Consider the following 62,023-nt stretch of genomic DNA (forward strand, 5'->3'; position numbering starts at 1 on the left):
TTTCAAATGGCGCTCTTAAACCGAATTTCTGTGTCACCGTCGCAGTTGCATCCGAACAGTTGGGCTTCAATCCGCTGTTTCGAGATGATTTGTGAATATCTCGACCTGCCGGTGTCCGTGGATGTCTTCCTCTTTTTCTTCACCCTCACAAACCCTACCAAACAAGGGAAACATAGGAAAGGGTTCATGTCCTTCCGGGCTGCTCAGGGCCGGAAGATTTTCGGCTTGTTCGAAGACTCTTATCATGGGTTTAAGGACAAGTATTTCAAGGTCCGTCCGGCCAAAGGTCGCCACCCCTTTTGGTTGTCCCTGGAGGGGGTACGGCTTATCCCGACCTATTGGAGCTTCGGGGCCGGATCCAATAGTTTTATTAAGGTGGTTTATAAAAACATGTCGGCAGAAGATCAGCAGATTGCCGAGGTGTTAAACGCGGTTTTCGGGAAGAACCCGGTAAACCCCCATCTCCTCATGGGTGATCGGGATTCCGGTCGTAATTATATTTGTGAGAAACTCTTTACTTTACCCTTTATCTATTACCTTTATTGATATTGTGTGGCGGCTAACCGACCTTCTTTGTTTTCATGTAGTGGATATGTCGGCTTCGGTGACGGGTCTTCCCGACTTGTTCCAGACTTTCCTCGGCGGAGGTGATGAGGAGAGTGACGAGCAACCGGCTCCCGAGGGACCTGATGCTCCGGAGAACAAAGACGTTCCCGAGCAGAGAGCCGCAACCGATGGAATCGGTACCTCGTCTCAGGGTGCCGCGGTCGAGAGTGGTAAGGCCGTCCATGCCTCCCCTGTTCACGAGGTGGCAGGAACTGATGGTTCTGTTCTTGGCCCGGATGTGGAGGTGGAAGAGGTCCCCAACCCAAGAAAAAGAAAGAAAGCTTCCACGGCGTCATCTAGCCCCGAGGGAGTCCTCACTGTCATGGAGAGGAACTTTGATGCAAGCAACTTCATAGATACCCAACTGGTCCCTGGTACGGAGGAGTTCTTCCACGAGTCCTCTCTTGCCGGGCAAGCGAGGTGGATGTACCGGACGCTTCTGCGGGGTGCCGTGATAGCCCGGAAGGCAGAGTTTGAGCTGTCCGGGATGGAGTCCCTCCGTAGGAAGCTGGAAGCTAGTGGGAAAGCCAATAATGAGTTAAAGAGTGAAGTTGAAACTCTCCGGGAGCAGCTGACTCAATCTTCGGAGAAGTTGGATGCCGCCGAGAAGAAGGCCACCACTGCTGATCAGAAAGCTACTGCCGCCGAACAAAAGTTGACAGCTGCCGAGAAGAAACAGAAGGAGTCGGACGCGACAATTGAACGTTTGGTGGAGCGCGAGATGGCTTTGGAGAAGCAGGTCGGTGCGGCGCAAAAGCGTGTGGCCGAGATCGAGAAAGAGAAGCAGGCCGCGGAGGCCGAGCTGGCGACGTGGAAGGTGAAGTATAAAGATGTCGTTAAGCAGGGCAAGGCTGCGATCTTGGGTACTGAGGAAGCCCTCAAAGCTCAAATTAAAGTTGTTGCTCCTGAGTTCGACACGTCGGCGATCGGCGTCCGCAAGGTTATTCTTGACGGCAAGGTTGTCGACGTCCCCAAGAAGTGAATTTTTCGTTTACCGCTTTTTGTGCAGCCGCTTTGTTATGACTTGTAAACTATTTTAGTCTTAGCCGTTTTTGGCTTGTGAACAATTTAGCCGTTTTATTTTGGCTTGTGATTAATGACCATTTTAGTCGTTTGCCCATGTTGTCGTGATAAGCTTTTTATTTGTCTGAACGCGTTATCATTTCTAACCGTATTGGTTTATACTTGTCGTTTACTCGCCTGCTCTGTTATTGTTTCTATTAGCCGTTTTTGGTTTGAAGTTGCTTAGACTGGTGGCCCGTAGCCTTTCGTGTAGTTTGTTATGACGTTGATTGGCGACTTCCCGAGGTGATCAGTCCCGGGACGCGCGTCGTTGTTAGTCACGATGGAACGGTTTATCTGAAAAACTTAGATAGAGCATGGTGGAGAGTTTGCACAAGTATATCTTATTCGGTAATCACATAAAGGATTTGAAAGTTACTATAAATGACAAATTGACTACTTAGCTAGATTAGCCGGCATGCCGTTCCGTCTTTTAGGAGTAGAATCTTCTCAGGTTGTCCGCGTTCCATGTCCTCGGGACCTCCTTGCCATCGAGCCTCTCTAACTTAAAGGCTCCTTTTCCCATCACCCTCTTTACTCTGTAAGGGCCTTCCCAGTTTACCGCTAGCTTGCCTTCTCCGGGGGTCGGTAGGCCGATATCATTCCGCCTCAGGACGAGGTCGTCAGGCTCGAAGTCCCTCTTGAGCACTTTGGTGTTGTAGCGCAGGGCTATCCTTTGTTTTAGCGCTGTTTCCGTCAAATGGGCCATTTCCCGGGCTTCATCAATCAGATCTTTTTCTACGGGTTCTTCCACTCCCTTCAGCAGCAACCGCGGACTCGGTTCCCCGATCTCTACGGGGATCACCGCATCTACCCCGTATGTTAATCGGAAAGGAGTTTCCTTGGTGGAGGATTGCTCGGTTGTTCGGTAGGACCAGAGGACCGATGCTAACTCGTCAGCCCAAGCACCCTTCTTGTTGTCCAACCTCTTTTTTAAACCCGAGAGGATAACTTTGTTGGCGGACTCCACTTGTCCGTTCGTCTGGGGGTGCTCTACCGAAGAGAACCTTTGCTTTATGCCCAGGCCGTTGAGGAACTCCGTGAACTTCTTGTCGGTAAACTGCGTGCCGTTGTCCGAGATGACGACTTCAGGTATCCCGAATCGCGTTATCACCTGCCTCCATATGAATTTTCTGCAATTGGCCGAGGATATGCTAGCTAGTGGTTCGGCTTCTATCCATTTGGTATAGTAATCGACTGCCACTATGAGATATTTGACCTGCCCCGGGCCGACTGGGAAGGGCCCTAAGAGGTCGACTCCCCACTGAGCGAATGGCCGGGAGGTCGTCAACAAACTTAACTCGGAGGCCGGCGCTCTGGCAAAGTTGGCGTTCTGTTGGCACTTTACGCACTTTTTCACAAATTCTTTGGAATCTGCCATCATCGATGGCCAGTAGTATCCGGCTCGGATTAGTTTCCTTGCTAGGGCTTTTCCTCCGATGTGGTGCCCACAGCAGCCCTCGTGGACTTCCCTGAGGACGTAGTCCGTTTGGTCGGGGTGTAGGCACTTCAGTAGGGGTTGGCTGAGCCCTTTTCTGAACAGCTGTCCTTGGATGACGGCGTACTTGGCCGCTTCTCTTCTTAACTTCCCCGCATCCTTTTCGTCAGCAGGGACTTGGCCGTGTTCTAGGTAGTTCGTGATGGGGTCTATCCACGAAGAACTTAGGGTTGTTGTGTGTAGTACAATTGCAGGTTCCCTTGTCATGCCTTGGATGAGAGACCGGTTTCCCTCCCCTGGCTTTGTGCTGGCTAACTTTGATAGGAGGTCTGCTCGTGTGTTCCTTTCTCTGGGTACATGCTGGATCGTGACCTCCTCGAACTTTTGGCTCAAGCTCTTGACTTTTTCCAAGTACTTCTGCAACAAGGGGTCCTTGGCTTGGTAGCTGCCGTTTACTTGGGAAGTGACGACTTGGGAATCGCTGCATACTTCCAGCCTTTTTGCACCGACCTCTGCTGCTAGGGTCAAGCCTCCTATGAGGGCTTCGTATTCTGCTTGGTTGTTCGAGATGGGAAACTCGAACCTAACCGACTGTTCGTATACGACCCCATTTGGACTTTCTAGGATGATCCCGGCTCCTCCGAAGGTCTGGTTGGAGGCTCCGTCTACATGGAGCTTTCACCGTGTTCCCATGTCTTCGCCTGGGTCTCCTGTTATTTCAACCAAGAAATCCGCCATGGCCTGCGCCTTGATGGCTTGCCGGGGCTCGTACCGTATGTCATATTGGGAGAGTTCGATGGACCAAGTCATCATTCTTCCCGCCAGATCGGGTTTTTGGAGAACTTGCCGGATCCCTTGGTCTGTTCTGACGACCACTTGGTGACTCTGGAAGTACTGTTTTAATCTCCTCGAGGAAGTCAGGAGTGCTAAGGCTAGCTTTTCCAATTTGCTATATCTTAACTCTGCTCCTTGTAGGGCCCTGCTTATGAAGTAGACTGGTTGCTGGGTCCTCCCGTCTTCCCGCACTAGTACTGCGGCCAGGGCTTCGCTTGTTATAGCGAGGTACAGGTATAGTGGTTCCCCGTCCCTTGGCTTCCCGAGAACGGGGGGTGCCGCTAGGATTTCCTTGAAGTGTTGGAAGGCTTCTTCGCACGCGGGTGTCCATTCAAACGCCATCCCTTTCTTCATGAGGTTGAAGAATGGCAGGGCCTTGGTCGCCGAAGCTCCGAGAAACCGGGAAAGTGATGTCAATCGCCCTGCCAACCTCTGGACATCCTTGACACAGCCCGGGCTCTTCATCTGAAGTATTGCTTGGCATTTCTCCGGGTTGGCTTCTACCCCTCTCTGAGTTATCATAAACCCCAGGAATTTGCCGGCTTCCATGGCGAAGGCGCACTTGAGGGGGTTCAGCCTCATACCATGTTGACGAAGGGACGCAAACACACTTGCCAGGTCGTTTAGGAGATCGTCAGGTCGTGTTGTTTTTGTCAGGATGTCGTCCACGTAGACTTCGACCGTTTTCCCTATGAGTTCGTGGAATATCCTGTTCATCAGTCTTTGATATGTCGCCCCTGCATTCTTCAAGCCAAACGGCATTACCTTGTAGCAAAAGGTTCCTCCTGGCGTTATGAACGCCGTTTTGTCTTCGTCTGGTCGGTGCATCGGTATCTGATTGTAACCGGAGTAGGCGTCCATGAAACTCAGATACCGGTACCCCGCCGCGGAGTCGACAAGTGCATCTATGTTGGGGAGGGGGAAGCAATCTTTGGGGCATGCTTTGTTAAGGTCAGAGTAGTCCACGCACATTCTCCATCTGCCATTGTGTTTTCTTACCAACACCACATTTGAGAGCCACGTCGAGTAGTTCACTTCTCGTATGAAGCCTGCTTCTAGGAGGCCGGCCGTTTGCTTGGCCACCTCCTCGGCTCTTTCCGCTGACATCTTTCTCCTTCGTTGAGCCACTGGTCGTGCTTCCGGCTTGACGGCCAGGTGATGTGAAGCGATTTGTGGGTCAATGCCCGGCATGTCGGCAGGTGTCCATGCGAACAGGTCCTTGTTGGCCCTTATCATTTCAATCAAAGGCTCCTTCAGCTCGTGAGGGAGGTTCTTGTTAACGAATGTGAACTTTTCCCCTTCGTCACCGATGCTAAATTTCTCCAGGTCCCCTTCTGGTTCCGGCCTCGGATTGTCCTCTACTCGAGCATCGAGGTCGGCTAGGAATACGCCGGATGCTTCCTTGGATTTCTTTCTAAGGGAGAGACTGGCGTTGTCGCACGCGACCGCCGTCTCGAGGTCTCCCCTTATGGTCCCTACAGATCCCTCATCGGTGACGAACTTTATAACTAGCAGCTTGGTGTTGATTATGGCCTCAAAATCATTGATTGTCTTTCTTCCCAAGATGATGTTGTAGGCTGTGGAGTCTCGGAGAATTACGAACTCGGCCATTGCCGATCTCCGGCCCTGGTTCTGCCCCATCGAGATTGGTAGGGAAATGACTCCGTCTGGTTTGATGAAGTGATCGCCTAACCCGATAACCCCGTGCTGGTGAGTCGTTAGGTCGGCATCCTTTAAACCGAGCGCGTCGAACACGTTGCGGAACATGATATTTGAATCAGCTCCTGTGTCGACAAGGATCCGTTTGACGAGGCCGGTTCCCACCCTGGCCGTTATGACCATGGGGGGGTTTTCCGGGGCGTCGCTGAACCATTGGTCTTCCGGACCGAAGGAAATGGACGGAGGTTTTTTGGTGCTTTGTGCTGGTGGTGATGAGATCGCCAGAACCTTGGCGTCTTTTTTGTGTGCCGAACGGGACTTTGGTGCAGTGTTTTTTGCCGTTACCACGTTTATCACAGTGAGGCCGTGATCTCTGTCTTCGGGTTCTTGTCGTCGTTTGGCCGAACGGGTTTTGCCTTCGTCGTCTTGATCGCGATAGCGTCTCCTCGGTTCCCTGATGAGATGGGAGAACGCTGCTAATTTTCCCTCCCTTATCGCCTGTTCCAGTGCGTCCTTCAGGTCAAAACAATCCTGCGTTTGGTGGCCATAACCCTTGTGGTAATCACAGTAAAGGTTCTTGTTTCCTCCTGTTCGGTCCTTAAGTGGTCGGGGCCTTGGGAGAATTCCCTTCTCCGCTATCTGCTGGTAGACCTCCACAATGGGGAGGGTGAGGGGAGTGTAGTTATTGAATTTCCCGACCCGGGGGAACGGTCGAGGTGCCCTGTTTGACGCTTCCTCCCTAGCTTTTTCCTTTGCTCTCTCTCCGTCGACGGTTTGCCGTGCTTGGCTATAACCGGACTGCCGTTTATTGGCGGCCACGACTCGGCTAACTTCCTCGTCATTTATGTACTCCTTGGCCACTGTTTGGATTTCATGCATCGTCCAAACCGGCTTCGTGGTAAGGTGTTTTCGGAAGTTCTCATTGAGGAGGCCGTTCGTTAGGCAAAGACTGGCCACCGAGTCGGTTAAGCCGTCAATTTCCAAGCATTCGTCATTGAACCGATCCAAGTACTTCCTTGTCGGTTCTCCTTGTCTCTGGGTTACCCCTAGAAGGTTGATGGGGTGCTTAGCCTTCGCGATCCGCGTTGTGAATTGGGCCAGGAACGCACGACTGATGTCTGAAAAACTGTAGATGGAACCTTGCGGGAGGCCGTTAAACCATCTGATCGCTGGTCCTGCTAGGGTCACCGGGAATGCGCGGCATCTCACTTCGTCGCCTACTCCCTCTAGGTTCATTCTAGCCTCAAAGGCCGTGAGATGTTCCAAAGGGTCTTGAGTTCCGTCATACCTCATGTCCGTTGGTTTGTCGAAGTGTTTCGGCAACCGGACCTCGAGGATAGATCGGTGGAACGGCGTAACACCCATTATCACAGGTTGTCGTGTTCTCTCGGATCCCCTTTCTCCTTCTTCACGACCTCTTGCCGTTCGGCGCGATTGCCTGCCGCGAGAGTAGATGACCGTGTCATTCCGTCTTCTTAGAATAGGTGACTCTTCTTGCGTGCCCTCAGCTTCCATCCGGGATGCAGATATACGCCGCGAGCGGCTCCGGTGAGAGCTCTCCTCCTCCTCCTCGGGAGAGGGGGTATAGCTCGGATCGGTGGACTGTCCATCTCGTTCCCGGTCGGCCAGCTGTCGTTCTAGGTTCTGGACTCTGTGGCGTAGCTCCTGCATTATTATGGCGCTATCGCCGCCCGTCCCCCCAAATGGTCGTGTTCTCGTGCGGTTTTGGGGGGATCTCCGACCTCCCCCTTGCGAGGCGACGGAGGCCACCCCTTCTGCTCGAGCTCGGTCGCCGGGACCTAACGCGACTTCCATTTAGGCGTCCCCACAGACGGCGCCAATGTTCGGTATTCGGGTTCCGGACAGGTCGGATGTACAAGTGAATGGGTGAGGATGCCTTAGCTCGGGTCACGCTGGTAGCGGCTAGGCGAGCTGACGAGAACTTGAGCTGATGAATGGACGAGGGGGGGTGCCACCTGCAAAGACACTCCGACGCTCAAGTCAGAAATCGTACAAGCAGGGGGAGTGATGTAAAAAGTGACGTACCTCGGGGGAAGAGCCAGTCTTCCCCTTATATACATGTCAGTCGTGGGCCCCTTATGGGACAGGCCCATATTCCCAAGGACGCTGTCCTGCAGCCGTGTGTGCGCCGTACAGGACGCGTGTCCGGGTCGGGTGGCGGGCGCCTGTCCGGGTCGGGTACCGATTGGGTCGGGTCGGCCCAAAGCTGTTTCTGGGCCGGGCCGTAACAGTAGTTTACATATATATTTTAAAATAAATTTATGTAAATTAAAATAATTAAATTTGATTTACACATTTTTAATATAAATCAAATCAATTAGATTTAATTTAGGTTTAATTGCTCTATTGTTTTTTATAGTTTTGTGAAATTTTCAATTAGATCTTTATAATTTTTTTTAATTTGGTCCCTGTACGAAATTTTTTTTCGATTAAGTTCTCTTGATAGTAATTGGTTTAATTGTATAGGAACTCAACTAAAAAAAATTGGTACAAGGACTCAAATAAAAGAAAAAAAACGTATAAGGATCCAATTTTAAAAAAATTGGTGCAAGGACTCAATTAAAAAGAAAAAAAAAGTATAGAGACCTAATTAAAAATTTCGTAAAACTATAGAAAACAAGAGAATAGTTAAACCTTCAATTTACACTGCTATATCAATAGTAAATCAAATTAACTTAATTTTTTCTTTAATTAATGTTTATTTAGTCTAATTCTTTTTTCACTAATAACTTTTATAAAAAATATGAGATATACATTAAAATTAACTATTAAAATTAATTATTATATATATATAATTTAACTTATTTTTAATATATATTTTATTTATTGATGTATATCTTGCACTAATAATTAATTTTAATATACATTTTATATAATCTAATTTTTATATACATCAATTTCTCTTTTTATAACTAAGTAATTTGATAATTGAATTAAAAAAAAAAAACAACTAGGAGATAAATTTTGTCTCTATTTTGAGAACCAGAACAACCCCTCTCCTCTCTCCCCCCTTAAAAAAATTCTAAATTAAACAAAAATATCTTCCTGTATGCATGTGAGGCTGTGGCCATGTTCTTAATTTCTTATACAGCATCCACTGCTTCACGCTTCACATGAAAATGTTGGAACTTGGAAGCGCTGCAAGGGATGTTGACCTCCCACTCTTATACAATTTATGAAAAGCTTTCATTATAAGTTAAACTCAAAATGATTTTTGAGATTAACGTCGTGAATCGTCTGAAATTTTAATTGCATTAATTATTTTTTGAAATTGACAAAAATACATTATGTTAGTCTTTGATCTATCTTTTATTAACAACGTGATGACATATGTCATTTTTTAATTTGACCACGTATAATAGTATATGATGATGTGGTGGCTAGTGACATGTGACATGTTAATGTGGATGGTTGTGTCACGTGTCACAATGTTATTTGACCACGTGTCCATTTGTGCCACGTGTTGCAATAGTATTTGTCTATGTGTCATCATTGTGTCATCCTTGTTGATGCACCATATTAATTTCTCATTTTGCATTAAGTGACTCATTTTAGTTCTTGAAATTGAATTTCGTACACCAAATTAGTCTCTTTATCAGTTTTTTCTCATTTTTTCTATCAATTCAAAATTATCAATATCTTTAAATGCATTCATTTTAATTCTATTTTTTTATTTTTTCACATGTTATTCAAATACAAATATTTTTATAAAATATTTTTCTTTTGTGAATATCCCTAACTGACGTCTTGGAGTTGACGTGAAGGCATTTCAAGCATTCTCACTATCTTCTCCGACCTCTTTGAATGCTTTTATAAAATATTTTTCCTCTTGCAAATACCCTTAACTGCCATCTTGAAGTTAGCGTGAAGGCATTTCAAGTACCCTCACTACCATCTCCAACCTCTTTCGTCTAGACCGAAGAGGTCAGAGATAGTAGTGAGGATGCTTGAAATACCTTCAGTCTAGCCCACTTACACACAACGGAAACGTATATTTCATAAAAACAAAAATATTTATTTTAATTATTGATTTCTTGTTAAAAACACATGTTTTTTTATGAAAAATATATCTAATCAATCATATAATTCTTTTTTTATAATAACATATTTATATATTACAAAATTTACCAATATTAAATTATTATAGAAAGATATTATATAATTAAAACTAAAATCTTAAATTTTTTTAGAAAATACTTGTGTTCCTTGTGAGGTAAGCTCCCGAGATTTGATCTGCGATGTGATACGTCAGAGGCTCGGAAATGTTTTCCTCAGAACTGGTAACCTCGGCGTAGAACCTGCAAAAAAGTCTCCGACGCTCAAGTTAGTATTGAGTTCAATAAACCTCGACGGGTAAAAGTAAAAGTAAAGTATTTGTATGATTGACGCTATTGTTTGGTTTTCTCAGTAGTCTGTGATTCTCACTTATTTTTCTGTCCTTGACGAGATTTGCTCGTCTGTTTAAATAGACATGGAGGTAGGGAATGTTCGTTGGGTGAACGTTTGAGTAATGCTCGATTTTTTTAGGATTTGTTACTGAGAATCAGCGTATGAGTTTGGTTAGTGCGAGATTCTTGGTGTCTATGGAGTGTTTGACTTATTCTCGGTTGTGAGTTTGTTAGCCGAAGATATTGGGAAGGTACAACTTGTATTTAAATGATATATGAAAAAATAGAATTGAAATTAGTGCATTCAAGATATTGAAAATTTTAAATTTAAAAAAATGAAAAAAAATGCGTGAAGGATTAGTTTAGTACATGACATTCAATTTTAAGGACTTAAAGTATCTACAATAATGACACAATGGACGACACGCAGACGAATGTTGTTGTGACACGTGGTCAAATAGCATTGTGACACGTGGCACAACCATCCTCATCAGCATGCCACGTGTCACTAGTCACCACATAATCATTCCATTACATATTACAAGAAATTGTGTAATTATCGATGCCAAAAATTGACGGTCAATTTTTCTGTCGATATTTTTCGACTGCTTGTCGTCGATAAAATGAAAAAAAGATGATTAGATATAAAATATTAAAATCGACAACAATATCGTCTATTATTTTAGTAACTTTCTAACCTTCTAATTTTATCGTCACATTATCGACAAAGAAGTGATTAAAATTTTTTTTCTTTAAAATCGATGAATTAGTTGTCTATTTTAATAATTAATATATCGACAATTTTTACCGTCGATAAATTTAGACGATAGAAATCTTCTTTCTAATCTGAATAAACGATATAAATTTATTACATAAAATAGATGATTAAAATGTTGATTTTTATTTTACCTAAAATCGACAAAAGAGGCGTGGATTTTTATCAACAAAAACACCACTCCCGCATTTGGTTTCCCGCGTCCCTTGTTTCACTCATTTCTCCAAAATTTAACCCTAAACTTTCATAGAATCAGAGTTTAGACTTCAGAGTGAGGCTTCTTCTTCTCCTCCAAGGTCTGAGAATAGAAACCAGAGACGGAATCACAGTCACGTAGAGAGGCAGAGTGAGACTTCTTCTTCTCCTCGTTTGGTAACTACTTACTTCTGCTTCTTCTTCTTGATTTTCATGTTTCTCTTGAGTTGAATCGTCGTTTTGATTTCTTTTCGCTTTTGTAATCGCGGTAGTTTTTCTGTGAGTTTTTGTGAAAATCTGTGTGTTTATGTGTTGCTGTTCAAATCGGAGCTGAATTGTTCGAAGATGATGATTGCGAGAATTTTGACTTCGATTTTTTTTAAGGTTTTGGTTAGTTTTGTTTTTGTAGTAGATTAAGACACTGATTAAGCTGAATTTTGTGTTTGTTGTGATTTTTGAAGCTCGGTGTTGAATACTGAGACTAATGAGCTGGTTGCTGTTAAGAAGATAGCGAACGCGTTCGATAATCACATGGATGCAAAGCGCACACTCCGTGAGATTAAACTCCTGAGGCATCTGGATCATGAAAACGTGAGTCGTCTGTCCTTTCTCGAGTTTAATATAGTTGTGATATCATATACAGTGACGCTTATCTCTCTGAATTTTGTAGCAAGTTGTTATATATACATTTTTTTCCAGAGTGATAGCTTATGATTTTTAGAGAAAAATTACAAAGACACTTAGCAGTGTGAATTTTGTAGCGATTTTTTTTTGGCGTGATATTATTTTTAGAGCATTTGGTTTGTCTCCTTGTTTGCACTGTTCCCACTAATGTTTCTTATAATTCTGTTATCTTTAGGTGTGAGGATTATGCAATTTGCTTTTTGCTTTCAACCAGAATGGCATCACACAATTACATGGCAAGTGCCAAATCTGTATCTCTTTATTGTATAAGTTCAGGAGTTTCTCAATCTGCCATTGCTGCACTCTTTTGCAAATTCAATTTCGGCCAGAAGCAATTCTCTACTTGCTGTTTCGGTTTCACTCAACCTTGTTTGATTGACAAGTTCAGGTAAGTCAGTGGTGGCATTTCAATTATCCTTATGCTAGTTGATCATATGGATAATCTGGGAATATATGTGACAACTTTGTTATGCCATTTTTTATTTCTGTACCTGAATGAGCTTCTTTTAATCTATTTGGTTAAAGGAAAAAGGTGCAATTCTTTTGGAGAATTCCGGTAGTTTGTACAAGGTGAAATCCGAGATGAAGTATGCCATGAAAAGTTACTACATGGAATACTATTTTGAGACCAACCCTGATGGTATTTGACATTTTCCCATTTCTTTTGGCTGTGAGTGGTTGGTAAATTTAGGTTGCGGCTCAGGAGATAGTTGTTGTTTAATGTATTTTGGTTTCTTGTTGTTACAGTAAAAGATGGGGACTGGAATTTTGATTTGCATGATCTACAATTATGTTTCGGTGTAAAAGAATTCTTGGTATGGTTTAATCCTTATGTTTTATTTTTCCCCCAAAGGATAAGGAATCACCTATTTCTAGGTTATCACTAGGTTATTGCTCCTCAAAGTGCAAGTGGTGTGCTTCTTGATGCACCTGAAGCTAGCAAGCTCTTGAGTGCTGTTGCAATTGCTTTGTCAAATTGTTCAAGGTAACTCTTCTTACTTGTTGTGTAGTGTTTAGTAAGCAATGAAAATCACAATAACTTATGTTCATTGGCATTTTATCTTGGTCTAATTGTAAATGATAACTAGTAACTGCTTGTTCACTGTGATATTTGTTTTTATGGCCTGCTTGTTATTTTCACTGGAGAAATTTTAAAAAGGGAGCATTTGTTTAAAAAAAATGCTTTTAGTGAGGGACTTTTTCAGCTTTTTTTTTTTCCCTTCAGAAGTTACTCTTTCTAGCTTATAGGAAAGCACTAATTGCCTCTTTCTTTTCATTTTGGAAAGCACTAATAGATTCGGATGTATGCTTTAATTTGTTTAATCTATGGATATATCTGTACAAAACGCTGCCAAACATGCAGATGGTGGCTGAGTCTATAATCCTATTCTACCCAAGCCTGCCTGCAAAAGGGGTTTTAACAAATTAAAAGTACCGGTAGTGCTGCTGTTTAATTTTCACTATTGCAGGTTTTGATTTGCGTCTGCTTTTCTCTTGTGTCATACACTTTGGCATATTGAAAAAGAAACACAAAAGCATAAAGCAAAACGAAAATCAGGTTCTCATTACATGAAGGCCCAAAGTGCTGATCGATTTATGATTTATGTGCATTCCAAGATGATGATAGGTAAGTTTGGAACTAACTCGGAATATTTTCTTTATATAATCTAATCTTTTAAATGAAATTGAGAAGGATATCCATTGACCAACTTTTTATTTGCCCTCAGCTCTCTTTAAATTTTATTTTTATCTCACAATAACTTTAAAGTTGCAATATATGTTTGAAATTGAAGATAGATTTTGATATGCCCTGCTACGACCAAGTGATAATTATTCTTTTGGTTTTGGGCAGTGGATGATGAATACATAATCATTGGATCTGCTAATATCAACGAGAGATCAATGAATGGTGGAAGAGACACTGAAATTGCTATGGGAGCTTATCAACCCTCCTATTTGGCAACCAATAAAAATGGTGCAAGGGGCCAGATCCATCGCTTTCGCTTGTCCTTGTGGTACGAGCATCTTGGCATATATAAAGAAACTTTCCTCAACCCTGAACTTGAAGGTTGTATTAGGAGGGTCCATCAGCTTGCTCAAAACAATTGAACAGATATACAGGACAACCATTATGCACTTGTGGCCACCTCTTGCGCTATCCCATTGACATTTCTCTTGATGGAAGTATCACACACGATCCTGAAATATTCCCCGACACCCATGCAAGAATTCGAGGTAGTCAACACTTAGATAGTTGGGTGGTTCGTAATATAAGGTGGGTGCGGGCACAAAAGCTGAGTTTAGTATTTTGTATTATTATTAGTGGATTGCAATTTTAACGAATATAAATCTAAGTTTAATTATTTATTTTGTCTTGAGTCTTTTATGTTAGGGGATTATTTATTATTTTGATAAGTTTGTAAACTCATTATCTAACATTTAGTATAAATTTTACTTTTATATTTAAAAGTTTATTTGTTTTGTTATTTATACTCTATATAAATTTTATTTCTATATTTATTTGCATTAATTGTTTACTATTTTTCAAATAAAAAAATAATTAAAACATGTCTATTAAAATCGATAGAATGGTTGTCGCTTTTTAATTTTAAAATAGACAAGAAAAACCTAATATAGACAAAAGATTTGTCGGTATCTAAATAATAAAATCGACGAAAACTGTGTCGATTTTATTGGATCCAATATTGACGGTAATCTTGTCGATTTTAGTAAGCATATTATAAACAACAACATTGTCGATTTTATTGAATTAAATATCAACAAAAGTAGCGTCGATTTTATATAATAATATCGACGGCAACGTTATCGATTTTAGTAAGAATGTAAAATTCTCAAACTCATATTACAGACAGTAAAGCCGTCGATTTTATTAAATTATTATCGACGGCTAGGCAAGCCGTCGATTTTATTAGAATTTTAAAAAATCGACAAGTTTTATAGCGACCACCTCCGCCGTTTATTTTGCCGTCGAAATTTAGTATTATCGACGGCTAAGCCGTCGATTTTAACGATGTTTCTTATAGTGAGACGTGACTAAACCATGGAGTGACACGTGTCACTAACATGATGGGTCAAGAACTAACATGGTGCACTTTTATCAATCTCAGGGACATAATTAATACAATTGGGATCTCAAGGACAATTTTAGTGCACGACGCCAATTTAAGATACCAATTTAGAGTTTAACTTGCTTTCAAATATATCGATATATCGATATTTCAATAAATTTTAAACGTTAATTTTAATTATATATATTATAGATATTTTTTATAGTTAAAATTAATAATTAAAAATTACTGAAATATCAATGTACTGATATATTTAAAAAGTTTTCTAAATTATTATAATTGTTATGAATATGAATATAGTTCGTATTTATTTTTTTATTAATTTAAAATTTTTAAAAATATATTTTTTAATATATTATTAAATTTGTTACGATCTAAAAATATAATTGAATCTTTATTAAGTCTAAAAAAATAACTTTTATACAAGACTAATAAAAAATATATATGTTACGGTGGGTAACCGGAGATTAATGGACTGGACTGTGTATGGCCGGCCCAATCGTCTGCGGATGGTAGCCTCCGAGCAGGTTTGCACGCTGGAACCTCCTTCCGACTTGTGTACGTGAGTGAATGGGGGGTGGTACCTGCAAAGACACTCCGATGCCTAAGTTAGCAAGGGTGTGAGCAGGTTTAGAATGTATTGGGCTTAGAGATACCTGAAGAGTGTCAGCATATTTATAGTGGTGAGCCAATAACCACCGCTGCAGTAGTGCCACCCTTTTAGGGTGATAACCGTCCCTTTATCTTAGGGAGGTTAAGATATGGCTCCCGGAAGTGGTTAGAGAGATTTTAGGGGCAGTTACTCATTTGGATTGATGTTGATCTGCCAACTATTCTCCGTCCCGACTTCTTTAGAGCAAATCGTAGTCAAGACCGACTTCTTAGTACGAAGGTCGGAGCTCAGCAAGGCTCAATCCTCTGGACTAGGCCTTTCGTTTGGACCTGGGCCTTTATTATTGGGCCAGGGTATGAACAGTGCCCCTACTTGAGCCCAAGATCTCTTTAAGGCTTGGGTTCAAGTATTTTACTCGGGTTCGTAGCCGACTTTCTTGGAGGAGGCGAGGGTTTTTAAACCGACGTGATTTTCGCGACCTTTTGTTTCTGACAGTTACGTCTATTCAAGCATCGTGTCCGTTAGGGATGCCCCTAGGGATTGATGGCTTTGGTAACGGTGCACTCTTATTAATGACTGCCCCGTTTTTACCATTAGGCCCCTAGAGTATTTATAAATACTTTTCCCTCTCTTTCATTATCTTCTTTCTGCGATTTTTCTAATTTTTTCCTCGTTCGTTCTTCATTCGTTCGTGCCACATTTCTGTGTCTCGAAGCTTTTACTTCCTGCAACCTTCGTCTTCAGAGAGAGGTTAGTTTCTCTTTCATATTTTTCGTATGCCTTTATTTTGTAGATAAGTAGGTTTGTAGATTTTTGCTTGGTTCCTTTTTCTCCCCTCTAGAGACCTTTGTTTTTGATTTTTTCTTTTCTTTTTCCCTTTGTAGGTTTCCTAATCTTCTTTAAGAAAAGAAAAATGGCCTCCGTAGATTGGGTTGATGTTACTGTCCTAGGGGAGGAGCCGTTGGTTGATGTTGAGTTTATTACCCATTTTCGTACTCACCACCGGCTCTGTACCTCGGATGAGGACGAGCCTAAGTATGAATTGCTTATCCCAAGTTCAGAGGACCGAGTTTGCCATGGGAGGGCCAACGAAACGGCCCCTCATTTCTTCTTTATGTATGAATGCATGATCACCCGTCTGGGCGTTTTTCTACTTTTTTCAGATTTTGAGATGTTTGTTTTGCAACACTGTCGGGTTGCCCCTACCCAGCTTCACCCCAACTCTTGGGGTTTTTTGAAAATTTATCAATTTATTAACCATGCTTTGGAGTTCTCGACTTCTCTGAAAATCTTTTTCCATCTTTTCCATATGACCAAGCCCTTCAGTGGGCTAAACAATAAACAACAATGGGTTTCCTTCCGAGCCATACAAGGTCGGAGAATCTTCACCCTTTTTGACGAATCCTTCCACGACTTTAAAAATTATTTTTTCAAAGTGCAAGCTGTAGAGGGTCACCACCCCTTTTTCCTGGATGATAATTCTTCTCCTCGCTTTCCTTTATACTGGCTGGAGGCCTCCCCTTGTGAGAAATATGGTCTGGATGACCTGGATGACGTAGAGGCCGCCATTGTGGGGTTCCTCCGAGAAGTGTGGGGGAGGGCCCCATATTTGGACACTAAAAAATTTCTCCAAGGGTCTCCGACCTTTATCCAAGCACAGCTAGGTAGCTTTCATTTGTTTGTTAGATTCCTGACTCGTTAACTGAACTTTCCGACTTGTTTAATTCCTTAGCTATTGTTTTATTTTTCAGAAATGGCGAAGACGAATGCTCAGGAATCTTACCAGAGAGTCCAGGAGGCCAAAGCAAAGTCTCGCGCCAGGACTGGTGGTACCAGGGTTATCTCTCCTCCTCCTCCTCCTCCTCGGAACGTTGGGACTCTTTCCAAGCCCATTGTGATTTCTTCTTCAGCTTCCTCTCAACCGCCCCCCGTCGTCCGACCCTCCCTTGAGCCAGAGAAGAAGAAGTGCAAGGCCTTAGAGTCTGGCTCTTCTGGTGAGGTTAAGGCGGATGCTCTTGCGTTCGTCCGAAAGAACATCTACCCCCATGCTCGTATAAGCATGGATGATATGTCCGTTCGGAGCCACCTTACCACTATGGTTGAGGAGAGTCTCAAGGCGGCGGGGGTTTGCGGCAAACTTTTGGATATTTTTGAGAAGGCTCCTCTCAGCTCTTTAGGGATGACCTCGAGGGTCGAGGAGCTGGAAGGAAGGCTTTGCTCATACCAAGAGCATGAGAGGGAGTTGAAGGAGGAAGTCGCCAAGCTGAAGGAGGAGAGAGATGCCCTCCGGGAAAAGGGGAAGGTTTTGCAAGCCCAATGCAACATGGAGATGGATTTGAGGAAAACAGCACAGGCCAGCTATCAAAGTTTATTCAATGATCTTGTGTCTGTGAAGAATGATCTGCTGAATTCTCGAAAGGCATACGATGAGTTGGAGGACTCTATTGCTGATGGCGCCGAGGAGTGTTGGAGGATCTTCCTGGAGCAAGTCAGAGTTATTGCTCCCGACTTGGATCTTTCTCCTTTACATCCTGACAAAGTTGTTATTGACGGGGCCATAGTTGATCCCCCTATCCCTGTGATCGTTTCTGAATCAGAGTTGAAGACTCGAGGGCAGAGGATTATTGAGTCTCCTCCTCATGGAAAGGATGTTCCGAGTTCTTCAGCAGTTCCTCCTATTTCCTCTTCATCTCCTATGGATGTCTCTCCTCGTGGTCCTGGTGGCGCTCCTCCTGCCTCCGGTGGTGGTGATCCGTCTACTCTTCTTCCTAAAAAATGATTTGTGGGCTATTTGGGGGCCCGGCCTGTGGGTCCCCCATTTTTAAACTCTTTTATTTGCTTTTGGTTGGTGGTATTTGTTGAACAATTTCTTTTGGCCTTTCAAGGCCGTAAACAAAATATTAAAAAAATACCCTTTTTAATAAGGGTTTTAAATTAACAAAATAAATACCCTTTTTTGGATAAGGGTTTAGGTTACCTTATTCGTGTATGCTTTTCTGATTTTGATTTTTTTGAAGCCCCCTTGATCTTTTTCTGAAAACCTTTCCTTTTGGCTTGTCTGTTTTTCTGAGCCTTTTGTTTAAGGACTTTAGGACAGCCTTTAAACTTTTTCCTAGGTTTTTCAATCTCTTTTTTGTTATTCCTTATACTCAACTTTGCTTTAGTGAGTTCTTATGACTTAGGTTATTTTTGCGATGTGTTTTTCTTCTACTCGTTTCGACTTATGATTCGGATTGTTCCCGAGTTTTTTACAATCAACTCATATAACTTCTTTACGCCGACTTGTACCTCGTCGTTTTATCCTGACGACCATCTAGATCGGTTCATGGGATTTTCACGTTTTGTCGAGCTTAAGTCGGCGCGTTTCGTAGAAAGACTTAGAAAATAAAAGGAGTTTATAAGAGATATTGTGAATGGAAAAGAAAAGATCTTTTATTGATTAAGGAGGTACTTTCTTGCTACTAAGGGTTTTTAATAGCCTATTTTCCCTTAGCCTCTACTATGATGCCTCGTTAAAAACCCCTCTTCAGAAAAACCCTTTTACTTTTGGGAAAAAATCATGAAGCTGGGAAAAGAGTACATCAGGGAGTAGAGTTCCCTTTTACAAGCATGCCACGACCTTGGGAACTCAGTGCGATTCAGGTCGGTCATTCTGTAATAACCTTTTCCTAAGACCTCATTGACTTTGTATGGTCCCTTCCAATTTGCAGCGAGCTTTCCTTCCCCTGATTTGTTGACTCCAATGTCGTTTCTAATCAAGACTAAGTCGTTCGGGGCAAATGTTCTTCGAATGACTTTTTTGTTGTACCTTGTGGTCATCCTTTGTTTCAGCGCTGCTTCTCTTATCTGGGCTTGTTCTCGTACTTCGGGAAGTAGGTCGAGCTCTTCTTTGTGCCCCTGTATGTTTCCGATCTCGTCATGAAGAATCACTCTTGGGCTTTGTTCGTTGATTTCTATTGGTATCATGGCCTCTACGCCATAAACTAGTCGGAAGGGTGTTTCTCCCGTGGCGGATTGGGGCGTTGTCCTGTAAGCCCATAGCACTTGTGGGAGCTCTTCAGCCCAGGCTCCTTTTGCTTCTTGTAGCCTTTTCTTTAGCCCTGCCAGTATGACTTTGTTGGCTGCTTCGGCTTGCCCATTGGCTTGCGGGTGCTCCACCGAGGTGAACTGATGCTTGATTTTCATACTGGCTACTAAGCTTCTAAAGGTAGAGTCGGTGAACTGTGTTCTATTATCTGTAGTAATGGAATGAGGTATCCCAAACCTTGTGATGATATTTTTGTAGAGGAACCTCCGACTTCTTTGTGCGGTGATGGTGGCCAATGGTTCTGCTTCTATCCACTTTGTGAAGTAATCTATTCCTACGATCAGGTATCTGACTTGTCCTGGCGCTTGGGGAAAAGGACCTAACAAATCCATTCCCCATTTTGCAAAGGGCCACGGAGAAGTGATACTGATAAGCTCTTCTGGTGGAGCCACGTGGAAATTTGCATGCATCTGACATGGTTGACACTTTTTCACAAATTCTGTGGCATCTTTCTGCAAGGTCGGCCAGTAGAATCCAGCTCGGATTACTTTCCTGGCTAGTGACCTTGCTCCGAGATGGTTTCCGCAGATTCCACTATGTACTTCCTCTAATACCTCGGCAGTTCTTGAGGTCGGTACACATTTTAATAATGGTGTTGATATCCCCCTTCTGTAGAGAATATTTCTCACCAAGGTGTAGTGTTGTGCTTCCCTTCGGATCTTTTTTGCCTCATTCTCCTCTTTAGGGGGGATGTCGAATTTCATGTATTCGACCAAGGGATTCATCCATCCGAGGTTTAAACCGACTACCTCAAGTACTTCTTGTTTGTCTTCTGTTTTTACTACTGAGGGTTCCTGGAGGGTTTCTTGGATCAGGCTTCTGTTGTTCCCTCCCGGTTTGGTACTTGCTAACTTGGATAGGGCGTCCGCTCTGCTATTTAGATCCCGAGTTATGTGTTTGACCTCGGTTTCTGCAAAGCGCCCAAGGTGCTCCAGAGTTTTCTCTAAGTACCTCTTCATATTTAGATCCTTTGCCTGATACTCTCCACTTATCTGGGAGGTCACCACTTGTGAGTCGCTGTATATCATCACCTTTGTAGCACCGACTTCTTCTGCCAACTTCAATCCAGCAATCAAGGCTTCATATTCTGCCTGATTATTTGAAGCTGGAAATTCAAATTTTAGGGAAACTTCTATCTGGGTTCCTCTTTCATCTACCAATATTATGCTTGCGCCGCTTCCTGTTTTATTGGAAGATCCATCTACATAGAGTTCCCATGTAGTTGGTTTTTCCTCCTGATCCCCTGCGTATTCTGCGACAAAGTCGGCGAGGCATTGAGCTTTGATCGCTGCTCGAGTTTCATATCTTAAGTCAAACTCGGAGAGCTCTATTGCCCATTGAACCATTCTCCCTGCAACATCCGTCTTTTGGAGGATTTGCTTCATGGGTTGGTTCGTACGGACTCTTATTGTGTGAGCCTGAAAGTAAGGTCGTAGCCTTCGTGAGGCTATTACTAAGGAGTATGCAAACTTCTCTAGTTTGTGGTACCTTAGCTTAGGGCCTTGTAGAACTTTACTGATGAAATAAACTGGATGTTGTCCGACCTCATCTTCTCTTATCAGGGCTGATGAAACGGCCTTTTCCGCTACGAATAAGTACAGGACGAGGTCTTTTCCAGATACTGGTCGGGTCAGAATAGGAGGTTGGCTTAAAAACTTTTTGAACTCCTGGAACGCCTCCTCGCATTCAGGAGTCCATTCAAACTGACATCCCTTTCTCAATAAGGAGAACAGTGGAAGGGATTTTAGTGCCGATCCTGCCAAAAATCTGGAGAGGGCTGCAAGTCGGCCATTCAGCTGTTGGACTTCCCTCAAACAAGTCGGGCTTTTCATCTCTAGGATGGCTCTACACTTATCGGGATTGGCTTCGATCCCTCTTTGTGTTAGCATAAATCCTAGAAATTTCCCTGCCTCCACCGCGAAGGCGCACTTTGCGGGATTTAGTCTCATCCCGTGCAGCCTTATGGTGTCAAAGACTTGTGAGAGGTCGGACAAGAGGTCGACTTCTTTCTTGGTCTTTACCAGCATGTCGTCGACGTATACTTCCATTAGATTCCCAAGGTGAGAAGAAAACACTTTATTCATCAACCTTTGATATGTGGCTCCTGCATTCTTCAATCCGAATGGCATGACCACGTAGCAGAAATTAGCTCTGGGTGTGATGAATGATGTCTTCTCCTGGTCTGGCTCATACATTGGGATTTGATTATATCCCGAGTAGGCGTCCATGAATGATAAGTATTGATACCCCGAGCTGGAGTCCACTAGGGTATCAATACTTGGCAGCGGATAAGGGTCCTTGGGACATGCTTTATTTAAGTCAGTATAGTCGACACACATTCTCCATTTGCCATTCTGTTTTTTGACTAGCACTACATTGGCTAGCCATGTTGGGTATTTGACTTCTCTGATGAAGCCAGCTTCTAAGAGCGCCTGTACTTGTTCTTCTACTACTAGGGCTCGTTCCGGGCTGAGCTTGCGTCTTCTTTGTTGTACAGGTCGGGACCCCGGGTAAACCGAGAGCTTGTGGGACATGAGCTCGGGGTCTATCCCAGGCATGTCGGAGGCCTTCCAGGCGAAGAGATCGGAGTTATCTCTTAGGAGTTTAGTCAACCCTTGTTTTAGGGTTTCCCCTAGGTTGGCTCCTATGTGAGTATTTTTTCCTTCCTCTTTGCTGATCTGTATCTCCTCCGTTTTTCCTCCCGGTTGTGGTCGCAGCTCTTCTCTGGCCCTTGCACCTCCGAGCTCTATCGTGTGAACTTCTCTGCCCTTTCCTCTCAGATTTAGGCTTTCATTGTAGCATTTTCTTGCCAATTTTTGATCTCCCCTTACCGTTGCTATCCCCGCTGAAGTCGGGAATTTCATGCAAAGGTGGGGTGTAGATACCACTGCTCCAAGTCGATTTAGAGTAGCTCTGCCGATCAAAGCGTTATATGCTGACCCTACATCGATGACTATGAAGTCTATACTCAGAGTCTTTGATTTTTCCCCCTTTCCAAAAGTGGTGTGGAGGGGCAAAAATCCCAGTGGTTTTATTGGCGTGTCCCCTAATCTGTATAGGGTGTCGGGGTAGGCTCTTAATTCTTTCTCATCCAACCCTAGTTTGTCAAAAGCGGGCTTAAAAAGGATGTCCGCTGAGCTTTCTTGGTCCACTAGGGTTCTGTGGAGATGGGCATTTGCCAGGATCATAGTTATTACTACTGGATCATCGTGTCCAGGGATTATTCCTTGCCCATCTTCTTTTGTGAATGAAATGGTAGGGAGGTCGGATGACTCTTCTCCGACCTGGTAGACTCTTTTGAGATGTCTTTTGCGAGAGGATTTGGTGAGTCCTCCTCCCGCGAACCCTCCTGAGATCATATGGATATGTCTCTCCGGAGTCTGCGGCGGTGGGTCTCTTCTATCCATATCATCTCGCTTTCTCTTCCCGTGACCGTCCGACCTTTCTATGAGATATCTATCAAGCCGACCTTCTCTAGCCAGCTTTTTTATCACATTTTTAAGGTCGTAACAGTCGTTTGTGGAGTGACCATATATTTTATGGTACTCACAGTAGTCGCTGCGGCTTCCCCCCATTTTATTTTTGATGGGTCTGGGGGGGTGGCAGCCTTTCAGTGTTGCAAATTTCTCTGTACACGTCTACTATTGAAACTTTTAGAGGAGTATAAGAGTGGTACTTCCTTGGTCTGTCGAGACCAAGTTCTTCCTTCTTCTTGGTCTCCCTCTCCCTCTCTTTTATTGAGGGAGGGTGCCCAGGTCGCCAACTTAGGTCTCTCAGCTTAGCATTTTCCTCCATGTTGATGTACTTTTCAGCTCTTTCCTGTACATCACTCAAGGAGATGGGCTGTCTTTTGGATATGGACTGCGAGAAGGGACCTTCTCTAAGCCCATTGACTAACCCCATTATTACTGCCTCGGTGGGCAGGTCTTGAATCTCCAAACATGCTTTGTTGAACCTTTCCATATAGGCTCGTAAAGATTCTCCGACCTCCTGTTTTATTCCCAGGAGACTCGGTGCATGTTTCACTTTGTCTTTCTGGATAGAGAACCTCATCAAAAACTTTCTTGAGAGGTCTTCAAAGCTGGTAACCGACCTCGGGGGAAGGCTATCGAACCACTTCATCGCTGCTTTCGATAGAGTGGTCGAGAAGGCTTTGCATCGCGTAGCGTCGGAAGCATCAGCTAGGTACATCCGACTCTTGAAGTTGCTCAGGTGATGCTTTGGATCCGTGGTTCCGTCATAGAGGTCCATATCAGGGCTTTTGAAGTTCCTCGGAACTTTTGCCCTCATTATATCCTCGCTGAAAGGATCCTCCCCACCTAAGGGTGGCTCTTCCTTTTCGTCACGGGAGTTGCGACCTTTGAGGGAGGATTCTAACTTTAAGAGTTTTCTTTCTAACTCTTTTCGTCGTTCCATCTCCTCTTTTAGGCTCTTTTCGGTTTCCTTTTGCCGCTCCCGTTCTTGTTCTAGCTGTTCCAGGCGACTGTGGACTAATCCCATGAGTTCAGTTACATGGGATGGTCCCTCTTTTTTGGATTCGCGCCCTTCTGAGGAGTTTACCTTCGGGTTTTTTACTCCGGAGGTACCTTCCCTGTGTTGATTATCAATTTCCTGGTGGAGGGTGAAGTCCGCATCGTTATTGCCTGTGTCCAGATTCTCTTGCTCAGAATCTGTCTCCACATGACCTTCTTCGTGGGATCTGTCCGCCATCAGTGGTTGATCTCTCGGGTCCCCAGCAACGGCGCCAATTTTACGGTGGGTAACCGGAGATTAATGGACTGGACTGTGTATGGCCGGCCCAATCGTCTGCGGATGGTAGCCTCCGAGCAGGTTTGCACGCTGGAACCTCCTTCCGACTTGTGTACGTGAGTGAATGGGGGGTGGTACCTGCAAAGACACTCCGATGCCTAAGTTAGCAAGGGTGTGAGCAGGTTTAGAATGTATTGGGCTTAGAGATACCTGAAGAGTGTCAGCATATTTATAGTGGTGAGCCAATAACCACCGCTGCAGTAGTGCCACCCTTTTAGGGTGATAACCGTCCCTTTATCTTAGGGAGGTTAAGATATGGCTCCCGGAAGTGGTTAGAGAGATTTTAGGGGCAGTTACTCATTTGGATTGATGTTGATCTGCCAACTATTCTCCGTCCTGACTTCTTTAGAGCAAATCGTAGTCAAGACCGACTTCTTAGTACGAAGGTCGGTGCTCAGCAAGGCTCAATCCTCTGGACTAGGCCTTTCGTTTGGACCTGGACCTTTATTATTAGGCCAGGGTATGAACAATATATATACAAAAAATTCACACAAATATATTAGTTAAAAGATGAAAATTAATTCTATTAATTACTTTATTATCATATATGTTTCCAAGTCGAAATATTTACCTACTATTGAAGAAGGATTCGTTATTCAAAGTCTTTCTCGTAAAAATAATTATCGCAATCAAGATGAAAATTAGTAAGGGGAAGCAACCTACAACTTTAGGGAGTAGTAAATGAGCCGACTCATTCCATCCTGCTTATTCTGGCAGTTCTAAAATCCTTGTTCGTCTTGCCTAATAATGGGTTGGCAAGCCAAACTCGCTCAAATGTGTATGTTTTTGTGATAACCCAAAAAAAAAAAGCTTACATGATTAAAATAAAATTTATGGCTGTGTTTGGTTAGTATTTTTTAAATATATAGACACATACACAAATACATAAAGATATATATACATAAAAGTACACAAATTTTATAACATATTTTGGTAAAATGTACAAGACAATATATATAAATCAAATGTTAATTTTACTCTTTGTGTCTTATGTATTGTATTTTATGCATTGGTAATTTTAAAAATAATTAAAAATAAAAGGTCAAATTTTGTGTCTTATGCTGTATGTCTCCGTATCTCAACTTTAAGGAAGAACACTAAATACATGTATTTTGTGTATAACTGTGTCCATCTAAATTTGCGACTTAACAAACAAACGACAAGCGTATATCACCATATCTAATAATTAGTGTCCATGTCTCAACAAACAAACATAACATACATGATTATAATAATGCGATGTCTCTGGTGGTCGTGGTCTCATAGCGGTGGCTATCCACTGACCAACGAATGAAAAGTTGACAGCTGGAGAGTGGTATGATGGCTTTAAATCTTGTATTAATAAGTTGTTAATTACAGTAAATCACAGGGCTAGTGATGTAAATAAGTGATATGCCAAGGGATATATAGATGTCATTTGGTCGAATGACTTGCAGCTAGAAAAGGGCGTGGGTGGTAGCCATCGAAAATGGATGATTAAGATGTGCAGCGGATATCGTTGGAAAAAATCAGCGCAAAGGGGAGGAAGGCTGTGTGAGTTTGGTGTCGAATCTTGTGGGCTTAATCACCCTAGTAGCAACATCTTCGTTCTTCAAGGACATCAAACACCTGAAGCATATGGATGACAGAAGCAGCAAAGCTTTTCATTTAAAGAGGATACCAAACACTGGAAACAAAAGCTCAAAGGTGGCAGCGAAGAGGGCGTGAGCACCTCGTCAGAGCGCAGTTGCGGTCAAAAACACCAAAAGAGCCAAAAAATTCGAGTGTGCATCAAGTGTCACCTTCTGTCGAGGCAAAACTGGGTTGAAGCCAGGTGCGTTAGCGGCGGCAGGATGGAATGTTCTAGTATCTTCTTGCAATAAGGGCAGAGAAAGGACCGATAGAGAAGGTGGAGTAGATCCATGTTGGTTTAGCAAAGAAGATGAGTTGAGATTGGGTGGGCTCTCTCAATTCGGGTCGAAAACCTAATCTCTTTCTATCAGGACCAGTATGTTGGCCAAAGGCCACAAACCAAAAAGAAAAAAAACTTAGGAAAAGTATAGGTGGACAATGAGAATACTAAATAATGTGAACAATGAATATTTTGGATGTTCAATTCAACGGGTGAAGGTTATAGAAGGCTTAGAGAAGGGGAGTTGAACTTGAATCTATGACCTTCTTTTGCTTTAATGAAATGAACCTTTAATTACAAACTTTCAAATAGAATCTGTTTGAACTGTGCAGCAGAAACTTTATGAGACAATTCCGTTTTGTCTCATAACTATCAGAAAACAGAACTCAGAGAAGGAGAAGAAAAATAACATAGGCATGTATCCTGGTTCAGTTGCCTTGTGCAATGCAATCTTCATCCAGTCTCCACTGCAACAGTATTAGAATTTTCACTATAATTAAAGTATTACATACACCAATATGTTAGGATTCCCTCAATCCTTTCTCTGTCAAGTTCTTATCTAACTTGACTTGGTTATGCTAATACCTAACTCTTAACTCTAAGTGCTAACCCAACTTAAAAAGAGGCACCTCTCAGGTACAAGACAAAAGACTTAAGAAACAACCTAAAGAAATCTGAAACCATTCTAAACTTTTCTCTCAAGTGTTATACTCAGCCTTTTATCACTCATAGGCTTTTTCTTTATTCCTCTCTTTCAGCCTTTTACCTCTCAAAAAATTACAGAAAGATATACATTGAAAATAAAATACACACAGTAAAATACATATTGAAATACAAAATACTCATTAAAAATGAGTTAAACTATACATGCATGTTTACATAAATACATAGTGATTAATTTTAGTAGTTAAGTTTAGTATATAAATAATATTTTTGGTGATGAGAATATTAAGGGTAAAACATTTTTTTGTCCTTAAAATTTGTCAAAAATTTAAAAAATAGTTTTAAATTTTATTTTATTTTAATTTTGTCCCAACAATGTGCGATTTGTATCAAGTATACCTTTGATAACTAAATTTTTAAAAAATTTAGTGCCAATAGAATAATAATATATGATAATTATATTTGATTTGTTTTTGTTAAAGACTCTCGTAAAATTGTTGCTAACCACTAATAAAAATATATTTGATGTAAAAAAATTTGAAATAAAATTAAAATAAAATAAAATTTAAAAATACTTTTAAATTTTTTTGACAAATATCAAAGACATATTTTACCCACATATTAATCATTGTCTTTTAGAGGTGGCAAATAAATATTATTTTTTAAGAAGTTTTTATAAAAATTATAAAAGTTAATATTTCAATGTATCTATTATATATTTATTAAAAAATTTTAAGGGTTTTATTAATAATAATTTAATCATGTTTGGTATATACTAAAATTAATTATTAAAATTAGTTATTAATATAAAATACATATTGAAATACAAAATACATATTAAAAAAAATTAAACTGCATATATTTATATAGAAATACATGCATGACGGCTAATTTTTGATGTACAAATAAATAGTATTTTTGGGACAGTGTGTTAGTTAAATTCTATTATTTTTTTATTAAGTATTATTTTTGCACACTTTAGTCGTTGTAGAAATAGGGATGGCAATAGGTAGGGTGGTGCAGAATTTATAACCCACAAATTAATCGACAAGTAAATCGGGTCGTACCAAGTAGTACTTCAAGTGAGTAAGGGTCGATCCCATGAGGATTGATGGATTAAGCAACAATGATTGCGTAATTTACTTAGTTAGACAAACAGAAAAAAGTGTAAATTCAGAAAATCAGAAAGCAAGTAGTAAACGGGTTCACTACAAAGTTTTTATTTATTTGTGATAGTTTTTTCTCTTATTTGTGGAGGTTTATAACCCCACCAAATAGTTTGTGAGGGTTTCTAAAACCCCCAAAATTTGAGGTACCACGAGGTCTTTTGTGGAGGTTTTTAAAAACCTCCACAATCTATTTAGTTGGGGGGAGGGTGTGTGTGTTTAGTGGGAGTTTTATATTAGACTTTTGTGACGGTTTTAAATCACTTTTATGGCAGTTTAAAATTTCCACAAATTAATTTTTAATTTAACAAAAATTAACTATTTTGTGACATTTTCAAACCTATACAAACCTTATAATTATTTATTTATTTTTAATTTTAAATCACTTATTAATCTCATCTCATTTACATATTCTCATCTCATTAAAAACTAAATATTTTATAACACAATTCCTCAAAATAAGACATAACTCTGTATAAAAAAAATTCTCAATGTCAATAGTTCCAAACATAATTACATAAGGTATTGTTCTACATAACTATTATTATTTTTTTTAAAAATAAAATAAAACAACAACTTCAATATTTTAATATCATCTAATTACATAAAAGTCTCAAAATAAAAATATTCCAATATCATCTAATTATATAAAAAATCAGGAGAAGATAAGTAATTTGATACTACAAAAGACACATTTGTGTAACACCCATGTTGCCATAAAATAAAATCATAGGAGACAGGTGTGAGAGGCAAAAATATGCATACCTGACTGTGCATCCAGCTCAATAACATGTAGCTTCAATATAATTTGACTAGCATTAAGTGTCTTTGAGGCAAAATATATCAAAACAGAAGGATTATCATTTCCAGGAACTTGTCCAAAAGAAAAATTAAATTTCATCCAACACAGCAGTCAAAGTATGCAATTATTCAGGTGATCAATAAATAAGAGCAGGAGCGCATAATCATATCAAATCTCACCTTAAATTGAGCAAAAGATGCAGCATGAGCTTCAAGAGCCTGACTACGTTGCTGATCCACGGACTAAAGTTGCATGTTTCCCTTCACCAATTGTGGCCTCTATGATAAAGCAACAGCAAGCACAAATAATTGAGGTACAACTATACATAGATAATCCTAACAACAACACATATAAAGACAAGAAAATATGAGCTAAAGAAAACTATGACATAGTTAAAATGTATTCCACCTGACCTAATAATCTAATATAGTAGGCATCAGAAATATACCTCTGGTGAACTAGGAGCAATACCAATCAAGATCACCATATTTCTTCGGGATCGGATCACATCAACATAAAATAATTTTGATGATCAATTATCATGTTTTTTCTGTCTCATTTTCAATATTCTTTATCAACACAAATGAAAAACAATAAAAAATACAGAACAAGAGAGGATATCAGTGAAAAAGTTGCAACAAAACTGAGGAGGAGAGATGGAAAAGAAATTTATTGTTAATAAAAAAAATATCAGCAAATTAATATGGAAGAAGAAGAAAAAGAAGTACCAACGACAGTTCAAAAGAGAAATTGGAGTGAGAGGAAGCGGTGTTGAAGAAGAAGCCTAGGAGTGAACAGATTTAAAAACGTGTTGTACCACGGCAACTATGGTGGCATCGACGGCTGAAACTGTAGCGGCAACAGCGGCAGAAATTGCGGTGGCAACAGTGACAACAACGACAATATAGAGAGACAGATCTGAAAATGCGTTGATAAAATAGGTGGCTCAATCCAGAAGCTCTCTACTGCAACGGCCACGGCAGTTGTAATAGCGCGCCGGCAGCGAAAACGGCAGAGGGAACAGCGGCGAAAATGACGGTAGAGAATTTAGAAACCTCCACTAAAATACTCCCAAAATTAAATATTAATTTTGTAGTGGTTGTGAAATATATGGAGAAAACAGTTAAGGTTTTAGAGATATTTATTTTTCGGATTAACTTTTCTTATCAATTATTTTAATCATGCAAGATTCAATTCATGGCAAACTATATGTGACTAGACTCTAATTCCTTAGACCTTTTTAGTCTCCTCTAACCTTCACCAACCGCCAATTCCTTGGTCACTTGATTCCAATTAGAGGGTTAAGTTCAATTCTAGTTTATGTGCCATAGAAACCCTAATTACCCAAATATAAGAGGATTATATGTCACGTATCCCGTTAAGTTCAGATAATTAGAAATTTAAGAGAAATTATTTTCAAGCTGTTGTTCAAGCAAAGAGCTTTTCCAAGTTTTACAAGAACTCAAGTAGAATAAGGGTCATATTTCTTTTCCACCCAAATTCATAAGATAAAGAACAAAAACAATTTTTGAAATTAAAATCAATACATAAATTAAAATAGAAAAGTAATAATATTAATCCGTAGAATAAATAGAGCTCCTAACTTTAATAGTGGAGGTTTAGTTGCTCATAGTTCAAAGAGAAAACAAGAATTTTGAAAAACTGTAAATTGTAGAATAAGATAAGAAAAGAGAAGAGTCTGAAAAGCTAATTCTTTTTCATTTTATATCTAATCCTAATTAATGTAAGATATATTTTCTAAAACTAAATAATATCTTTTCTTATTTCTTTTCCTATTTATAAATAAAAAATAAAAGTTTTAAACCAAGAAATAAATAAACAAAAATCTTCGTGCATGCCTTCAATCACGTGGGGACCATGCCTTGTTTATGTGGCTGGCGCCTAACTTGGAGATGGCCGAATGAGTTGGACGCTGCCTTCTCCAAGTTAGGCGCCAGTATGGTCGAGCATGCTGGAGAAAAATTTTGTACTGTTATATATCGTTGGAAAGTTCTAGAAATTAACTTTTTAATGCCACTAGAATCACGTCAATTGAATTTCTATAGCTCGAGGTATTTCTGTTGGAGTGCAGGGAGGTCACGGTTGACAACATCATTCACTTTTTTCTCTTTTTCTACAGAAATTTCATCAAATCCATCCGAATGCTACCTGAAATAAACAAAATTGCACACGACTCAAAGTAGCATCCATAGTGGCTAAAAGATATTTAAATCTTGATTAAAATCAACAATTTGAATGCAAATTCACTAGAAAAAGATAAGAAAGATGCTCACGCATCATAGGAGCCAACTCTAACTCTATCCGCAGGTTAAGATTTTTATATAAATTCAACCCTATCTTATTCACGGGTTGAGAATATTCCAATCATAACCCTACTGTTCTTAACCCACAGGTTAAAAAAAATGTAAAATTATTATATAATTTGATGATAATTTAAAATAAAACGGATTTTTATGTAAAAAAAAAGTTTTAAATTATCAATTAATAATCTTTTTTTAGTGGCTAAAGATTTCTTATATTTAGTGAGAAGTTTTTAGTTCAACATTTATTTAAAACACATTTTTATATAAGTATATAACATATACATATATAGGGTGCGGATTGATCGGATAGAGTTAAAATTCAACCCGCATCCTATCCCACTTACACTTTATCCTATCCACTGCGGATAAATTAACAATCGTACCCGATCGAATGAGATTAGATTAGATATTCGCAGGTAAAATACATGTTGCCACACCACTAGCTAGAAATAACTAATGATGTGATACATTACAAGATAGTTAGTGTTGATGAGGAATAAAATTTGGACGAGAGAGAAACATCAAAATTTGACCTTTTCAAAGCTGATGGAAGCCAACTTCCTCATGGGTTCCGAGAATTTTCCCTTGCCTTGCAACTATCTAAGTATTAAAAGCAGCTTATGGAAAAACCTAGATAGATACATAAAACGAAGAAAAAATATACTGTATATCGTAGCGCACAAGTATGTGGAAGTTGCGAAACAAAGAAGTTGCCTGTAGCGACGCACCACTGGTTATTATTAATAATATGATGATTTTGTCACTAATCTTTGTGCTTCAATTAATGTTCGTTAACTCATACGTTCCGACCGATGATGTTGCTGTCAGTTGCGGCTCCTCCCAAGATGAAACAAAGTTCAATGGTAGGATCTGGGTCGGAGACGACGTTAACACCATTATTCCACACAATATGCAACCATCGGTCACAGCAGAAGCTCCCAACTCTGTTTCCGTTGACGCAGTTCCATTTGTCTCTGCACGCTTTTTCCGTTCCAAATTCACATACTCCTTCCGTCTCAAAACTAATGGCCCAAAGTTTGTTAGGCTTCACTTTTATCCCACAACTTATAATGATAACTTTGAGGCCTACAACTCTCTTTTCTCTGTTACAGCAGCAGGCTTCACCCTTCTCAAAGACTTCAACGCTTCGCTTTGGCTTCTTAGCGACACGAAGACAGTCTCCATAGAATTCTGCATCAACGTTGAATCTGGTGAGAGACTCAACATAACCTTCATTCCCAGCACAAATCATCATAATGCTTATGCTTTCATCAACGGGATCGAGGTGGTGTCCATGCCTCCATTTCTATATTACACAGATCTATCCAACGACACGGGGTTTGAGCAAGTGGGTAGTGAAGGGACCTTACCCTACCAGCTTGGAAGTGGAAACGCTCTGGAGACACTTTACAGAATCAATGTTGCCGGCATTCAGGTTCCACCAAGTAGTGATACTGGAATGTTCCGGGATTGGGAGACCGATTATCCGGGCTACTTGGAGAAGAGGTATCCTCATAGCGAAGAAGACATCTATGGAAATCTGACAATAAACTACTTAGATAACAAGGTTCCAAATTACATTGCACCGGAACCTGTATACAAAACTGCTCGAACTTACGGTTTTAATGCGACTGAAAATTATAATGTAACTTGGAACTTCCAAGTAGACTCACAGTTTCTTTACATGGTCAGGTTACATTATTGCTCATGGGACGAAAATATCCAGACATATGGAGATTTGGTTTTCCAGATCTTTATTGCTGATATTATGGCTGAGCAAGGCTTCAGTGTGATTCGCTTGACAGGCGGTAGACTTGTTCCTGGTCATAAGGACTACGCTGTGTTCATTCCTGGCAAAAATGGAATTTCCGAGAAGCTTATTCTTTCAATCAAGCTGCAACGCATGCGACAGGGTCATGGAACTAGCATCAGCGATGTCCTATTGAATGGAATCGAGATTTTCAAAATAAGTGACGGTAGTAATAATCTCGCTGGACCCAATCCCGACCCAGTTCTGTTTTTATCTCCCAAGTCGCCACCATTCCCCCAATCTTCTAAAACATCAAAGGAAAAAATCAGCATAGTTGTCATTATTGCTGTGGTTGCAGCAGTAATTATATGCCTCATGCTAGCATCTATTATTGGAGTCATCATTTTCAGGAGAAGAAGGAGGAGTTTTGGCAAGAAAGGAAGCACTAAAAAAGAAGGGTCGTCGTCACTGCCATCACACCTCTGCCGCTACTTTACAATCGCAGAGATCAGAGCTGCCACAAACAACTTCGACGATGTGTTCATCGTCGGAGTTGGAGGGTTCGGCAACGTTTACAAGGGATACGTCGACGACGGTGCAACCCCCGTCGCCATCAAGCGTCTCAAACCCGGTTCTCAACAAGGAATCACCGAGTTCCTTAACGAGATCGATATGCTTTCCCAGCTCCGGCACCTTCATTTGGTGTCCCTCATTGGTTACTGCAACGACGGCGTAGAGATGATCCTTGTCTACGACTTCATGCAACGTGGCACTCTCCGCGAGTATCTCTACGGTTCAGATAACAACCCTCTTCCTTGGAAGCAGAGGCTCGAAATCCTATTGGGCGCAGCAAGAGGGCTGCATTATCTCCATGCAGGTGCGAAGCACAATATCATCCACCGTGACGTCAAGAGCACAAATATCTTACTGGACGAGAAATGGGTGGCCAAGGTTTCCGACTTTGGATTATCCAAAGTAGGACCCACCGGGACTTCCCAAACCCACGTCAGCACCATGGTTAAGGGTAGCCTTGGGTATTTAGACCCTGAGTACTACAAGCGTCAACGCTTGACTTTAAAATCTGACGTGTACTCTTTCGGTGTGGTCCTTCTTGAGGTATTGTGTGCGAGGCCGCCTTTGATCCGCAACGTGGACAAGCACAAGGCCAGCTTGGTTGACTGGGTAAGAAAACTGAATGATCAGGGCAAGCTCGATCATACGGTGGATATTTTCTTGAAAGGCTCAATCACGCCAGAGTGTTTGAAATGGTACGGTCAATTGGCGATGAGTTGTTTGCATGATGATGGAAATCAACGGCCATCGATGAATGATGTGGTGGGGGCACTCGAGTTTGCAATGCAGTTGGCCGAAGGCGACAAAGATAATAGTTTTGGTGGGGCCCAAGATAAGGAAAAGGGCGCGGAGAGCCCGTTGATACCGCAGCTTACGAGTGATGAAGGGAGTGACGTGCTTTTTACTAGTGATGAATCCGGGACCAAGGATAGTAGGGTCACCACGATTTCGGGTAGTAGTGAGGAACGTGCTATGATTTCTGGTCTGGTCTTCTCTGAAATTGGAGATCCAAGAGCAAGATAAAATCTACTACTTGTTTCAATAATAATGCTGATGGGAATTGTCCTTGTTAAATATATACATAGCTAGGTAAAATGTTGTGTTTGTTATTGTTGTAAGTTAGAATCTTACTTTCTGTTAGAGAAAATTTAAAGGCCAGCAGATTTTGTGTTTTTTAGCCATTAATTAGTTATAATAATATTTTTAATGGTGTGAGATTACATCTAATAGTATAGAATCATTCAATTTTCTTTTAATGGTTAAGTACTGGCTAGAATTTAACAAAAGTGCTACCCCTAACACTCCTCCTTTCTGTTATAGGTAGTTAATAAAGGCAGGGTAATTTTGTTACTTTCTGCTAAAATCTACTTTTCCTTTTACAAATTTCCTGTGTATATAATATATAAAGGCTTAAAAGGCTTGGTTGCAAATGATGAAGTATATATTGTTCAATATAATTAAACTTGTGTGTGTTGTGATTTTTTGCTTAAGTTGTTACTGCAAATTATTGAGGCTTATTTCTCTACCAATAAAAATCAGCAATACTTCATAGTTTATACTACTAGCAGCTAGCAGTAGACAAAGCTGTTATCGTTTAATAAAGTATCTTCATCAATCATCAGCACTGAATTTGTTGAAGACATTATTGCTATATTAAATAGGTAAAGCAATCGTACGATTCCACCCGGCCAGCAGCAATTATTTGATCAAAATCGTTGTTTTTATGTCTTCAGTAATCACAAGCTGGGGTGTGGTGGGGTGGAAAATGTTAGATTGTTAGGATAAGCTGGAATTTTTGAATTATAGCTGAATCTCTTTATTATGTGGTTTGAAAAATAATTTACATAAACCAAAATATAATGTACTAGATTAAGATATTTGACTTTTATTTGATAAATGAAGAGAAAGAGCGAGAAATAAAAGATAATTTTCTCCTTTATTATTTCCCCTTAATTTACGAAAGTTAAAATATTAACAACTGAGTCTTTTTCTTCCCCCACCAAAATGATTCCTTTTTGTGAACCTTACAAAATTTGTTTCCATCCTTATTTCCTTCTTATCTCTCAATTTATTTTTTCTTTTTTCATTGGCTAACCAAATGAAAATGAAATTCATTTTAATTTGTTTGTTTTTGCTCTAGTCTTTAGTAATGGTGCATGTGACGATGGAAACTTTTAATTGCTACATACGTCCCCATGCCCTTCCAACTTTATTAGTGTCACATCATCCTTGAAAGTTTCTGCAACTTGTGAATCACACAAAATTATTCCAACGGGAAAAAGAACAATTCGCAAAGACTTATACAAGTCTTTAGTCTTCCCAACCCCACCCCCTAGAAAAAGGCTAGGATTCTATACATTTAGGACAAGTTTAGTTTGGACTTTATAGTAGACGTTGATTTTTATTTATCCTATGATTTATTCTATTATCAATTATTAGAATTAATTAATTCGAAATAATTCAACTTTTTAAACAAAGTTATTTTGATAGTGATACAAGTATTAAAAAATTGTTACCAAGTAACAAGAAGTTGTTAATAACGCTTCATTGTGTTTGTAACAATCCTGAGATTGAATGTATAGTTTTTGAGAGAAAAATGAAGAACTGAATTCATACTGTGGTTTTTGTTATCGAATCAAAGCTTACACTACACAAGAGACAAGTGGCCAAGCGCATAGCAGGCTAAGCAGTCCTGCCCCCCTTTAATATTAAGCATGAAGCTTTAAGTCGGAGAGTAGGTTTCCTAGCTAGAGAGGAATTGAGTCAATGATTAGAATACTAGTTTTGTGTACCGCATCCCTTCTAATTTTTAGTAAGCATAATGGTAAACAAGGACAAATTGTATATGTGTAATGTGTTGTCTAATTTTGTTTTTAAGTGACATGTGAATTGAACAACTCTGAACTCTAGATATCAAAACATTATAAATTTATGTACACTATATATTCATACATATAGCATTTTTATAAGTTTTTATTCACTACTTCATCTTAACTAAATTTTGAATATGAGTGTAGTTCTTTACAAGACAAATGAATTGTCACTACATCAAAATTTCTACGGATTTTTTACTGTAATAAAATTTAAAAAATATTAATTTTTTTTTAATTGAGGATTTTTTTTTTTTTCTGTGTTAGGTGCAAGTTGGTCGACGAATCTTACATGTTGGACTAAGTTTGTCGTGCCTCTCAATAAATCTCATAAAATATAAGTTCGACGTACTCTGGACAAATTTCGTAAAAGTTCGTCCACCTATAGCCCAGCATGGTCCCTTCCCATTTTACTTTCACTCTCATTTTTTATTTCCCTCACTTCTCTGTTAGTGACTCTGGTATATCATTATTACTTCTTTTCACTCTTCTAGCTTGCTATCTCGTCAATTCTAGGTAATCTTTCCTCTTCTTGTCCTTTAAAGTTTAGTTGGTGTATTTGTTATAATTTCAGTAGTATATTTAATTAGTTAAAATAGATGCTATTAGTTATTATTATTTAGATAGATAATTAGTTATAATTGTATACTTAGTTTAGAGGATTATATTATTATTAGTTTATTTTAACTTAGATCATGTTATATTATCTAATATTAGAGGATCTTATAGATATGATAAAGGTTGATCATATTGTATGACTTTTTTGTTAAGGTGCTTGGATTTTACAGACAAAAAAAAATTATTATTTTATCTGAACAAATAGATTAGGTCACATCTTACACACGCCATATTTAAAAACATGGCATAGATAATAGAGTGAGATTATAATTGGATACTTATCTCTATTATTCATTGAGAGATAATGTTCTGAGTCCCATATATTTCACCTATCCTATTTAGAGATGATCAGCGTTCTGTAGAATGTGGCATATCAGTTGGGATTGAATATTGATGGAGATCCAGCCGTTAACAACTGCATGGGTTCATAGGAACAGTTCTACAATGGATGTTCTATTGACGAATTTTATCAACAATTGTTAGGTGTTATACACAGATTCAATGACAGATAGTCATAGAACAAGTGGACAGTCAATCTCTCATGATTTTAAGATACTGTATGCGAAAAATTGGAGGCAGAGTCGATAGAAGAGCACTTGTTGTAGTATACTAGAGAACACATAATGCAGATCATTGGAAGTATTTTGTTTTCGGACGCGTCTAACTCTTGTGTTCATATGAAGTGGCTATTTCTGTTAGAAGATCTTGACCGATGTGGAAAGTTGTTCTGGGGTAAGCAGGTAAACATTCATTGTGTTGAGTTCACATGAGTTGGTAAATATTTAATGTGTTAATGTGCTTTGAGTTGAACTCAATAGCCTTTATTAGTGTCTTTGAGAATTCAACACTAACTTGAAGCCGTTATTGACCCTGTAGAAAAGTTTACTCAATTGAAAGTAAGTTGACTTCACAAGAGCAATGATCGGTAGATTGTGAGTAGTCTTTATGATAGAGTTGATGCAATCAGAGATATTTGTCGTTATGTGGATAAATCTGCGACATAATGTACCCACTGTGATCTCGACAAACTTGCTCTATGCTGCCAAAAAAAAATCCAAAAAATAAAAAATAAAATAATTATTTTTTGAGTATATATATATTTTTTATTTTATAACGGAAAAATCCAGGTCTTTGACCATATGTGTGGCAAAATTTTTTTTTTTTTTTGACTTGGCTCTAGGCCAGATTTCCAACCCGGCCCAAAACGATAGAAGCAATTAGTTCCCCACCCCAACCTATTCGGAAGCCCTCCCCAGAAGTGACCCGCCCCGATACACCTCAATTTGATCTTCTTCCTCCTTCGCGCAGAGATCTTCACCTCTATGCTCTTCGTTCTTAGCTATGGTGCATGTCCCTAGATCGAAGCTCCTCCTTATCCTACTGCCATTGTCATCCCTAATCCTGCGGAATTCCTCTCGATTTTGGCCTTTGGTGCGCCTCTCTGTTGATGCCCCTTCCGGACCTGCTTCACCACTCCTCCCGCCAAACACCTTTGCATGTGCCGCTTTGCATTCATTGGGTTTCCGTCGAATCTGCCATGAATCTCCTGGTGCAACTCTATTCTGCCGATAGCTACCCCTTAGTTGTCCTGACGCAATCTGCGACACTGCCCGCTCGGCTGAGCCTCCTCCTCGGTCCCTGTCTCCTATAACAATGGCTTCAGTGTGGCTGTCATTGGTTGGTTGGTGAACGTCTGTGGGTTGATCCTGCTCCTTATCTTCCGCTGGTGGCTTATTTAGGGTTTCTGTTTCAGCCCTCCCAGGTAATGTCTCCCCCATTCGCAGTTCTTGGTGGGTAGTTTCCCTTCCCAGTTCTTGGTGGGTAATTGTGTCGGGAACCATGTTAACTTGAATCTGCATACGTTGATGCTGTATACCTTGAACGTGCTAAATGTTGCGAAACTTGCTTCTGTTCTGATTATATTCCTAACTTGAGCAGGCGGATTCATTGTCTACTGTCTTCCTAGGTCATTCCCCGCTGCCGTCGCTGCTAGTTGATGAGCTAGCTTGTTGCCATCCCTTGGAGTCCAGGTAGCTCCTACATCTGGAGTCTCTTCCAACAATTGGAGAATGTCACGGAAGATTGCATCCGCTTCCACTATAGGCATTCTTGACTTGATCGCCTGAACCAGAGGTAAGCAGTCTGTTTCAGTTATGCACTTGGGTATTTGTAGATTTTTTATGAGTATGAGTGCCTCCCTGTATGCCTGAGCTTCAGCTGTTAATGCTGAAATTGTCTTGAATGTTGCTGTAGTCCCAGTGATGACTTTTCCTTGCCAATCCCTGACTACCACTACTAGAGCAGCCGTACTTATATCCTTGTGAAAAGCTGCATCTGCGTTCGCTTTCAACCTTTTCCTAGGCAAAGGTCTCCAGGTAATTCTCCTTTTCTCACCTCTCCTTACTGTTTCTGATTTGTTTTCTGTATTGGATTCGTGTATTGCTTTCTGAAATTCTGCTGTTAGACCCTCTGATTGAATAATAACCTTTAATGGGCTGATTTTAGATTGTTGGAATATATGCTGAGTCGTTGCTTTCCAAATGCACCAACACACACATCCTAGATTGCATAAAATTTTCGCTTGTTCATTCCCTGTTTCACTCCTTATTCTTCTAATTTTATCCATTAACCACTCTCCAAATGATCTTACATTAGAGGCCGTAGGCACCATTTGAATGCTTGATCCGAACCACACTGCTCTAGTCCACGGACACAATAAAAGCGCATGTTCCATTGTTTCTTCCTCTCTCTGGCATATGCTGCATATGGGTGTCTTTGTAATTTTCCGTTGATATAGGTTCATATTTACTGGCAGAATTCTATGCACTGCTTTCCATAAAAATATTATAATCTTTTGAGGCACCGATAGTTTCCAAATAGCCTCCCAAACCTCCCTCCAATCCTAACTAGTCGAAACTTTGCATATTCTTCCCTCTTCCCTTAAGTCTTTCTCTTCCTTCGCTGCATGATAACCGGTTTTAACAAAGTACTGCCCATTATTTTTGTGCGGCCAAACAAAAAAATCCTTTTGATTGATCAGGCTTATGGGAGTTTTAGTTATTAGATCGGCTACATCTCTCGAAAATATGTCCATGATTTTGTTTTTGTCCCAACCCTCCCCTTTTCTTATCAGCTCACTCACTTTTCTAATACCGCCTACTCCGCCTGTCCCAATTTTTTCTGTCCCAGCCACCCAATTATCTTCGCAAATGTCTACCTCCGATCCATTCCCTATACTCCATCTTCCCTTCCTTCTAAGAAAGTCTCTTCCTTCCAGCAGGCTTTTTCATATCCACGATGCGTTTCTTCCTACTCCCGCCTCCCATAGGCTGGAATTTGGGTAATAAATTGCCTTTAGAGTCTGAACCCATATAGCATCCTCCTCCTTTAACAGCCTCCATGCTTGTTTAGCCAAGTGTGCTATGTTTTGACATTCTAAATCTTTGAACCCCAAGCCTCCATTTATTTTGCTCCTTGTCATTTTTGTCCAGCTCTTCCAGTGAATGCTTGTTTCCTTTCCATTGTTCCTCCACCAGAATCTGGTTATTGCTGCTTCAATTCTCTTGCAAAAGGATTTAGGGAATTTAATGATATTCATGGCATAGACTGGAATCACCTGTATTACTGATTTTATTAAAACCTCCTTTCCGGCTTGATTTAAAAGTTTCTCCTTCCATCCTTGCATCTTGTCTAGCATTTTCTCTTGTATCTACTCCAATGCCTTATTCTTGGATCTTTCCCATCTCGCTGGGAGTCCCAGGTATCTTCCCAGATCCTCCCATGAGTTCATTCTAGTGATCTCCTTAATGTTCACCCTCCTTTGTATTGATACCAGCCTTCAAAAAATTAGCCCGGACTTGTCCGTGTTAATTCTCTGTCCTGATGCCTCTGTATATTTGTTTATAATCTGGATAAGTTGATAGACCTTCTCTTCTTGCGCCCCTGCAAAAATAATACAATCGTCAGCGAATAAGAGGTGAGTGATGACCGGTGCTGTTGGAGCAAGCCTAATTCCGAAAATGAGATTTTCCCTCCTCGCCTTTTTCATGAGGATAGTAAAACTCTCGGCAGCCAAAATAAATAAATAGGGCGATAGAGGATCTCCCTGCCTGAGACCTCTTTGTGGAAAAATCTTGTTTGACAACTTACCATTTATTTTGAATTTATAACTAGCACTTTTCACACAGCTCATCATCAATCTGACCCACTCTTTGCTAAATCCGAATTCTTCCATTACCCTTTGTAGGAAATTCCATTCCAGCCTATCATATGCCTTGTTCATATCCAACTTGATGGCCATGTCATTGCTTCCATGATTTCCTTTTCTGTTTAATTTATGAAAAGCTTCATGTACTATTACTATATTATCCTGTATGAGTCTTCCTTTTACAAAGGCACTTTGAACCGGAGAAATAATAGCATCTAATACTTTCCTTAACCTCCCCACCAAGACCCTCGTAACAATCTTGTACATGAAATTGCAACAGCTTATAGGTCTAAGTTGATTCAGGCTTTCCGGCTGACTCGTTTTAGGTATCAACACTACCGTTGTTTCTCCCAGGTCTCCCAGTAAGCTGCCTTCTCTAAAAATTTGTTTAACTACCCCACACACTTCTTTGCTCAAAATATCCCAGTGTTGTTGAAAAAATAATCCATTTAATCCATCTGGGCCTGGAGCTTTTAAACCCCCCATGCTAAACACTGCTTCTTTAATCTCCTCATCCGTGATGTTTGCCATTAACTCCTCATTCATCTCTCTTTTAACTCTCTTAGGAATTTCTGTTACGCACTCTTCCAGGTTCCTATCTCCTTCCGAAGTAAAGAGCTTAGTGAAATGTTTTTCTACCAATCTCATAATATTAGCTTCCCCCTGTATCCACTTTTCAGTCTCATCTCTCAGCTTATCAATTATATTCCTAATTCTTCTCTGAATAGTTGTTGCAGAAAGAAAGCTGTATTTTTATCACCCCACTTTAACCATTTCAGCCTTGATCTTTACCCCCAATATTTCTCTTCTTGTTTCTAAAGTTCTGATATTTGGTTTTTCAGATCTCTTACCCTTCTCTGCTCCTCTTCCGTCATACCAGCCTTCTGAATTAGATATAGCTCTTTTCTTCCTTTCTATTTCTTTATCTGCTCTCTTGAACTTCCTGCTACTCCATTCCATCAGCTCTTTTTTGCAACTGATTCTCTTTTTTGCGAACTGATTCCAGCAATTTCCATTTCCTTCATCCATTTGCCAGCTCCTCTTGATCACCTCTTTGCACTCCTCATTTTCTGCCCAATAGGCCTCAAATTTGAACTCCTTTTTCATCCGAACTCGCCGCTGTGTATCTAAAATTAAGGCACAATGATCTGAACTCACAGCCGGAGAGGCTCTTAAAGTGACATCCTGGTATATTTGCAGCCACTTCCAATTCACTAACACTCTATCTAGTCTTTCCCTAGTGATAACATTTTTTCTAGGATTACTAAACCATGTATATTTACTGCCTTTAAGATCAATATCTATTAAACTATTATCATCTACAAACCTTCTGAAAGTATCTAAATAAATTCTTGGTTGTGGATGAATACATACCTTCTCATCTTGACCTAAAATATCATTGAAGTCCCCCAAAAAAGCTTGAGGTACATCCTTACACATGTTGCTTACCGTAAGCTCCTGCCACAGCTTCCTTCGCTTTTGGAAAACTGGATTTCCGTACACGAAAACTCCCTGCCAATTCAAATCGTTGTTAATATTAATATTTGCTTTAATGTAATTATCACACCACTCGTAAACCTGAATATTAGTATTAGATTTCCATAACAAACAAAGACCACCGGACAAGCCCCGGAGTTCCACGCAAAACATACAATCAAAATTAAGCTTTCTTCTTACCCTATTCATTCTTTCCTTACTAGCCCTAGTTTCCATTAAGTACACTATTATCGGCTTAGCTTTTTTACATAGTTCGTATAACTCAGAAATTGTCAGGACAGCCGCTATTCCCCGACAATTTCAGCTGATAATACTCATGACTGAGGTTGGGGCATCTTAAGGCCCGCCTCCTCAGCCATTTGTATTCCCCTACTCAAACTAGACCCTTGCACGGCTAACTCATACTCCCATGTATTCAGCGCTGTATTGCCATTCCTCTTTTTCTTGTGCTCCTTGTCCTCTGGTTCCTCCTTCCCGTCCTTGTATGTAAGCATTGGCACGTTCCAGTTCTCTCGTTTCCTTTTCAGGCTCAACTTCAGTTCCAATTTCTTGGCTAGCTGTGATTCCCAGTATGCATGTACTTCGGTTGTATTGTCCTCATCTTCATCACTTGCTAGTTTTACATAGTAGATATTTTCACCCAAGTTAGCCCGCTGACTGACTAATTCAAGCTCCCTGTTTTGTGCTTCCTTGGATGGCTTGTTCAATTCCTCATCTTCCTTTCTTCTTTCCACCACTTCCTGGTTAATCTTGCTCTCCATTCTGCCTTCACCCACCTGTTTATCTTTCTTCCTTGCTAACATGAGCCTTTTTAATTCCTGGCCTATTGTTTCTTTTTCTCTCCTATCCTCCTGGTCCAACTTCCAGTCTTCAAGTTTATAGCTGTTAACCTCCATTTCTTCTCTTAGGAATTTACTCAGCCCACATCCTTCAAAGTCCCTTACTTTCACAGGATCTTCACCTAAGTTGGGCCCAAAATTTTTCCTTGGTCCATTTCCATTTAACTCCTGAGCCTCTTTCCCCTTATCCTTCTTTTGGACCTTTTTGATGTTGGCCTATTCCATATTCCTTTCTCTTATCTCCTTAATAAAAGTTCTGAATTTGAAGGCTACACCTAGGTCAAACTGCATATCCCTGTCATCCTGAAATTCATGATTTTTGGAGCTTTCCTCTACCTGCTCTTCTGCGTCTAGCATTTCTTCCTCTCTCCTTGTTAGGTTTTTCCGTACGCTTTCTTCCCTGATTTTTTGCTACGATATCTGCTCCGCCCTTATCATGCTCTCCTCAGCGCTTTGTTCATCACTACTCTCTCGTCCAGTTCCCAGTTGCTTACGCGCCTGCTCCTCCCCTGCCTCTTTCCCTCCGTGATGTCTTGAACTTCCTCCTCTCATGGTTGCACCTGGTCGAATCTGAGTTACTCCCAAACCTGGTCAGTACTTCTTCTTGGATGGATCCCAACATGACATGGCTGTTGGGTTTTTGCACGTTTTCTTCTCGTGTCCTAATATACCGTAATTGAAACAATAACTGTCTGGCAACCTTTTATACCTGAAGAAGACCCACAGTGGTGGCATTTCATCTCTGTCTAGCCAGAAACCTGTAGGCAGAGCCTTTGTAATGTTGATGCTAACCCTTATCCTCAGATATGGTCTCTTGAGAACGCCATCCACTTTTGGATCTTCAGCCTCAGCCAGTACCCCCAACATCTCTCCTATAACAGTGCATGTCTCCTTTTTCATGAGGTCATGTGGGATGCCATGCACTTGAATCCAAAATTCCATGAAGTCATGATCCACTTCAAAGACAAATTCTCCCTCTCTCCATAGTCTGAGGTTGACCATGTTTCCCTTAACATTCCATGGGCCGTTCTGAATAATCTGCAGTCTTCTCTTCTTATCTTTAAAGCTGAACAACATCTGTAATCGCCACTTCTTGTGGGTTTCCCCACATTCCCAGTAAAGCATTCTTGTATGTTTTGAAATTTATCTCCTTCTCGCTTATAACCTTGTCCACTACATTTAAGCAGTCTATCTTATACCCCAGTTCTCCCGGTTTGTTAAACTTAATGACTTTTTCTTCAATGCTATTCATAATGTGAGATTCTGTCTAAAGAGGTTGTATCTTTCAGGTTTTACAGTGTTTTAGGATGCTCGGCTTAATGTTGTATGTGTGTGGAAATGGTTCTGGGTGTTGAGAAAGAAAGCTCCCTAATGGAGAAGAATTTGAAGTTCTCAGAAAACTTTCCTATTGAGAGAAGAAGAGCTCCCTATTGAAGTGTTGTGTGTGGCAAAATCTTGTACCCATATAGTTGGCTTTGTCCAAAAATAGCGTTGTCTTAACCATATGTTATTTGGGCCTAATACCTAAATGTTTTTGGTGTTTTTGGAGGATGATAAGCATTCACTCAGTTTTTTTCTTAGGCAATGCTTTTTGGAGGATGAGGAAAAAAAAAGAGAAGACCCAAAAAATCGTGAATAGAAAAATTCTAGAGAATTAATTATAATATAAGCCAATTTATTTAACTTTTTTTTTAATTTTAAAAATAGAGATAATAGGAAGTTTTTTTTATGAAATTATGATATTTTTTAACTAATTAACTATAATTAGCTATATCCTAAGTGGGTTCTCTAGCAGGAATATTAGGTGTCTTCTCATAGAATTATGCATGTTAGGCAATTTGACAAAGCAAAAATCTCAGATAAATGATAACCATAATAATAAAGTGTTTGTTATGATTTATAAAAGCTAATATCTAATTATAAAATAATTAATATTTAATTTAAGAATATGAAAATTAATTAATAAATTTTAAATATTTAAAAGTTATTTTAAAAGATAAATTGAGTAAAAATTAGATACTAATTAAATAAAAGGCATAAACCTTATGATAATGGATTACATAGTCATCTCTTTATTTCTTCTAGCTTCGTCTTTTTTCTCTTTTTCTTGAATTTTGAGCATCACATACAACGCTTATTTAATTCATTATCTTTATTTATGGTGGATACTATTATAAAAATTTTACAATTGTCTTTATATAAAGATATTCTTTTTTATTATTAAAAAATAAATTGTAAAATTTAATTTTAATATATTATAAAAGTATTATTTTTTTTAAAGTGTAACTAAACAAACAAAATACATTTTTAACATATATATATATATATATATATATATATATATCTTTTAACACCTAAGCTTTTGCAATTTTTTCTTATATTTTGTTGAATAATGTTAAGGAGAATCTTCTTTAGTTTCAAATGTTAACAATCGTATCTGTACCGTACGTACTACTCTAGGTTTGGTATATTTTTTTTATTAAAATTAATAAGGACTTAAGGAGAATTATAAATGTGCATTTAAAAAAATACATTTTAAAATATATAAAAAATGATACAAATATCATCTCTCTTAAATAGTTGAATGGATAATGGATCCATACTTGACTGCATCAAGGCCTAACATCTTTACTGATTTATTGGCGAAGTAGGTATGTAAAGATACAACCAGAGACGGTAACAGTTAACAAGAAAGACATAGAAAGTAAAGAAATGCAGATCAGAATACAACAAGGTATAGGATGCATCTAGCATTGAGCTTGGTTCTTAGAGATAGTTATATACTAGTATGACATGAACTGAGCATGTAGCTTGAACCAATGTGGTAATTAGCAGCAGTAACAACTAGTCACCAGAAGTAGTGCAATAAGAAACACTTGTGAAAGGAATAACTTCATCATTCTATATAAAGATGCCACTATATACAGGACGAATCGAATGAATATTTATATTGAACCCGTGACGGTACAGTGTTTGTTCTTTCTCCTTATATATTAAGTGTACTTAATTCAACTCCTTTCTAAAGCTCCAGAAAATCATCACGGTTAATAAGTATGGAAGAAGCTGTGAAGCTTCATGTGGAGTAATATAATAACAGTGATTGAAGAAGATTGGTTCTTTTGGGGTCTAACAAGAGTTGCTAACTATTTAAAAAAAAAAGGAAAAGAACGAGGAGCGAATGGAATATTTGTACAATGTGTACAATGGAAGTTTAGGGGGTATTAAAGATATAATTATTAGTGTTATCTTTTTCCATTAGTTGAAGCTTTTGGGATGAGTGATATAAGCTTTTGGGAAGATGTTTATTATCCTTAGTACTCGGATGGTTATTCTAGATAGTATGAGGGATGTTTATTTTGTAACTCAATAGTCAATAGCCCATTGTATACATTGTACAAATAGTCTATTGGTTCCCTAACAGAACTCTTTAAAAAAAATAAGATAACTTTAAACTATTTTAAAAATGTTCTGTTATTCTCCTATAAACAATTTTATTCTCCCCATTAATTAATCAAATGAATTAATTTTGTATTTTTGCTCGGAACATTTCTCACGACTGGCTTAACCTCTAATATATGAAACAACCATACTAACTCAAAGATGAAAGACTAAATTTCGGTGTAAGCTTAAGGTTTTGTCTGCGAGAAACTTAAGGGGAATGAGATAAATTACTAGAAATATATAAATAACAAAGGTTTAGTTAGTATGTGTATTATTAAATAGATAATAAAATTATTATTAATAAAATTTTTTAATTTTTTTAATAAATACAAAATAAATATAAATTTTTAATATATTTTTAATAAAAAAATTTAATTAATAATATTAACAGAGCAATATTAGGGGCAGCAATTTTTGTGATTGTTAGTCATTAACTAGCCATCAATGATGATTTGATGGTGTGAGATTGATGTGAGATTTCATCCAATGGCTCACCTTCCTTGCTGATTACATGCTGGTCAAAATTTAATAAAACTGTTGGTCCCCTAGACTTTTCCATATTAACATGTGGCTTGAGACGCTCTATAATGAAGGTACAATAATTCATAACTAAACCCAAATAATAATAACCTATAAAATAACATATATAAGTGCAAGAGACAAACAAAGGCAATATTAATTCTTGATTAGAGATGTATTTTAGAACATGTATATCACCAAATAGTCACGGGACAATATGATACATGAGATTCTACTAGCTAGCTAGCTGGACTATGTTTGTCATGAGCAGATTTTTCTTTTATTGTTTTATTTTTATTTTTACCCGAAGAGTCTAATCTCTTTCTAAATTGTTCTCATTAAACATGGCTAATAATACTCACCAACTATTACAGATCTAGAGAGCTGTCAAGTAAAGCCGTTGAAGCATTCATGTGTGTAGTGATATTAGTGTAATGCTAATACATCTAAATTTTTTTATGAATCAAGTCCAACCAAATTAAAAAATAAGATTTGAAATAATGTTATTAATAACTAATTTTTGTTAATGTTAAATTAACTTAGTTAATTTTGATTAATAAAAATATTTAGATGTGTAACATTATTTATAATAAAGATTGTTACCTAGTGTAATTTTAGGTAAGAGTAATGTTATATGTATAATTTTGTATATTTTTATTTTTAGTATTAAAAATGATTGATAAAAAATAAAAATGTTTTCTATACTGTAAAAAACATGTACATAAAAAATAGTACAAACGCGATTTCTCTTATTGGTGTTATATAAATCATGAACACAAATTGACAAGACCACAGGAATATTTCTTTCTTTTCTGTTGGAGAAAGGGGGGGGGTTGTTATTGGTAAATGTAAGGCAGAATTATGATTACATGATTCAAACGTATTACTGAGAATAAAACAGAAGATGAAAAATCAACAAAGTATCAATATCCCATAATGCATAAGTGAAGAATACACATTTAACATATAGAATTGGAAGGTATTATAGTGAGAACAGAATATTATAGTAAAGATATATATATTCATGATGATCTGCATTGGTTGTAGGGATTGCAATGACTTGATCCCCCGGCTGGGTTTTTGGGCGAAGAGCCATAGTAGTAAAGGCCGCTCTTGGAAGCTTTAAAGGCAGCGTTATTGGGATTGAATGTTTGCTGAGTCTTGGATTGGACTTGAGCCAGCACCCTGCGCTGGAAGCGGGTGATTATTATGGTGCCATTATTGTTATTAGCTGAGGTAGCAATGGCGGCAATACTAAGATGTGCGAGTACAAGAATAATGATGATCATCATCATCCCCATGACCCCATTCCCCACCCCACTTGGTGATGATTTTCCTTGCTTCTTCATTATCACTATTTGCTTCAAAAAGAAATTCAAGTAATTAATAAGATAAATACTTTTGGCTCAAAAGTTGAGTATAGAGTGAACATGATCAACGTCCATCCCTGCTATATATATATATAACACCGACTATGCCTTATAATGTATATGTGTCCTGTACAAATATTATATTACTTTTGGTCGTTGCCGCATTAGTTTGTATCAATTTTGTAGCATGCTCATCACATAAACATGGTTAGAATTAGTTTATCTCTAGCTCTTGATGACCTTTTTATATATTATATTTTTTAATACTTAATTAATTATATAATGACAATTCAATGAGCTTTTATGAATAGATTGTGCCGGAAAATATTTGTTGCAGAAATTAGGGTGCGTTTGTTTTTTATAAAACATTGAGAACTAGACATAAAGAATAGAGACACAGAGTTTGGTGTTTTTGTATTTTGTTTGATGATAAAATAGAATAAATTAAAAAAATTTGATTATTTTTATTTTTTATTTAAAAATTTTGAAAAGAAAATATAATAATAAAAAATATAATTATAAAAAATTAACAAAAATAATGAAAAAATAGAAAATAAGTTGTGTTCTTTGTTAGTGTCTTTATGTCCTTCTTAAATAAATACAAAATACACTAATTTAATGTTTTTAGATAAAATGTTTCTATTCATGTCTCATTTATTAAACACGATTTTGTGTCTCAATGTTTTATTTCTGTAAATAAACACGGCCTTAATTTTGGAAAGGTATTTTTTTTTATTTCTAGTTTCCTTTTCTTTTAAGTGTTTTAGATAAAAAGAAAAATATTATGTATCAACGTTGCCACCCACCTTTTCAACTTTTCTAGATCCGTTCCTACCAAGACCACCAATCCACCATCAGCATAATAGATTATTAGTTGAGTTAGGGTTTGAGAAAGAACAATTTTTATCAAAGAAATTTGATTAATGCAATTATATATCATCGGTTTTGTTTGATTTTTGAAAATCTTTAAATAAATGTAAAGTAATTTTGCACATACATGGTGTGATAATATTAGGTAGACAAGTTACAAAATGATCTGCTTTTTATTTTTATTTTTATTTTCTTTATTGGATTACAATTTGTATTTACACCACGACACCCATGTATGCTTATCCATTCTCCACTGTATAACAAGTTGTTTTTCTATGTTTTCTTATAGCTCTTCGTTCCAAATAGAAGTGTTCTTTATAACTTTTTATTTACCCTTATAATTACAGTAATTACATAAAAATTTGATCTGAAAATTGGGTGTAATATTTAAACTTAAAATTACAATATAAGAGAATCCTAAACAACTAACACTTTCAGTAAAAAATAAGTGAAGAGTTAACTAGTGATGAACTGATATCTTTTATGTAATATTATTATATATAAAAGCTCTTTTGGCGAGTGAAAACGAATGCTTAATCATTATCACCTTACCGGTCGTATATACGCTTCAATTCAGGGTAAAACTAGGTTGAAGTTGAGGGAGGTGCCAAAAATTAATCTTGTAATAAAAAAAGAATAAAATAAAATTTTTAAGAGAGACTAAAATAAAATTTATATACAATTTATAAAAAAAATTTGAAGTTTAGGAAGGGCCATTGTCCCCTTTTATTATATGTGGCTCTGCCCCTGTTTCAATTATTGGAATTTAAAAAAAAATGATATATTATCTTGCTTTTGTTTATCTACCCTACCTTCTATTTTAAAGAAGTTAAATAAAAAGCGAAAACGAAAAAAAAAAAGAAAATATATTTTTGAATTTTGAAAAATACAAATAGAACAAAAGTGGTATAAACTTACGTCCATAATTCATTATTCAGTAAAAAGAGACTTGTTTTTATAATTTCCAATTGCAAGCCAATAATTAAAAGGTAGTGAACCTTGTTGATGAATGATGAGACTCGTTAAGCTTCGCCAACAGCAAATCATAGAGATGTGAAGCGGCAACACGACAAACGCATATAGCTATTAGCTAGGAGCCTATTAAACAAGTTATTAAAAAATAATTTATATTAGTTAGATTTGAAATTTTTTATGCAAAATTCCTTTCAATTTTCATGCATGTGACCCTTTAATTATTAGTGAAGAAGTATATTTTATAATTTGTAACCATTAATTAGTCATTAGTAATATTTTTAATAATGTAAAATTATATTTAATAATATAGAATTACTCATTTTTTTTGTTAGCTAAATACTGACTAAATTTTAATAAAAGTGTTAATTTCTAAATTTTCTCAATTATTATTATTATTATTATTATTATTATTATTATTATTATTATTATTATTGTGTATTGGCTGGATTAATGAACTAATTGGTCTAGTGAAGAAAACATCAACAACACAACGCCTACCGATGGAATAACAAGACGTCGTTAATTAATTTCATGAACAAATTAAATATTCAATATCGCAGCGAACATTCACATCCATACGACTCCAAATAAGGATGATGTTCTTCCTGCCCAACAAACTTCTTTCAATTTTCGTAAACACTGCATATGTCTCATTAAGTCATAGTCCAAAGACATACCAATTTACACAAGTAAAGTCACAACATATAAAAATGTTCTAGAGCTATTTCTTCTCCTTAAGAGTAGTTATTTATTGGTTTCTTCTGTCATACCCTTTGGGTGGTGGCCTTGGACCTTAGTGGAGTTGGGTGATCCCCGTTTTGTATGATTCCTTTGGGCATCTGTATGTTACTTTTGATAGAGATTGAAAAAAAAAAAAAAAAACACACATATAATAGGTTGTCCACATAAAAAAAATACTAAATAATCAACAAAATTTATTATTTTTTAGTTAATACTTAATGAATATTCTAAATTTCAAATATTAAATTTTAGATTCTAAAATTTAAATTATAAAATCTAATAGTATATAAATAAAATGTTGACTAAATATTGACTAATACTAATAAAAAGTGTTGGCCTCTAATATTTTTTTAGAGATGTTATAAATAATAAGTATCCTACATATATACTAAAATCATTCATTAAATTAATCAATAGTACAAATTAAATATATTTAAAAATAATTGACAACATATATATTTTTATATAAATTTATAGTAGTTAATTTTTGGTGTGCATATAATATTTTTCTAAAACTAATATGTTATAATAGAAAAAACAATATACATTTTTTAAATTTTGTATACATTGATATGACTAAAGTTTCTTATTTTTGTTTTCTTATCTAGTGTATTTAGTATTTACTATTTAGGCATTCAATTCATTAATTAATTTCTATACATTTAATTGGAAGTTCCTAACTACTATTAGGTCAATAAGGCTAAAGCTTCAAAAAATAATTGAAATAATTTTCATGAATTAGCGTTTACTATGCATGGTAACATTTATATATTCGCAGTAACATTTATTTATTCTCTCATCAAAAGAAAAAATTGATCTTGTTTATTTGATTTTTAAAAAAATCTATATAGATTACTTTTTATGTATATTTTTGCAGCCTTTCCTTTTTTATATTACAAATAATTGATAAAAAATTAAAAAAATCTTTCATTGTATAAAAAATTATAACAAAAAGTGTGCTGTGAAAAAAACATAAGTTCTTAAATTATCTTCCATTTTTTTTTCCTTTGAATGTGTACACCTTCATGCCTCTCTTTTACCTATCTTATAGTGACCATTCAGATAAAAAACGCTTATTTCATCTTTTGTTAAAGATGTTTTTATGTTATATTTTAATTGATTTCTGTATAATTTATTCAGTGTTCTTCGTCATATATTATTAAATTTCTCAAAATATTTTCTTTTCAAAAATAATAAAAAATATTTAATTTAGACTAAAATAAAAAAATAATAGAATAACTATTAGATTTGTTTTTAAAAATTATTTATATAAAAAAATATATCACATTCTTCAAAATATATATATAACAAGCTCTTAAAATTTTTACAAATAAAAAAATAATTAATTTATATTCATACAATATATAAAACAATTACTATATTATTATATTATAGATTAAAATTTACTAATTTAAATTTTGTTTTTTTTAATATAAGCATTAGAAATAAATAAATTTTTTATAACAAGATGTAGTGTAGTGTAACAAAATATATATAATATTAATTAGTTTTTAAAAAATTCTGAAAAAATAATTTTTCTAATAAAGTGTTATTAAAAAATTAACATTATAAAAGCTAATTTCAACCAATATATATGATATAATAGGTTATTAAATATATTTAATACAAAACACATTAAATATAAATTTTTATTGAGTTTAAATTTTAAATCATTTTTAATTAAATTTTAAATATTTTTATTTTAAAGAATTAGAATATTTTAACATCATCTTTTTTGTATCTTTTTAATTGAGTCTTTGATTTTTTTAATTATAAATCTTATTTATAATTAAGAGTAATGTTTTAACACCACTAATTAGTCACACATATAAAAATACCGAAACAATTCTATTGTCATAATTATAATCTAACTTTATGATAAGCAATACAATACAATAAAACTTTATATAAATAATATAATCAAATTATATTTAAGTTTATAATTAAAATATGAATAAAAATACAAAAAATTATCATGATGGTTAATTTTTTTTATTCGTAATTTTTTTATTATTTTTGTTGTGAAAAGTTTAATTATTTTAATAAATAATTATTTTTTATAAAAGATAATTGAATAACACAAAAAAATCTTATTAAGAGTAATTTATTTATATATGATTAAAAAATAATTGAATAATTATATACAGTAAAAAATTAATATTATTAAAAAATAAAAATAATATTTATTTTAAAATTAAAAATAAAATTAAAAATCATGTTTTTTTTCTTTTTTCTAAAATTTATCTACGAATAATTTTATAAATATTTTATGATGAATAAAAATATTAAACTCGTACTAAAATTTATTCTAATAAAATTTATTTTTATTCTACTAAATGTTAAATAACCTATTGAAAAGAATTTTGTTTCCTCCATTAGAGAAAAATGATAAACTTCCATACTTTTATTATGTTATGACAATAATTTGGCCTGTTATTTTTTAATAATAATAATAATAATAATAATAATAATAATAATAATAATAAACAAGTATGTCACAGAAAAAAAAAAAGCACATCACCAAATAATTTATCATCCGAATTATATACGAATCAAATTGATAATATGAGGGCTAACACTACAAAAATCAATAACAAAGTTAGGGACTTACAAAACTTATTTTAGGCTAAGAAAAAAATATTTATATTTGTGTGATATATAAAATAATTATGATATTATTATTATTATATTATATATACATGAGCAAAAAAAATCCAACTGAGTAAAATTTTCTTCTAATATTTGATTAAATGTTCTTATATTTAGTACCTTTTTTGGGCACTTTCTCTTAGTTAAAAATATAATAATCATTATAATTTTTTAGTTATTATTGTTAGGGGTGTTCACAGATCGGATATGACTGAAATTTTAATCCAATCCGTACTAAACTCATTAGATCAAATTTGATATTTGCACTTTTTATGTTTGGATCAGATATCAAATATATCCATAAAATAAAAATATTAAAAAATTTTATTTTTATAAAAAAGTCAATAATTTTGTATGTTTACTTTTTTAAACATATTTACTTCTATCTGATTAGAGTGTGGATCCGATTCGATCCAATCCAATCATCTTACAGATCAGATCATATCCACAAATTACAGACCAGATACGGATAAATACTGTGGATTTATGGATATGATCTAATTTATGAACACCCGTAACTACTACTATAGGTTTATTGTTGCAAAAGAATGCGCCTTTTTTTTTTTACTATAAACCATTATTAGATATTAATTACCATTAAAACAACTTAATTGTCAATAAAGAGATAATACTTATTGGTCTCTGAAATTATGTTCGTATTTCAATCTAATTTCAAAAATTTCAATTTACTCAATTTAGTCTCCCAACTTAATAGTTATAAATCACATTGGTTTCTGATCTTATTTTTGTCACTATCTCACAAAATCGTTAACGACATGCTGAGATGGACTAACGACTGCTACATTATATGTTCTAGCGACTATTTGATGTGACAATTAAAATTTTTTTACCTTAATTTTTTTTTACTAAACACTTAAAACCTTAATATGAGTCAGGATACCTAAATTAAAAAATCAAACTAAGTAAATTGAAACTTTAAAAATCAGATTAAATCTCGAATATAACTTCAAAACAGAACTTTAACTTATGTAGTGATTAATTTAAATGAGAATCAAATAAATCAAAATTTAACATAATTTTTATCAATTTTTTCAAATTCGAAATTTCTATACCAAAATTAACTAGGATTTTTCTTTAAATTAAAAATTTAATGAAATAGCAACTTTAATTATATTAACCAAGGTCCTAATTAATTACTTTTATGTCTTAAAAAATTGTATATGAGAAAAAAATAATTAATTTATCTACTTTAATAAATAATTATTTTACTAAAATAAAAAAACTATTTTTTAGAATTTTTTAATAACTAATTAATATCATATATATTTTATTACACTACATTTTGTTATAAAAAATTTATTTATTTTTAATGGTTATATTAAAAATAAAAATAAAATTTAAATTAATAAATTTCAATCTATAATATAAAAATAATATAATAATTATTTTATATATTATACGAATATAAATTAATTATTTTTTATTTGTAAAAATTTTAAGAGACTTGAACTTGTTATATATATATATATATATATTTTATGGGTGTAATATATTTTTTTATATAAATTATTTAAAAAAATCTAATAGTTAATCTATTATTTTTTTATTTTAGTTTAAATTAAATATTTTTTATTATTTAAATTTTTTTTGAAAAATTTAATAATATGTGATGAAGAATATCGAGTAAATTATACAAAAATTAATTAAAATATAACATAAAAATATCTTTAACAAAAGATGAAATAGATATCTTTATTTAAGTGATCACTTTTACCTATGGCCAATCAATAATTGGAAGGTGAGTTACGGATGGACTTCACTGCTTGAGCCATCTTTGCTCTATAATAAGAGTTTAGCTAATATATATTTTTAAAAATATATATTAAAATTATTATTATTAATAAAATATTTTAATTTCTTTATTTTAATAAATATATTTGTTACGTTGGGTAATCGGAGGTAATTGGCTTGACTCGTTAGGTTGGCCTAATCGTTAGTGGAGAGAAACCTTCGAAGAGAATCGTGCTTCTGGGCTTCCGTCCGACTTGTGAGTACGAGTGAATGAGGTGGTACCTGCAAAGACACTCCGACGCTTAAGTCAGCAAGGGTGCAAGCAGATCTAGAGAGTATTGGGACTTAGAGATACCTGAGGGATGTCAGTGTATTTATAGTGGTGAACCAATAACCACCGTTGGAGTAGTTCCACTTTTCAGGGTGTATAACCGTCCCTTTATCTTAAGGAGGTTACGATATGGCTTCTGGAAGTGGGTAGAGAGATTTTAGGGGCAGTTACTCATTTGAATGAGTGTTTATCTGCCAGCTAATTTTCGTCCCCGACTTCTTTGGGGTAAGTCGTGGTGAGAACCGACTTTGTAGGGAGGAAGTCGGTATAGGGCGAGGCTCAATCCTTTGGATTGAGCCTTTCGTTGGGTCCTGGGCCTTATCATTGGGTCAGGGTACGAATAATATTAAAATTTTCAATTTATATATTTTTAAAAAATTAATTGTTAAGAGCATTAATTAAACTTTTATAATAATTTTGAATTGAACAATAGTACAATAATGCCTGTTAAATAAAAGAATAATCCCATCATCATCATTACAACAAACAAAAACTATAGTAATCTATAAATGTAGACCAAAAAGAAAAGATTATAGTCATCATACAGTTTTATTTTTAATCTTAAATTCCCTTTCATCATCAACCTGTTATTTACAAATAAAAAAAAAGTCACCAACTAACGATTATTATAAGAAAGCTTTATCCCGTAGTAGCTAGAAATGAAATGAAATGAAATGAAATTTTCTCATATTGTATACAATAATACAAAGATGTCAGATATATATGGATGATATTTTAACAACTGAAAATCGTCTAAGAATTGTAAATTGAATTAATAAATATGTAGATTATTTTGCGAGGAAATATATAAAATTCACACAAAATATATGAGATCCATACTTTTATTAATTCAACTTAAAAAATCGTATTATATACCACTACAAGTCATACAAAAAGAAACAATAATGACACAAGCATAATGTGTGGACTTATTGTGCATGGCAATTACAATTAAATACGGAGTAGCAACCAAATTAATCTTTAGAAAATCCTTTACAACATGCTTTAAATTTTCAACAAAATTTTAGTTATTACCTGATTTTTTTAAGTAAAATTTATAATTTCGAATAAAATAAAAAATAGAGACTGAATTAATAATAAAAATTTGTTGAAAGTGAAAATGTACAACACTAAATATTTCTTAGTAGGGTGATTAAATTAGCCTAAAAAAGAAAAAAATATCAATTCTATTATTTTTTGTTAATGTTTGATCAATATTTTAAATTTTAATACTAATAATATTTAAATAAAAAATTAATTTAAAATATTAACTAATATTGATAAAAAAAACATACTTCTATCCCAAGAGAGACAAAAAAAAAGAAAAAATTTTGTTAGGTAGAGAATGACTTATATAAATAATGTGATTAATAGACTCTAAAATTGACCCAATAAAATAAAAAAATATTTTCTAAACCTTAACATTAAGATAATCATCTGCACATACAGTTAATAAATTAAACATCCAATTATTATTAAAAAATAAAAATAATCATCCAATTAAAATTAATATATAAATATAATTATCTACATACATCCTATATATTCATATTATTTAGTATTCTCATCTATATTTAAAAAAAAAAGACTTGACTTGTATGTGTCCATTAGATAGACATGAACTATTGGTTTCCCAGAAACAACAAACATCGATCATAAGTTCACAACCAAACAAGTAAAACAGATCGTGTATATAATAAGTGCATTATTAACCCAACTTAATCTTCAACCAAGCTAAGTTTTGCCATATACATGTCTAAATTCTAATACTTGGGTATACATACATGACCACCACACGGCGGCGGGTTGGTTTAAGGACCACCAGCACCACTGATCTCTTCCTCCTTTTTACATGCCTCCCTTTTTTCGTTATCATCATAGCAGCAGACCAAATTTACAACCCTACTGATGTGTATAGCATCAGTTGTGGCTCCTCCAACAACTTCACCTTCGATGGTCGCAACTGGACTTCAGACATCAACACCAAACTCTTGCTAGAAACCAAAAACAAGACAACATCATCATCGTCGGTTGCTGTTAACGCACTCATACCAAACATCATTCAGGGCCCTTACACCTCAGCGCGTGTCTCTTATTCCCAGTTCACATACTCATTCCCTGTCGCCACCCCAGGCCAAAAGTTCATCCGCCTCTTCTTCAACCCAACTTCCTACCAAAACTTTGACCCTACCAAAGCCTACTTCTCAGTCAAATCAGGTGATTACACACTCCTCAAAGACTTCAATGCCTCCCTCTACGCTGATGCTGATGATGACCAAGCTTCCGATACCTTCTTCAGAGAGTACTCCGTCTATGTCCAAGACGGTGATCACACACTCAACCTGAGCTTCATTCCAAGCACACCTATCAACGCCACTACATACTATGCTTTCATCAACGGAATCGAAGTGGTTTCAATGCCGCCTTATCTCTACCACACTAACCCTAACAATGACGACAACAAAGCGTTGCGGCTTCTTGGGTCCACAACCCCGTACCGCCTAGAGAACAACTCAGCACTTGAGACCAAGTACCGGTTCAACGTCGGAGATAGGATAATATCACCTTCCGGTGACACTGGCATGTTGAGGTCATGGGTGGTAGATGAAGACTACAAAACTTCGCCAGGCGAAGTTGCCTCTGAATTCGGGGAAATTACAAAGCTCAACTTCAGCTTGATCCCTAATTACACAGCACCCGACCTTGTCTACCGAACTCTACGGCACATGATGAGGGAAAACGCCACAGTCAACTGGAGCTTCAATCTCACATGGGAGCTTCCAGTTGATTCTGGCTTCACCTACATGCTCAGGCTTCACTTCTGTGAGCTTGATCCCGTGATTCAAATCCCCGGTGACAGGGTATTCTACATCTATATACAGGATCAGATGGCTGATGATCACGCTGATGTTCTCATGTGGACTAATGGACAAAGAGGTGTGCCTATTGTCAAAGATTATGCAGTCATTGTTCCTTCAGATAATCAGAAAAACGCCAATATCTCACTGAAAATGCATCCTAGTCCACGCACTGGTTACGTTGATGCAGTTCTTAACGGACTCGAACTCTTCAAAATCAACGACTCGTACGGTAACCTCGCCGGACCTAACCCTGATCCACCTTCCAAAGCACCTTCCGGCAAACCAGAGGTTTTCAGCAGCAAGAATAATACCCCTACTGCAGCTGTGGCAGGTGCAGTTTCAGGTGCTGTTTTGCTGTTAGTTATAGTCGTTTCGGTTTTCTTCCTCATGAAACGCTGGAGGAGGAAAAGCGGCGAGGGTGATTATTACAATAGTTCGAAGCACAAATCAGAGGGATCTTCTCAGCTTCCCACGAATCTCTGCCGCCACTTCTCGACTGAAGAAATCAGAACCGCCACCAACAACTTCGACGAACTCTTCGTGATCGGTGCCGGAGGGTTCGGGAACGTGTACAAAGGGTACATCGACGACGGTGCAACACCCGTGGCCATCAAGAGGCTCAAACCTGGTTCTCAGCAAGGTGTAAACGAGTTCCTCAACGAGATCGAGATGCTCTCTCAGCTTCGCCATCTTCACCTGGTGTCCCTCATTGGCTACTGCTGCGAGAGAAACGAGATGATCCTGGTCTACGATTTCATGACACGTGGCACCTTGCGGGATCATCTGTACAACACCAGCGATAATCCTTCGCTTTCTTGGAAGCAGAGACTTGAGATATGCATAGGAGCTGCGCGTGGGTTGCATTACCTCCATACAGGCGCGAAGCACATGATCATTCACCGCGACGTCAAGAGTACTAACATCTTGTTGGATGAGAGGTGGGTTGCCAAGGTTTCCGATTTCGGGTTATCGAGAGTTGGTCCTACGGGTACAACCGCAACACACGTCAGCACGCTAGTCAAAGGGAGTGTGGGGTATTTAGACCCCGAGTATTATAAACGACAGCGTTTGACAGAGAAGTCTGACGTGTACTCTTTTGGCGTGGTGCTGTTAGAGGTGCTGTGTGGGAGGGCGCCGTTGCTGCGTAACGTGGAGAAGGAACAGGTGTCGCTTGTTGATTGGGCGAGGCGGTGCTATGATGCGGGCAGCCTTGGTAAGATTGTGGACCCTAAATTGAAGCGTGAGATTTCATCTGAGTGCTTGAAAAAGTTTGGTGATCTTGCCATGAGTTGTTTGCATGATGATGGGACTCAAAGGCCTTCAATGAACGACGTCGTTGGGGTGCTTGAGTTTGTTCTGCAGCTTCAAGAGAATTCATCCATTGGAGGTGGGAGTTCTGAGGTGTTTAGTAGTAGCAGCATAAGTGATGGAGGTCATGCTTGGGATAATAATAGTAAGAATAGTGGAGTGAGCATGACAACAACTACCACAATTACTAGCACTGAGAGTAGTAGGGAAACACAATGGTTAATGTCTGAGAATGTTTTCTCTGAGATTGGGAACCCTAAAGGACGGTGATTAGGATTTAAGATATTAATGCAGGTTAAAGAGAAATGTAATGTGCAGGCTTGAGCTAGATATCAATGTATTAATAAGATTTTAATAAATCGCTACACATTTATCTTCTCTTAATTTCAAGTGCTTGAATGGACATTAATGTATATGTTTGAATCTCACATATATATATAGCGTTATTCTATAATTAATCAAAAGTATTCAGCAAAGCTCTTTAGATTGCAGAATGATTGTATCGGTATCCAATAATTTTCTCATCATTGGTAGCCCTGCCTTAATATATATATTAACTGTGTATCTATATTCATATTAGTGCTTCCAGTTGCAATTTATGGGTCTGGGAACTCAGCTTAACACCATTATTTGTCTAAAGGTGAATTGCAAGCAATAATAATGGTTTCAAATTAATTGACTGTAAATTGACAACAATCATTGCCCTTGATTGGCATTCTGATTTCTATGATGATGAACAAGCAAAGGTGTGAAGTGGCTCTAGCCTATGACCCTTCTCCCTCACTCCACTGCATAATAACCTTATTAACCATTACTACTACTATTCTCATGCATGATGCATGATTGATGCTATATAGTATATATAGCGCACAATAAATTTAACAAGGAAGAGATTAAATTTGACATATAGAAATCAACAGCAATAAAATTAGCCAACTATGAAAAGGACCAAAACGTTAGAAATTGAGTTCGAATCCCTCACCCCTTGGAAAAATAACCCTATTCACAGCCACCAGGTTGTGATGATTTTTATTAATATTTGTGCAAATTATAATATTTATACATATATTTTATCAAATAATTTACTTCTCCTAATTTATTTTAAATTTAGTTATAAACTCATTTATTCTTAAATTAATAATATTTTATTTAAAAATGATTATAAATTTATTTATTTTTTTATAATTATATAATATCTATTAATATTATTTTTTAATAAATATTTGTAGTATATAATAATATAATAGATATAAACTAATTGATAAATTATTAAAATTTAAAAATAATAATTATTTTAATATAAAAATAAAATAAAAATAACAAAATACTTATTGTTTCTGGTCCATATTATTTTAGAATAGCTTGATATTCTTAAAATATTAGTAAAAATATGTATTTTAAATTATAATTTTAAATTTGACTATTTTTATTTTTTATTTACATAGTACCGAGTCAACTGGTTGAACCAATGACTCACCAATTGAACTAGTAACCCAGTTATCTTTGACCGGTTTGATTATCAGTTTGATTCTGACAACTATAATACTATGTACTTATATAAAAAAATAATCTAGGTAACAATTATATATGTTAAGCAACGACTTCCCCAAGTCTTTTCTCCATGCTTTATGTTCCGGGGCTTACCTAGAACTGGACGGTGGTTGGGCTTGTTTGTGAGGCCCAAGCGTTGGAGGAGTGTGGTCTACGACTTGGTTTACGTCTGGGAGCCGCCTCCGAGTTGTGTAT

At 37.2% G+C, this 62,023-nt stretch overlaps 2 protein-coding genes and 2 long non-coding RNA genes across 5 annotated transcripts; all 4 read left to right on the top strand.

Annotated features, from left to right (window-relative positions):
* The first annotated feature begins 10,981 nt into the window (after positions 1-10,981).
* Positions 10,982-13,223, top strand: LOC130973503 (uncharacterized). Its single transcript, XR_009084155.1, has 4 exons — positions 10,982-11,155; positions 11,440-11,569; positions 11,838-12,050; positions 12,188-13,223. It is a non-coding gene; the product is annotated as an uncharacterized LOC130973503 (long non-coding RNA).
* Positions 13,224-31,608: 18,385 nt separating this feature from the next.
* On the top strand, positions 31,609-34,666 carry LOC130973282 (receptor-like protein kinase FERONIA). 2 transcript variants are annotated; one of them, XM_057897740.1, is made up of 2 exons: positions 31,609-32,612; positions 32,799-34,666. In XM_057897740.1, the coding sequence occupies exons 1-2, from the start codon at positions 31,792-31,794 to the stop codon at positions 34,450-34,452; spliced, it is 2,475 nt and encodes an 824-aa protein (XP_057753723.1). In that variant the 5' UTR covers positions 31,609-31,791; the 3' UTR covers positions 34,453-34,666. The 2 variants fall into 2 exon arrangements, with proteins under 2 accessions (XP_057753723.1, XP_057753724.1); XM_057897741.1 differs by having other exon boundaries at positions 31,613-31,839; positions 31,935-34,666.
* Positions 34,667-36,168: 1,502 nt separating this feature from the next.
* On the top strand, positions 36,169-37,643 carry LOC130973348 (uncharacterized). The gene is made up of 3 exons (XR_009084117.1): positions 36,169-36,253; positions 36,567-36,815; positions 37,260-37,643. It is a non-coding gene; the product is annotated as an uncharacterized LOC130973348 (long non-coding RNA).
* Positions 37,644-57,748: 20,105 nt separating this feature from the next.
* On the top strand, positions 57,749-60,690 carry LOC130974210 (receptor-like protein kinase FERONIA). Its single transcript, XM_057898988.1, has one exon. It carries the CDS (start codon positions 57,893-57,895, stop codon positions 60,545-60,547), a length of 2,655 nt encoding a protein of 884 aa, XP_057754971.1. The 5' UTR covers positions 57,749-57,892; the 3' UTR covers positions 60,548-60,690.
* The last annotated feature ends 1,333 nt before the right edge of the window (positions 60,691-62,023 follow it).

This window comes from Arachis stenosperma, chromosome 4, assembly GCF_014773155.1.
Source record: "Arachis stenosperma cultivar V10309 chromosome 4, arast.V10309.gnm1.PFL2, whole genome shotgun sequence".
NCBI classification, from domain to species: domain Eukaryota; kingdom Viridiplantae; phylum Streptophyta; class Magnoliopsida; order Fabales; family Fabaceae; genus Arachis; species Arachis stenosperma.

Bases quoted from the DNA above. Each gene is read 5' to 3' on its own strand.
- LOC130973282 (XM_057897740.1), top strand. From the start codon at position 31,792: ATGTGGAAGTTGCGAAACAAAGAAGTTGCCTGTAGCGACGCACCACTG. The intron at 32,613-32,798 runs GTATCCTCATAG...TTACATGGTCAG, and splicing joins CCGGGCTACTTGGAGAAGAG to GTTACATTATTGCTCATGGG.
- LOC130974210 (XM_057898988.1), top strand. From the start codon at position 57,893: ATGACCACCACACGGCGGCGGGTTGGTTTAAGGACCACCAGCACCACT.